This window comes from Uloborus diversus, chromosome 1 (assembly GCF_026930045.1).
Source record: "Uloborus diversus isolate 005 chromosome 1, Udiv.v.3.1, whole genome shotgun sequence".
NCBI classification, from domain to species: Eukaryota; Metazoa; Arthropoda; class Arachnida; order Araneae; family Uloboridae; genus Uloborus; species Uloborus diversus.
In genome coordinates this window covers 228,208,748-228,280,836 of record NC_072731.1, presented here as the reverse complement: position 1 = coordinate 228,280,836, position 72,089 = coordinate 228,208,748, and the positions used below count along the sequence as shown (strand labels likewise).

Here is a 72,089-nt window from a genome sequence, read left to right as displayed (position 1 = left end):
TGATTAAACTTGATGAAAACATTACATGGAACATATGCGAGCGTCTCAAATATTTTGATGTTTCGTTTCTTTACCTTTTGGGTCCGACGAATACCTATCGCTCCTCTCTTGCATTGAGTCATACATGCATAAAAGTGAAATCACGCTGTTGTTTGTTGCTATAATTTTCACACTACATAGAGTACAATTTACTTCCAGGTTCATTGCTGAAAAAGAAAAAGAATGGCGGGCGACCCAAAAATATCACGGGAAGTATGAAAAATTAATTACTTAAAAAAATTTTCGTGGGTAAAGTTTGGCAGTATGAGGTTTACGCAATAAGAAAAAAAAAAAAAACAACGGAATTTAACCATGCAACTTTATTTGCGCTGTGTGTAAATAAGGAATTTATGAAATTTGTGAAGAAAACTTCTCTTGTAGTAAGTGAGCTTAGAAATATTTTTGTTAAAAATTTCCTTTTGTGCAAAAATGAGAGTAAATGAAAAATAGACGCTTCTATTATTTTTTAATCTACGCATTTTACTCCGCACTTATAGCATAATTACAAGAAAATTCTTCTGCAATCAAACGATTGATGTATGCAGTATATCTTTATCGGAAGAAAAAAGTTTATTTAGTTAATCTAAGACAGTTCCTTGAAAGGTATTTTAAAGATCATTCTTTTTATCTTCTTCTGAAAAATTTTTTTTTCAAGGTTGATTGAAGCTCAACACAGAATAATTATGTTATGCTGTGTTTATATTTTGGTGAATTTGTTTTGCATTCATTTGTTAGCGATCATTTTAGTTCGTAGCAATATTTAATTCATTTTCGTAGCAATATTTGTAATGCCTCAAAAAAAAAAACTCCCAAATTTTATTGTCTATGTGTGTGTGTGCACGTTTTTTTTTTTTTTTTTTGCTTGTTATTTATTACCTTGTACCCAAGGGGTTCGCCAACCTCTTTCGGAGTTTGGACGGGGTTCGCAAGGACGAAAAGGTTGGGAACCGCTGGTATAGTGGAACATTTGTTTCATTATTTTCTCATAGTTTTTTTTTTTTTTTTCAAAAAAAAAAAAAAAAAATTAATGTATGTATATGTATTTATTACTAGAATTTTATCATTCGATAAAATTGGGATTTCATTCAACACATTCAGAATTCTCCCATTCCTAAAACTTTAATTAGTCCTAACCCCACCATTTCACATAAATTCAATAAAACCAATAATATGTGCAATTATTTTATAAATATAAATTACGTACGCTCTTGAACCAAATGAGAATAAACATTTTTCAATTCCGTTTATAGCAATGTATTTTTTTTAAACAGCTCCATTCTTTTATTAGAATTTGTTTTAAACCATTAGGAAAATGTACAATAAAAATAATTTACACATTTACTAGAAGAAAGAAACCTTAATTTAAAAAAAAAAAAAAAGAATCAAAGCATTTAAAAAAAATATTATAATTCGGAAAGCAAACTATACCCGACAAAATGTCGCCCCCTCCCCCCCCCCCTTCAAAATGGAATATCATCCAGCATACAACGCTCTCCACCACCGCTCCCTAGTGTGCAAATTGTGTGTATAATTCTTTAATTAACTTAATGAATCGGAATAGAATTTCGCACCACGGGTAACCCCTCCCCCTTTTTTTAGAATTAAGGATTGTTTTATTCCCCCCTCCCCTCTAGCTCTTTTTCTCGCGAGACATTTTTTTTTATTTTTATTTATTTTTTTAAGCATTTTTCTACTCATATGATCAATTTTTTAAAAGATTTATTTTATTACTTTTTTTAAATCAGTCGAAATGCCGCCTCTTAGCTGCTGCGCCCCTGGCGAGAGTCACGCTTGTCAACCCCTTGTTACGCTACTGATGCAACATCCGGTGTTTCCAAGATTTAAAAAAAAAAAAAAAAACTTTTCATAACGTGAAAATTTTTTCGGACATGGGTCTCACAGGAGTGAGTACGATACGCTTAGAGAAAGTGAAAAAATGTAAAATGAACTCTTAGAAAGAAAAAGATCGTTTTTGATGATTTTTTAGATATTTTAGGGGGGAATACTTGAATGATTCCCCCACCTTGCTACAAATATTCATGCTTTTGAAAGTTTCACTTTTTAGCATCTCAGAAGAATATTAATGGTTAATATAATGCTCCTTCCCCCGACAAATAAAAACAATGACCATAAAACTGACAAAAACCGAAAAAATTGGAGGATTCCATTTTCAAAATGTGAGGGTAATGGGGGGGGGAGGTGGTGATATTTGGATCCAGTGGGTCATTTAGAGGGGTCAGGAGGGGACGATTGCCGCCCCTGGCTTTGAGAAATCAATTGTTACGTAGTTTTTTGCGCTTTTTCATTCTGATATGCATTGAGTGTTTCCCTTTGACACCCCTCCCCCTCCCCTGAAGAAATTCGAATAGACGAGTCTGCATACAAAATATTTTTTTCAACTTGGGGAATGCATGAACGCCACGGTCTTTAAAGTTTAAACGGAAAAGAAAAATAATCAATAAGAGAAAACAGGGAAAAAGACATCTTACAAATTGAGTTTCGTACTGTTACAAATCCTGTAAATAGTAATTATTGTAGTAACGTAACCTGTAAATAGTTTCCCGTAATGAATATACAACCCCTTAACATATGGCTAAAGTATACGATCCCCCTATTTCTTTTTTTGTTCATTGATAAAATTTGATAACGGTCTACTATTTTCCAGAAGCGTTTGGAATATTTGAGAGATTTCTTTCGGTGTGTATATAAACCGTTACGCTGGATAAAGAGGGGAGTTTCGATTGAGATTTCGAACTGAGAGCGTATTTGCTCTGTTTATTGCGAGGCATTTCGCTGTGTTGTTTTCGTATTTGGAAGTAAATACGTGTGTAAACGTTGAGTTTACGGTGTTGAGTGATATTTGCTTAATTGCTGATGATTATTTTAGCAGTTGTCAACGATTTCTCCTGTACATAGTGTAAATAAAGCTCCTGTGTTTTTATCAAGAACTGTGTCTTCATTTCAAGAAAGTGGAAGTCGCACCGAATCCGTTACAGTATTTAGAAAGGAGAGCTTGATTTAGTCCAGGAAGAACTTTTTCTTTTTTTTTACTTTTTCTTCCACCTGATTACTTGAAGACGTTCAATTTGCAAAATTACTACTAAGTAGGCAAAATAATTTATTATGCTCTAAGGGAAAAAAAAAAAAAAAAACTCCTGTCATCATTCACGGACACGGTTTGTTGAAAATTCGCAATTTGGCTTCCGAAGTAATTGAGCCAAATTCAAATTGAATGAGGCAACATATTTTTTCGGCATACACACAGCGCAGGTATATTTCTGAACCTTTAATTGAACGATGAAAATTGTTTTGCTCTATTCGCTTGAAGAAGCGTGGTAAAATTAGCAATCGCCTAAATCGCACTTTTTTCTTCCTGAGTTCGGAAACAGAACTTAGTTTTTGAGTTCAAACATGGTCAAACGGTAAAAATCTAGAGAATATCTTGAAGTTTTCTGGTGACTTCCGTCTGTTGAGGTTCGAAATGTGTGTCTGAAATATTACTTGTTTTGTACAATATGTCACCCATTATTTGATCACATTCAAAAATGGTCTTCTCTAGTTTTTTCAAAGTACGAAGATCTCAAGTTTTGCATTTCCTACAGGGCGGTTTGAAAAACATGATAGAAAGTAAACGATCGCTTCGGAAAAAAGACAGCACGCAACAGCATGAAATTTGTTTTATTGTATAAAGATATGAATTACATTTAATAAACAAGATGCTCGAAATATCTACCGTCCCCAACAGAGGTACCCACATGGTTGGGGTCGGTATTTTATTGCTCTATCAAAATTTTTGAAATGGATAGATTTTTTTTTCTTTTTCCAAAGGTTTCTTTCTTTCTTTCTTTTTTTTTTTTTTCGAGCATTGACTTATTTTCCAAGAAATAGATGCAAAAAAAAAAATTATTATTTTTTGACGCACTCCTTCAAAAATTTAGTTGCAGTGTCTTTTTTTAAATAAAGACAATCTTAGAGGCGATACGGAATCAGTGTCCGTTGCAAAAAAGGTTTGAACGATTTGAATTATTTTTAATTTATTATGAATTTTCTGAAAGCAACATAGTTTTGTATGTTGAATACGTGTGACAGCAATGAGAAATAGGGAGCCAAAAGTAGTTGTAATCTATACTAATAATATAAAGCAGAAGAGTTTGTTTGTTTGAACGCGCTGATCTCAGGAACTACTGGTTTGAATTGAAAAATTATTTTTGCGTTGAAGAATAGTCCATTCACATTGAGGACGGCTATAGGCTATATAACATCACGCTATGACGAATAAGAGTGCAGCAGCAATAAAAAATGTTATGAAAACGAGAAAATTTATATCTATACTAATATTATAAAGCTGAAGAGTTTGTTTGTTTGAACGCGCTAATCTCAGGAACTACTGGTGCGAATTGAAAAATTATTTTCGTGTTGAGTAGTCAATTTATTGAAGAAGACTATAAGTTTTTTTTTTAAATCAAACTGACCGAAATATTTGTAATTACAAATTAAATGTTTAATTAATTGTTTAGTTCTATAACTTGCAGATAGATGGCGGGGTAAATTAATTCTTCGAGAGGGCGCTGGCCAACAGTGTCGATAGCTGCGAGGAACCATGAACATGCTACGCTGTTGTGATCAGCAAACAGATTTTTGAATGCGGTTTTTTTTTCTTTAATGTTCAGGTACATAATTTGCTTTTGCAGGATTTTTCTATTGGTTTGTTTTTTCCTTATTTCTTCAACGTTTGTTTTTGTTCTTATAATTGAAGATAGTTACTTATTTAAGTAAATAGTGTGATTTGTCGTATTATTCAATTGAGATTGTTCTGTATAACGTTTTTTATTATAGCATTGTTTATTTGGCAAAACACTTTAAATTTCAGGAAAAAAACCGCTCCACTCACGGAAGAGAGGGTTACGGTAGCGTGTTTGGCGCGTTAAGCGATGAACTATGTAGTTGAAAAATTATTCTGAGTTTTAAAGCTACAGTTAATATTTTTATGTGTTTTGGCGAATAGTTTTAAATTCCAAAGAGACTTTAATAGGTCTTTTGGAAAGGTGTGTAAGCATTTTAATTGAAGAAAAATTATCATTTCACATCAGAAGGGGGGTGGGGGGGGCGTGGATTTTTTTTGTTCAACGGACTTCCTTTAACTTCTTAGCTCGGGCATCGCGGTGCGGGTACTGCTAGTCTTATATAATTAAACACTGAGCGTATGTATCAATGTATGTATCTATGTCCCAGTTCTCCCGAACGACAGTGAGTTGACCATCGAATCAGGTATCGATGGATTCGTAATCTTCCCGTCTTTATGTTTTGGCTATTTTAACATAATCATCCAATAATAATTATACAGATTATTATAATTATACCCGATAATAATTACATAGAGATATCAATTAAAAACTATTAATCATGGCACTTAGATTTCGACATAAAATCCTTAGTTTTCGAAACCTTTATCCATCAAAATTATTATTCAGAGCTTCATCTCAACTTTCCGTTACAATGCTTTTATTAAAAGTTGTAGCGTGAAGAAAATCAATGAGAAGAAAGATCTGTTGCCATTTTTTCTCTCGAATACGAACGAATAAAATTCTGGCTTTTGTTTTAAAGGCTTTTCCTATAATCGGAGGATTTAAAATGTTTAGTTTTTGGTTATTTTTCTGCAATCTGTCGCAAAATTTTACTGATTTTTTTTTTTTTTTTTTTGTTCAAGCCTAATTGTTGAACAAGCGTCACTTGTCATAACTTTTATTTTCGAAGTAGACCATGCAAAGCCGGGCGACGCAGCTAGTAAACGTTTTTAAAGTTAAAAGTTATATTGTTTCTTTCTTCTTTATTGTTTTAAAGAATTTTGATCATTATGCTCTAGCTTTTCGTGGATACATTTACACAAAGAAAATCTCTGAGAATTAGTTTTGAAGGTCGCGAATAACATATTTTTTAGCTCTTCACTCGGTAGTTAATACAATTTCTTCGTGAATTAGCTTAAGTTTGTGTAGAAGTTTTCATTTCACTTTATTCCATCGTTTCTACCATAGTGGTGAGGGGGGGGGGGACTCCATTAGGTCACTGAACATGGAGTGACTGTTATGCAAGTGTTTTATTTTTCCACCAGTGGTAAAGTGAGAAAAGTTTTTTTTTCTGGGGGGGGGGGGGCGTATGAAAGTTTTCGAAATCAAAGGCCAAAAAAGTGCAATTATAGGCCTTTGCATGACTTTTCGTACATATAATTTTGCTGTCTCATGGGAGAGGAGTGTATGACCCACCTACTGTTGGCTATGCAACTGTATCCACTCCCTTGTTTAGTCCTTCGGTCGTAACCGTCTGTCAAGCAATTATAGCTTTGGGTTTGTAGTTATAGGGGGGCACTGTGCTTGAAGTTTAATCGACCCGAGCATTTCAAGCACCGTGCCAAAATATTTGTTTAAAAAAAATCTCTCGTGTTTTATTTGTTTTGTTTTTAAAACAAAATTACCAAAAATCAGCAAAAGAGTGGGCGAGAAATTCAAAGAATGAAAAAAAGTTACTTGTCTCGAAGATGGAAGTTCCCCAAAACAGATCAGAACAAACCCTCTCCCCCCCCCCAAACACACACAAGGAAAAAAAAGTCACGTCCGAAAGGGGTTATGACGCACACTTTTTTCTTTTTTTTTGCTAAAAATACATCTGGTTAATATTTTATAGCTGTATCCTTCAAAAAGTTGAGCGCAATTATTTTCTAAATGAGATCCTAACTTTTTCCGTGTGAAATGAAAATAAGGAACTAACTTGTTTGTTTGTGAACTAAATCACTTGCGTCGTATCCCCTTTCACTTCGACGCATGAAATTTAATAGCTGCACTTTTTAGATATCTAAAAACAGCGTTTTCGAGCTGCATAAATATAACGCCCAAATTGCACATCGTTGCCACTACAGTTACAGTGCTTCAGTTATTTTCCGTGTAATCTGTAAAGTTGTTTTTTCTTCCTTTATCGTGTTCTTGCGGTGAAGAAAAGCAATGACCACTTGAAACGTAACGTCTTGCGCGTATCGCTTACTCCATGAGTCACCGGAGCGGAAATTCGTGACATTTTTCTGCCTGTCTGGAAAAGACATTTCAAATTCTCCTTTAGGTCACGCCTGTATAAGCGATTACGCGAAATTCTGAGGATTTTCTTGTTCACCAGCTGTCAGCAAACTTATCAATTTAGAAAAATTTTCTTTTGTGTTTCCTTCGTTGTATTCGGAAACTGGAAATGTGATTTATGATGTTCTGCGTAGAGTGTTAGAAACTTTTTCCTTGCTGCATTCTAAAAAAAGAACGAGCTGGTGTGTGCATCACATAACTTCATTTTACACCAATTTAATGTTATTTTCCCCATTATTGCAATTTTAATGTGATTCAATAGTTAACTCTCTAAATATCACCAACAGTGACCAAATAAAAACCAGATTTAAAAAAAAAATCCGCCAAATTTGGCGACCAAAAGACTGGCCATGTATCGTCAAGTGTCCGCTGAATTATATCACCACTTGAGTTTGCATCGAAATTAACAATGATTCCCCTCCAAAAAAGGTGCAAAAGACCCCTATAGAAACACCCGAATGCAACCAAGACGGGAGGTCCACAACTAGACCCCACTAGGAGTCTACGTACCAAATTTCAACTTTTCAAGACATACCGTTTTTGAGTTATACGACATGTAGCTACGCATATACGTATATACATACGTACATACAGACGCCGCGAGAAAACTCGTTGTAATTAACTCAAGAAAGGTCAAAATGGATAATTCGGCCGTCTATACGTTCTTAGGTACATATGCACGTGTGATCGGGTCGGAAAAAAAAAACCTCAACATTCATTCGGAAGTCAGCAAAATAGAAATTAAGGTCGATTTTTGAGTGAAAAGTTTTTCGCGAATACAATACACTTCCTTTTTTGTAAAAGGAAGTAAAAAGAGATGCATTAAAACTTAGTTTAAAATAATTTTCTGAATAACATAATTTTTTGAGACGATGTCCTTAATTTTTGTACAAATGATGATAGCTTTTCATTTCAAGAAATATATATACGCCAACTTTCGCGGATTCGATGTACAGTAAACGTCCGATAATCCGCGGCATCGGGTAGTACAAGTGCCGCGGATAATAAAAATCCCATGTAAACCGTAAAAAGGCTAAAGTGAGAAACAGACAAGGTAAGAATTGTCCTTCCGCAAAAACTTAGCTGCATTGATACATAATATGTTCTTCAAACAGTGAAAGTACAGTACAAATGTTTGTATTTTTGCACAGCAGAAGTTAACACCAATAAAGAACAAGTGAAGAACAAGTGTAAAGAACAACTATAAAAAAAGCACAAAAAATAAATAAATAAATAAATAAGTAATAATAAATAAATAAAACAAAAACAACTGAGTTTAAATTTACACATTTTCGACAAAAAGTCCTTGGTATTTGCTTTTTACTGCGAAAATACATGGTCCTGATTGTTGATTGACTCGCGGATAATCATGAGTTTACTGTACATGATTTTCACATTTATTTTTCGGTGATGCACCTCAGTTTCGAACACTTATAGTTGAAGTTTTCATCTCACACATTAATTTAATTTCCAGTTTTTTTAATGGAATTTTCGTTTATCCTTCCAGCGGGAGCGCGTATCTGAGAGATACACTGAGAAGTAATTTTGCTTTGCAACTTCAAGCCAGATAGTGGTACGAACGTCTGGCTATTCTTACCCCCCCCCCCCCCCCTTTAGTCATCCTTGGATTTTTTCTTTCGTCAGCAGCAGTCTGCTGTTTGCATCTGTGAGACGCGGGCGACTGTTTAAGTAAGTTTTTGTTGCATTCGATTCTCGAAATCCCTCGAGTATTCGTTTGGCTTTGAGTACTCTTGACAAAATTAAATTCCAAGTGCAGTTCCCCATCATAAGAGCCCAGATCTCTCTCTCTCTCTCTCTCTCTGATGAGGAAACTGGGCGTCGAAATTTTCGAGGTAATGGCATCTGCCGATAGCGGTGCCTAATAAAGGAATGGGTACTGTGTCAGGGATTCGCAGTAGGTCTGCAAAAGGTAAAGCCACTAACGCAGCCAAATCAGAAAGAAAAAAAATACTAATAATCATAGAATTTTTTTAAAAGAGGGAAATAGCAAAAAAAAAAAAAAAAAACAGAAGGGGATAAACAGGTATAACTGTAATCATTGTATTTTTAAACTGAAAAATATATAAACTTCTCTGCTAATTGCAAAACTGGCAAAATGTTTGCGGATTTGATTTTCTCCCGTCGTATATCCCAGGAAAAAAAAGCTTCTTTTATATTTTCAAATTTGACCGCAGGGCGAAAGCTTTAGAACCCCCATCTTATGGGGCCCTTTATACCCCCCCCCCCCCCAGTGTATCGATGATGCAGGAGGTACTATATTGATTCTCCAGGTACACAGAATGTAGTATCTCCCATTCTAAAGCTCTGCGTACGCTTTCGGCTGTGACCGCAGAAAAGACGACCGCATCAATAATCAGAGAGACGGACTTCACCGTTCTCAAATATTTTATGTAATAACTCTTCGATGACCAAATATGTGCATGAGGCACCCGTCTGGGTTTTAAGCCAACAAATAAACAAACTAACAAGAGGCATTGAGGTCAGGTCAGTGGCTTAGAATAAAGCATTTTGGTCAGCGCAGAAAGAGGACAGAATTTCTCTTCGCTATTTTGCGCCATTTAAATGCACGCTCTTGGGAATAACACTGCCAATAACCCCATTCAGAGAGATTTCACTGAAAATGGTTTCTCTTTGATCCATGAAACGGGTTTATGAGTCACTAATTGTATAATAAATCGACCTCTGACGCTTGTTGTTAAACCTCATCGATGAAAATTACACCCTTGTGGCCTCCGCTGTTGTAACTAGACTTTTATTTTCTGAAAATAATCAGAACTTTCCTAACCTTCAAGCTTTGATACTAAATCGCACATCCAGATCATTACCGAAGGAAGTGCAAATTTTTAAATTTTGTTTTTGTTACGGCATTGCAGTGCTAACATGTTAGACTTTTAAATGAAATACAATGAGACATACATTTAATCAAGTTTAATTGTATTTCATTTAAAAGTTCAACACGTTATGACTACAATGCTGTTTTTCTCTCCTATTGCTGGTGGAGAAATTGTTCTGTATTTTATGTAAAAATAGAAGTAAAAGTCTTATTTTATAATAAGAGTAGAAGAACTTGTTTTCATTTACTAAAGAGAAGAAAATTATTTATTTGAAAATTTCAGAGAAGGGGAATGAAAGAAACATTATTACTTTCGATATGAGTTTCTTTTAATTTATTAGCGCTTAACCACCTATTATTTTTGTTCAACTAGTTATTTACAACTATTTTTCATACTTTACTCGTTTATTCCACTATGTTTGCTTGTTTTCCTGTTGGGTGCAATGATTTGATTCTTAGAACCTCTCACATTTAAGGATTTTTTTTTCCCTCTGTCTTTAGATTTATTTATTTTGCACTTTTCATTGTTAATACTAACACTTATTAACTATAGTCAAGGATGAAACTGCAGAGTATTTGGTCCAGAAATTTTTTTCATAACGCATTACTCTGAGTAAGAAAGTTACTATACGATAGGAGAGGTAATGTCCCATTAACTTCAATTTATTCTGTCTTAAATTTCATCTGAATGAAAAAAAAGGGTATCTTTGATGTATATCTTAAAAAATTGATTAAACTTTGTATCGAAATACCCTGTTTAGAAACTCTGTCTTTCCTGGTAACCGGTGCTGTAAATGGGAAAAAATATTTGGGGAACCGGTAGACTATAACAATTAGCATGTGATGAATGAGTGCAACAAGCTCAGACAGTGAAGTCATCCGAATGGAACTTTGCAATGCATGGGGGTTCGGGAGCGATAGCAAGCAGGGGGGGGGTAGCTCACTATTTTCCATGTAAAAATTTTAAAACATGCTTGAAAAGCCTTGCCTATTGACCTATTTCAACGACACCAATAACCTTACGACACTCACCCCTCGCAGAAAACATTTTCGGCTATACATTAGAGATGAGTTCGGGCTCATTTTTGACAGCCGGGCCCAAAAATTTGAAACCGAGCCCTGGTGATATTGTCTCGGACCAAAATCCGAGCACGCCCCACGAGCCCGAAGGAAACTTTCTTGTATCAAAACCCGAGCCTTCTACAGTCCGGCATGATCTCTCTGTTAATAAAAAATGATGTTTTGTCCAATGTTCTTCATTAACAGAAGTTTCTAAATTTTCTCAAAATGTTCCACTTCGAATGCATTACTGTATGACATATTGCAATGGTAATCGCAAAAAAAATATCATAAATAAGCTTTATTTTATTTATTTATTTATTTTTTGAGCAATCATGATTGCTTATTGCATTTATTTCACCGTCGTTGATGTTGTGGTTCCTTTTTCAGCTTCGATCAGGCACATCAGCACCACCGCCCACTGGCCTCTGCGGGAGCGGTTCCGAGCACTGCCTCCTGGAATCCGTTTTTCCTGGTCGATGGCGTCCATGTTCTACACACACACACACACACGCACACACACACACACACACACACACACACACACGCTCATACACACAAGCCTTCACACACATACACACGCGCCTACTTGCATACACACAGGTCTACGCACTCACACAAGCCTACACATGCACTCATGTTCGCCTACACACACACACACACAAAACTATACACACATAACCGCCCAGGAGAAGGGGTAGGCTTGGGGGGGCAGGAACTGTTTCTAGAAACAATAGCCCCCAATGAGTAGGGCCCTGTTGCAACTCGTGATTGCGAAAAACATAATTTGAATTTAAAATTTAAGAATTCAATTTTTTTTTGATTAAATTTCCTCAATGATTGAATTGATTTAAACAACATTCCTTTCATTTTCTCATAGCAGGAAAATGTTTATTTGCTTTGAATTTGTTTGGGGTTGACGATTCACTATCTCAGCTTGAGTCCGAGCCCGGAACCTATTTTCGGTTCTGGAGCCCGAACCCGTCTCATCTCTACTGTACATCCCTGCTTCCTTATATTTCAGCTGTCATCATTTCAAGCCATCATCCCTCTTATTGTTGTCCATAAAGGGGATGGGGTAGCCTTGAGACCACTTCAAGGACAGCATCGTACTAAAAGTAAGGTGCAATTAGCAAAAGCGCTATTTCGCAGTTGGAAACGTATTTAAATATCATCTTGGGAGCGAAAGCACCCAAGGAGATGCGAAACTGACTCACCTAAATGACATATCAAATACTAATCAGGCCCAGAAATTTATGTGCATGTGCGTAATCTGTGAGCATAAATCGTCCAAAGATTACGACAAATAGGGATTTCAAGGTTATAATGAAGTCTTCATCATCAAAAAAAGGCTCAACTAAAGGCTCATATTGTGAGGGACTGATCATCCAGAGCCTTTGATTGTGATCACTAAAAGAGTCAGAATTTTGAGAGCCTAAAGATTTTTTTTAAATGCCCTTAACAAGAGCAGAAAAGGCTCTGAAAACATCAAAACATTAAATTTAAAAAAAAAGCCTTGCTCGACACACACACAAAAAAAAGCAGTCCCAGTTTTTTTTTTTTTTTTTTTTTTTTTTTTTTTTTCTAAGGGTTTTACGGCCATTATTTTTGGCTAAACAAATAAATAAGCCTAAGCATTTGTAGCAAGTTGGGAGATTCATGAGGTATTCCTCCCCTCTCTGAATTTTTTTAAAAATCATCTCAATAATGATCTCTTTTTTTCTCAATTCTTTAACTTACCTTTCGATGTAAAACGAGAGTGTGGTCCTCACTCCTATGAACCCCATGGCTAAGAAACTTTCACGTTGTGAAATTAATAAAAAAAAAAAAACTTGCAAACATCGCGTGTTGCGTGCAAGTCGCACTGCAGATCCTCATTAAACTTCCCGTATTATTTATATTATTCAAATTACATTTCCAGATGTAATTAAGATGAAAAAGGAAATAAAGTACTGTTTGACCACGGATTGTATGTAATTCGGCAATTTGCCAAGTAAAGACGATTCCATCTGAATGAATCTAGCAGGAGAGAAGGGAAAATAACGATGGGATTTTTATGCACGCGTTTTATAATGTCACTAGTGCCTTATTTATTTATTGCATTCTCAAAACTAAAATAGGGGAAACAAAAATAGTTACCATGGAAACGAAAAAAAAATAAAATAAAATATTTTTATTTCGCTCAGGGACGTAAAAGCAAAATGGTAAGCTCAAAACTTCGTTGTGAATAAATAAATCAATTATTTTTTTCCGTAAGAATATGGATCAAATATAGTTTAGATTTAAAACATGCTGCTGTGAGCAAATTTTCATTTTTACAAAACTAAGGCTAAATAATAGAGAGGCAAAAGTGCACATCTGAAAGAAACCAACTAACATCCCTATAAACTAATAGATAGGTCCATTTCCGCCTATAAACCGGATATTAACCTTTCCATGTAATAGATGGTCAGACAGTAGGCATATTCGCATATAATACAGCGGAACAAGGGCGCTTATATAGAGGGGCAAGGGGGAATCGAGCCCCCCCCCCCCCCCCCCTTAGAAATTAGAACTTCCTTGCTTTTAGTACTTTTTTCTTTGCAAAAATGTAAAAACATTTCTTCTCTAGTCATTAATGAATAAGTTATTAAAGATGTCAAATTTTAATGACTCTAATCTGTCCTGAAATCTGCTTCCATGGGTAAAATATCCTGCTAAACCATGGTTAAATTATCTGAACCCCCCCCCCCCCTCCTTTATAATTTTGCATGTGGGCGCCCATGCAGCGGAATAAATAGAATCTGCGGTGCGACTCTCATGCAATATGTGATACTCCCAAGTATGTGTTATTAATTTTCCTTTTTTTTACTATGTGATTTTTTTTCGAACTTGGGGCTCGTAGGAGTGAAGCCCATACTCTGGTTTTTCACCAAAAAATAAATGAAAAAACGATTTAAAAAAAAAAAATCCAGAAAAAAGCTCGTTTTGGATGATTTAAAAAATATTTTAGGGGGATATATTTATGTACAATTACAATCAGCTTTTTACACAAAATAACACATACTTTTTGGTTGATTACGAGAAACTAAATCACCAAGACTAAATAAATACCAATAAGCATTAATTTAATACCAAGTCATCAGATTCCAATTTAGCTTTAGTTAAAATCCTTAAAAACAATCTTTTTTGTTCAACTCTGTCTCATTTAGAGAAATCCAAACAATCTTAATTTAACATGTTCTTTTAACGATACAAACTGTGTTTCAAAAATAGAAACAGGAAGGAAAAAGAGAGTTATTACAATTCGAAAATGTGATGGGAAAAAGTCCAACAAAATAAACATAATTAGTAGCTCATCCTAAATGTACCAAAATATGAGGCCGGTGAATGATAAACTTACACAACAATGTCGCAACTCCAACGAACTATAGGGGGCACTGCAGTCACTGTCTAATGGCGGAATTAAAAACTAAAACAAACGCATGTGGTAACGAAGAAAATGCTAAAAGTGTTGTGATTTTTGTTGTTATGTATGATTTTTTCGCTTTATTCATCAAAGTCTTTTGGTTATTCTGACCCATATAGAAAGAGATTAGAAACCAAAACGTATTACGAAAGTAAACAATTAATGCAGAACACACAGTAAGTTGTTCTGAAGCAGCCATTTTCACGATGTTGAATTCGGAATTCATAAATTTTTGGTTCGCTTCGAACGGCATTTTCATTTTGTACCGTTTTTTCTATACATTAGTACATATTAAGTTCAGTTTCGTGACATTTCCGGCATTTGTTGACATTTTTGTCACATAGTGCACATACGTGGCAGACTGTCAAGAGTAACGTTTAAGACTAGATAATTTATTTCTATGACTATATGATTGGATATCCAAAGAAATCATGCATTTAATTCATTCGTCATGGAAATGATTTACCTGATATGCGAAATCTTGTCAAGATACATTATTCTTTCACACAATTTTAAAATCATGCCTATAAACAGATTTTTGGCGAACTTTTATTTTTTATTGTTCAAATTCTTAACGTTCTTTCTGGATTTTTCAATCTGTTCTGCGATAAATATTTTCAAGAAAATTTATTTGCATACTGTCTATTTCAGTAGGATACTGTAGTAACAAAGGTTATTTAAATCATTTATGTGGAATTAGGTTAAGGAAAAGTGTCCAGTCAATGTTGTTAAGTTCGTTTTTTTTTTTCATCGAATTGAAAAACTGATATTTATTCAAATTCACTCAGAACAAAATAAATAAAATGTGTACTCATAGTTTATATATGGTGGTAGTTTTCTTTTCAGTTGATTGACCATTATTTCTTTTTACTTATCGAATTCTGTAATCTTACTATCATTTTATTAAACTCATGATAAAAATTAAAAATGGTTTAACTAAAAACGCGAAATCTCGCCAAGGCTACTTTGCTCGCACAATTCCAAAACTATAACCCTAAACAAATTTGGCGAAACCTTTCAGCTGAGAATAAAAGGAATAAAGTAAATTCTTTCTCGGTTAAACATTTTTCATTTTGTTCTACGATAATAAATTCAAGAAAATATTTTTCATACTGTCCATTCCAACTAAATGCTGCTGTAAAATATGATTAGTTAAATTAATTTAAGATTAAAAAAAACTCATATTCTTACAAATTCATACAAAACAATAAAAAATTTTACCTGGTATAACGTTATCCAATTTTGTTAATCCAGAGTTTTCTTGTTTACGCTTCCACCATTTAATACTTTTTTGAAAGAAATAAGGAAAACTAACATTATTTTGAGAAGCTCGAGAATACTACTAAGGGATGAATTAATTTCTGTTGTTGAAGGCGTTCTTAGACATGTTGAATGCGTTACTCAGAACAAACTGACCGCGTTTACGTCAACAGATACACGTGGAGCGCAGGCAATGTTTTAGTTGCATTCGCAGTTTTATAAATCACCGCAAGGTAGCGTATTCGAGCGCTGGAGTTCCGAATAGCTAAAGAAACAACTTTCATATGCTGAAAAGAGTTAAGAACGTTGAATGTAAAAAAAAACGAGCTGATGTGTGCATCACATGACTTCCTTTTACTCCAATTTAATGTCATTTCCCCATTATTCGCTATTTTAATGTGATTCAATATTTATTCTCTAAATATCACCAACAATGGCCAAATTGAAACCAAAAAAAAAAACTCCGCCAAATTTGTCGCCAAGTTGGCGACAAAACTTGGCGACCAAAAGACTGGCGATATATCGCCAAGTGTCCGACAAATTATAACGCCACTTGAGTTTACATCGAAATTAACAATGATTTCCCCCCAAAAAGGTGCAAAAGACCCCCTTAGGAACATCCGAAAGCAACCAAAAGGGGAGGTGCACAACTAGACCCCACTACGAGTCTATGTACCAAATTTCAACTTTCTAGGACATACCATTTTTGAGTTATGCGAGATACATACGCACATACGCACATACACACATACGCACATACATACAGACGTCACGAGAAAAGTCGTTGTAATTACCTCGGTGATGGTCAAAATGGATATTTCGCGTGTCTATACATTCTTAGGCACTTTTCCGCATGTGGTCGAATCGAAAAAAAAACTCAACATTCATTTGGTGGTGAGCAAAATGGAAATTAAGGGCGATTTTTGAGTGAAAATTTTTTCGCGAATACAATACTTCCTTTTTTGTAAAAGGAAGTAAAAAAGGACAGACGATAAAATAAAGGCCATGTCTGAATAGATCAACCAATTTTAAACTAATTTAAAATGAAACTCTAGATGGAAACGTTGTTTTAAAATTTGGACAGCAGCCAAAAAAACTCTTTTAAAACAATAATTGGAATTTTACTTGCTCACCCATATGCAAAAATGGCAACATTAAAGAAATAAAAATTCCTGAATAACGTTATGTTAATTAACGTTTTAATTAATATCTCCGCTAATTAAAGTCGCACAATTACGAGATTGGTCCTATTGTTTTTTTTTTTTTTTGGAAAAATTCGAATTGATCGGTATCTTGTTTGACTCTCGATTCGCAGCGTTCTCGAGAAGATCAATCTTCAGACAGACAGACGGACGCGAACAGATTTTAATATTATAGTGGATAGTGGATGGATTTGTTTTAAAATATATTAGGAGAAATTGGTGCAACACGTTAAAATTTGAAATGAATGCTAAATTTTGAAATAGCAAAATATTGAAGAAGAAGTGAGAAGCCTACGGATAAAGTTCACCTCTCGATTGTTGGCATTCGTGTTCTGACAATTCTACTTTAAAACATATTGAAAAGAAGAGAAAGGAAAGTTGCTAAAATTTAACATTGTCGAAACAAGTTTTCTTCGGGAAGAATCGCTGTTTGTTTACAATTTGCAAGCATTGTGTGCATGAAATATTTGAATTTTACATTTGCTGAGTGCTAACAATAGTGAGGCGTACTGTACCTTGACCCAGGGTCGTAACCAGAATTTTCTTCTTTGAAGTAGGAAAGTTTAATTCATACATTCATACAATCTATTCATACATTCATAAATATATTTTTATATGAATAGTATTTACGTACTTGAACAAGCAGTGAGGCTTAAAACTAAGGGCTCTGGCGCAGGGCTGTAGGATTTTAGCCGAGCCACAAGAAATTAGCTGGTTCTTTTTTTTTTTTTTTTTTTTTTTTTTTTTTTTTTTTTTTTTCACCGTTAAAAAATGCCGGTTTTCGTCGGAAAAATCCGGGATTTCAAAGAAAAAAAATTTTTTTAGTGTTTTTATTTTAATTTAATCAAAATGAAAGTTATATTTGTATCATTAAATCAATTATTGTTGCATCAACAATTTCCGTGAAACAAGACTAAAAACTTGGTAGTTGTTAAATAACATTATGCAGTGCAAAAAAAAAAAAAATGCTTTTCACTCCTACACTCATAAGTGAACAACTTTATTATTTTCATAAGAAAATATGTGAGTAGAAACAATTCTTCAAATGTAGCTCTTTCCTGCAAGCTTCATTTAAGCATAATATTTTAAGGAAATTATCAATTTCAAATGAGTAATGAGATGTTTTTATCAATTCCTTACTTTTGACTGATGTTATATAGTTTTCATACACGGTACTAAACTATAGCAACAGAAATTTAAATTTCAATTTTAAATGAATGCAGAATTTACTTCTGTTTTACACAGATGCACACAAAAAAATTGATAAAACCAACAATAATGAGGCATGAAAAACTACTAATTATTGCATGCACGTGTTTTAGTGCTACAAGGAATTCGTTTTGAATGCTAAAGACGTCTGCTTGACGGAAGCAAGGACGGATATAAGGGAAGCGCAAGGGGCGATCGCCCCCCCCCCCCCCCTGCACCGGATCGCCCCTGCATCGCATTGAAGTTCTGAAACGCAAGTGTAGACCATTTTTAAACACGTTAAGGGAAGAAATGGGGTTGTGAAATTTCCCTCCTAAAAACTTTTAGGAATTGAAGTTTCAAAAAGGCAATTTTAGATTTTTGCAATGTTAGGGAGGAGGCGTTCGGAAGCCTTCCTTCGGGCATTTCGCAAAATTTAAGTCTTATAAACGCGATTGTAGACATCTCAGGTAGTGTTAACGTTCAGTGATTTTTTTGTCTGGTAATTTTTCGAAATTGAAGTTTCAAAAATTGCATTTTTAGACAACCTTCGGTGATGTTAGAGGGAGGGAGTTTCGAAATATTACTTCACAATTATTACGAAATTGAAGTGTTAAAATTCCATTTTAGAATGCCTCTCTTAACGGAAAATTAAAGGAATAGGTTTGGGGTTTTCTTAGCTAAATCTCTGTATTTAAGATGTTTTAGACAAAAATTCTGTGGTAACCCCCCCCCCCCCCCACAAGCATGTGTAATCAGATACATAGCAAAATGTAAGTTAAAAAATCAACCGCTCCCCTTTTGAAACATTTCTGAATCCGCTCTTGGATGGAAGACCATCCAATTAAGGTCTAGGGATTTTGCCAAATGTTTGAAAGTTTGCTGTTACAGTAAAATCTGTCTACAACGGTACTGTTGGGACCTAAAAAAATATAGTAATATAAATAAAAAAAATATAGTAATAGACAGGTTATCGTTATAGACAGTTTGATTATTCATGCTGACATTTTGTTGGGCCAAAAAAAAAAGTTATAGACAGGTTATCGTTATAGACAGTATCGTTATACACAGGTTTCACTGTATTGTGTATATCGTCGGCACTGTGCTAAACTAACGAATGTGAAAATTGGCACTTTTCAGGAGAGCCAAAAACACAGAATGAATCATCTTTTTTTACTTAACGCGTCAGTTATTTTCAATGTTTAAATTTTTATAGATAACTTTAAGAATAAAAAAACTACCGATTGAAGTAGTTGTAACACGCAGCTCTTTTTGAGTACTGCGGCAAACATCGAATTTGAAAAAGATGGATTTTTAGATTCGTTAGTTTAGCATGGTGCCGACGTCCGTTTATCATTTTATTTTTAGCAAAGGTATTGTTTTATTACTTACTAGTATATATATAATACCCGCACGGCTTTGATCGTTGTAGAAAATTAAAAGGTCTTTTGGTTTGCCTGTATATTTACAAATAATGTATGGTGAATTTCTCGCCAATTGGCTTGCCCATGTTACGGTTCCACGATGTGATAATTTGGTAATTTATTCGTCCATCTTATGATAATTTGCTCGGGAAAATGTTCTTAGAATTGGAATAGAAAAAGAACAAAATCGGATTTTCGAAAAATCACTTCAAGGTGCACACCCCCATGCTACAAACTGACTGTGTACCAAATTTCATGAAAATCGGTCGAACGGTCTAGGCGCTATGCACGTCACAGAGATCCAGACATCCAGACAGAGAGACTTTCAGCTTTATTATTAGTAAAGAAATTGACATTGGTTACTTTGAAATGTATAGGGGTCAGAAATATAAATGGTAAAGTTAGTAATTTTAAAAAGCCAAAAAAGACCATTTTTTTTTTAAATTACAGTATCTTTTTATAAAAGCCGCCTGGTCTGACTTTTTTTTTTTTTTTAGAAAAAGTCGGAGTTTTTGCAGCCCTGGTTCTAAGGAGTCGCTCCCTCTCTGGTTGTGCCTCAGTGCCGTTTTTTATCATTTTAATCTGTTTTTTCCATAGACTAATAATAAGAGTAGACCGAGCTTTCTCATTCTTGCTGATAAAGAAAATTGGTTCATAGATGTATCATGTGACTAGTGGAAGGGCTTGGCGAAGACTTTGGCAGCATGATTGCTAGATGGCAACATTATCTATAGTTTCGCACTCGACATGTATTTTAAGACAATGCGCTTTCATTAAAAAAAAACTTCCAGGTGCAGAGATTGAACTTTTTTCTTTTAGTTATGCATTATTTTGACATTAGTAATAGTTTTCGATCAGTTTTCGGTAACTTTTATTTCATTTGGAGCTGTCAGCATTGGCGTGAACGAAATGGCGTAAACGTTTTGCGTTAACGCAAAAATGTACTAATCGGTATCTTAAATTGAAACTGTAGGTAAAAATCTTACCGTTTGCTGATTCTTCTTGGTCGCTTGCATCTTTTATTGCTTAGAGAGCAATACTATCTAAAAGAAAAACTCACTATATTAACAAAATATTTACAACTTAGAATAACAAATTTACAAATCGGACTCCATAAAAGATCATTCTTCCGTGTTCCATCAATTCTATTTATTTTATTTCGCGCTGGCGTTGATCGTCTGCTACGATTAACGCCCGCTGTTCCTAGGATATCCACCAGTCACATGGTTTGGTTTATGAGCAGCAAAAGGGTTGCCATAGCTCGGTCTACTCTTATTATTAGTCTATGGTTTTTTCCCGTAAGTTTTAATACATGACTTCAAAACCTCTGTTTCATAAAATTACATGAAACCACAATTGTATCGGATTATTAAATGCTCTATGGGGCTGTCCACAAATGATGTCCCACTATGAGGAGGGAGGGGGAAATTGTGGGTCTGTAACAAGGGAGGGAGTGAATTACAAGAAATGTGACATCTTACCCTTTTTTCGAATAGGTTAATAAAAAATAATGTGACATATATTGTGACACTTTGAAGAACGAGCTGATGTGTGCATCACATGACTTCCTTTTACTCCAATTTAATGTCATTTCCCCATCATTGGCAATTTTAATGTGATTCAATTGTTTACTCTCTAAATATCACCAACAGTGGCCAAATTAAAATCAAATTTAAAATTTAAAAAAAATCGCCAAATTTGTCTCCAAGTTGGCGACAAAACTTGACGACCTAAAGACTGGCGATATATTGCCGAGTGTTCGACAAATTATAACACCACTTGAGTTTACTTCGAAACTGACAATGATTTCACCCCAAAAAGGGGCCAAAGACCCCCCTTAAAAACATGCAACCAAAATTGAAGGTGCACAACTAGGTCCCACTAGGAGTCTACGTACCAAATTTCAACTTTCTAGGACATACCGTTTTTGAGTTATACGAGATACATACACACATACATACGTACATACGGACGTCACGAGAAAATTCGTTGTAATTAACCCAGGGGTCGTCAAAATGGATATTTCGAGTGTCTGTAGGTTCCTAGGCATATATCCACGTGTGGTCGGATCGAAAAAAACGCAACATTCATTCGGGGGTGAGAAAAATGGAAATTAAGGCCGATTTTTGAGTGAAATTTTTTTCGCGAATACAATACTTCCTTTTTTGAAAAAGGAAGGTAAAAAAGGAAAGGGGAGGGGTATCAAAAAATTTGAAAAAAAAAAAGCCAACATTATTTATAGACGGCCCCATTCGACATTGTTAAAGGAAATATTTGTGTCAGAAAAGCTTATTTTGACAAATATGATGTATGATAAAATATGATTGATGCACATTTGAAGGAAACTGACTCTCCAACTAAAAATTCTTCCATTTCAAAGAGTACCAGCTTCTCCTGTCAAAAGATGACGCATTTTTCTTGGGCGTTTGGAAATTAGGAAGAAACCCTCCTCCAAGTCCTTTCTAAACTTTGTGACTATGCTCTGACAGATTGAATGAGCGAGCGATTTTCTTTTAAAGAAAGTTACGTTAATACGAAATGCAAATTCATTTGGGTTTTACGTTTTATAAACGAGCTAATGTGTGCATTACATGACTTCCTTTTACTCCACTTTAATGTCATTTACCCATTACTGGCAGTTTTAATGTGATTCAATAGTTTACTCTCTAAATACCACCAACAATGGCCAAATTGAAACAGATTTTTAAAAAAAAAATCGCCAAATTTATCGCTAAGTCAGCGACAAAACTTGGCGACCAAAAGACTGGCGATATATCGCCAAGTGTCCGCCAAATTATAACACCACTTGAGTTTACATCGAAATTAACAATGATTTCCCCCGAAAAAGGGACAAAAGACCCCTTTAGAAACACCCGAATGCAACCAAAAGGGGGAAATGTACAACTAGACCCCACTAGGAGTCTACGTACCAAATTTCAACTTTCTTGGACTTACCGTTCTTGAGTTAAGCGACATACATACGCATATACGCATATCCGCACATCCACACATACGCACAAACATACATACAGATAGACGTCACGAGAAAATTCGTTGTAATTAACTCGGGAATCTCGGGTTATTATGGATATTTCGCTTGTTTATACGTTCTTAGGCACTTATCCACGTGTGGTCGAGTCGAAAAAAAAAAAAAAAAAAAACTCAATATTCATTGGGGCTGAGTGAAATGGAAATTAAGGTCGATTTTTGAGTGAAATTTTTTTTTTTTTTTTTTGCGAATACAATACTCCCTTTTGTTGTAAAAGGAAGTAAAAAAATGAAGAAAGCAGAAAACCATAAAACGCCATGATATTAAAACAGAAAAAAAAAAATCGCTCCCAAAAGAGAAAAAGAGTTCAAAAATTCAAAAGATTGAAGGAAAATGAAAAAGAAAGAAAGAAAAAAACAAATGAATATCATTAAATTTAGGCTTTAATGATCAGTCACAATTACAATCATTGCTTTTGTGTGATTAGCGTTTTTTCAGTGATGAGCCGGCCTTAAAATAGTAGTTATTTGTTGTACTTTTTTATCAGATCGCGCTGTGCTAACGTTCATTATTCAATTACGATGCTGTTTACGAATTTTATGATTTTTCTTCTAAGGAAGGTAACATTTACTTTTAAAACTCAAAAAGAGATTTGAAATGCTACTGCATCAATCCTTGCTATTTATGAAGATGATCATGATACAACCCTATTTATAGAAGGTAATAAATCCTATTCAGCATCATTAATTCAAAATCGCGTATTTTTTTCAAAAAAGAAAAAGGAAGAAAAAAGATGCAGTTTATCTCTCGTTTTGTAATGCCGCAATCATAGGACATTGCTCTTATTTATGTAAGAATTATACAGGAACGGAACGGGGAAGAAATGCTCTTCCTCCTTTGAAATTTTTATTGTGTTGTGCCATGTTGGCAAATAATTCACGGAAAACAGGCTATGCTGATAAGTGGCTGGAAAAAAGACGAACGTTGTTTTTTTCTTGTTACCCATTACTTTTTAACCCCCAACACACAAAGGAAGGGGGTTATAAGTTTGACGTGTCTGTGTGTCTGACCGTTGCATTCTAACGCCAAAACGGATGGATCGATTTTGAAAAAAAAAATAAATAAATAAATAAATAAAAAATAATTAATTTGAATTTTGACATCTTGAATTCAAATAATGTTTTTCGCAATCACGAGTGTGTGTATGTAGGCGTGTGTGTTTGTGTGTACGGGTTATGTGTATGTGTGTGTATGAATGTGTGTGTGTGGGGGGGGGGTATGTGTATGTGTGTGTAGGCATATGTGTTTGTGTCTGTGTGCATGCATGAATGTGTGGGTAGTTGTGTATGTGTGTGTGTGTATGTGTTGTGTCTGTACGTATGCGTGTGTGTAAGTGTTTGTATGTGTGTATGTGTGTGTATGTGTTTGTGTGTGTATGTGTGTATGTGTTTGTGTGTGAGTGTATGTGCGCGTATGTGTGTGTAGTTGTGTATGTATGCGCGTGTGTGTAGGACATGGATGCAACCTGGAGACGGCTTTCGCTATAGGAGCAGCATCGTGAGGAGCCAGCCGGTCCACGGTGATGGTGCGGAGGGTGGCGGTGGGAAAAATCAGCGTAACGCCAAAAACAGTCAAATGAGAACAATAAGCAATCGTGATTGCTCAAAAATTGTTCGAAAGGAGAGTTGTTCGAGAGTGTTCTTAGCTAGGTTGCATTTTTGGATGACATTAATTAACGAAGATATTAATTAAAATCCTCTAAAAGGTTTTTCGCGATTTTTGCAGTGAAAATATAGTTAAAAATTTTAAACTTTAATACCAAAATAAAGAGAACTTCTTTCCGCGTCTGATAGAATGTGTTTGGAACTTCCATGTTTCACAGAATTCGAATTATAACGTTTTTTTAAAGCAGATTTGAACAACGGCTAAGCCTTTATTCACGCGATTGATAACCGAATTCATTGTTGGTCGACAAGGAAATTAAAAGCAATGATTTAAAATTTTTATCTGTTGCCAGTTTCTATTTAACAGCAAATAAAATTCTTGAGATTGATGTTTAATAATATAAGGATTGTAAAAGGATTTTCAATTTTCCCTCTTGATTCTACAGATGCGACTCAGTCGGGGAGTTTTAAAATTTTTAAATTTTTTTTTTCATATTAAGAACTTATCATTCAGATTTTGAAAAGTGTGAATTGAAGACGTCGGTACAAGAAGGGGAGAGCTTAACATTTTAAAAGATTTCAGGAATCAGAAAAGTAAAAAGGTTTTAAAACTTTTGCCTTTATTTGTTGGCGTTTGCTTCTGTGAAACCAATTTCAATGACACTTAAAAAATATATAATGTTACCTAAATGCAGGCTGGGACCGACAAACTCGGGCGCCAGGTCACCCGGACAACGAACAGGAAAATGCCTTGGCGACTCGTTCTTTCAGAATAAAAATCTCTCAGAAACCATGTTACAGGTTATTTTCCAATGCATTTTGAGAAATAATTTGTCCGGGGGCTAAAACTTTTTCTGCCTCCCAAGATTTTACGACTTTTGGTGATCTATACCTTTTTGTGTCATTTGGAAATTTCCGGTTCTTGCTCCAAATGTATAATTATGATCCAAATACATTTTGGATTTTTAACCCTTAAATGCATGGTGTTGCCATTTGGAAATATACAAAATTTAGTCTTCTAAAAAAAACTAGAACGAATTGAGACCCTGTTGTTGCCAATTAATACTCACTGAAAATGCTATTGAGTTAAATCAATTTTCAACTTGCAAATGCACCAATCTGATGGAGAATGAAAATACGAGGGCAGATCAAAAATGAACCGGAATTTCTCTAAAAAAAGTTGTTTGTATCAATCAAAAAATATAAACATAAGCCATCTTTTTTCTATACCTCTGATACACATTTTTTCTATCAGATTGCCAAGTTTTTGATGCCGTCGTGATGGAAAGAAGAAGGACATGTGCAGAGCGAATTGTGCACGAAGTCCTCTATACACTTGCGTCATCATCAAATTTTTGTCTTCAAATGTCTTTTTTGAGTAGTCCAAACAAATAGAAGTCACGGGAAGGTAATTCTAGATTGTACGGAGGGTTTTCAGAGGTGCCCGGTGAATTTTTTAAAATTTTTTCCTGCTTTAAAGCGGCAGTATGTGGCCTTGCATTTTCATAGACAAGAACGATGCGACGTTACTTCGATCGATTGGTGTCCTTCTATGCTACGATATGCAGTTTGTGCTTTATCCAAAAACGCCTGCATTAGTTGTCCATCTTCAATAATGTCAGGAAAAGCAACAATGTTGTCCACAGTGGTTCTTGCCCGCGGTCTCCTTTCATCAAGTTCGGTTTTTATGGGGGGGGGGGGAGGGATTTAAAAAAAAAAGTCCTCACATGTATGCATATTATCACTGACCTTTCACTGACCTTGGTGGGAGGGGAGTATCAGGAGAATGATTCATGTACCATATTAAATGCGATATAGAATATCCTCAATGGGAAAATTTTTGAAAAATAGATATAAAATTCTGCGTTTTGAGACATTATAAAGCATAATTTAAACTACAGAATATCAGGGGGGAAAATATGCCAACCAAAACCTTTTTTCAATTTCACACTCTTTTGCAAATAAAAAAAATGCAAGATAAGAATTTTTTTTTTTTTTTTTTTTTTTTGATTCGACAAATCGTCGAAATTGATCGACAGAGAGATGAGAAAAGACAAAGTATCGTCACTTGCTCATATCGGCTTTTTGTAAAGTTCATTTTGATCATCTCCCAAACTCAAAGACAAACAAAATGATCACTAGTAAAAAATGCATTAAACTCCTTAAAAATGGTGTGGAGATTTAGAAGATAGGTGATGACAGAGTAACATCCCTGCCATTCAAACAATTTACGGTTTGCATTAAATAAGAAATAAAATTGAAGCACTTTTTAAGTAGAAATATTTAATTATTTTCAAGGACTCTAGAACAATTAAACGTATTTAAAGCATTTCATTTGTACTTTCCAGTCTCTATCATTTAAATACTTATTTTTTTTCCTTCCGAATACTGTAGATTTTTCCTTATAACAATATTTTTTCGAATACAAGTAGTGTGGAAAAGGAAAAAGGATAGAGGGAGAGCAATATTTTTTTCTTCTTCAAAACAGATTAACAGTTATGCAGTAGAAGTAAGATAAAATCAAGCAATAACAAAAGCTCTTCGAAAATACTGAATTTGGGATCAAATAACTGACAAGATATGAAACATGTGAATCACAAAAAAAAATATCTTAAGCTATATGTTACAGAAACGTGAGAACCACGATTATACATCTTTGATGCAGCGTGTAGCAAGGAGCTGAATTCGGCAACGTGTTTGGTCTTCCCCCCTTCCCCTCACATTCATTAGAAATTTTAAAATTCAAGGTTTGTAACTACATTTTCCAAATGTTCAAGGTTTTCGAGCACTTGAAAATGAATGTTTTTTTTTTTTTTTTTCCAAACTTTTCATTTTGTTTTCTGAAACGAATCATGTAGTTTTTCGGGAGTTTTAAGTTATAACTTGTTTAACTTATAGGTAAATCCAGGACTGCTAACAACAATACGCTAATTTAGAGACAAGTGTGGTAGAGGTGTGAGGAGTCAGGAGCAATGCGACAGCTGCATTAATAAGCCGAAGTAAAATGAGAAAATTAATTCCTAGCTAGCCCGGTAGTTGTAGTAACTTTAGACTCTCGCTTGACTTGACCCTGCATCTGCAACATCTGCTGGACAAGATAGAAATAATTTTTCACGCTTTATTTCGGCTTATAAATGCAGCTGTCCCACTTCTCCTGCAGTCCAATTATTCCCAACTCTCCCTTAATTATTGAAATTATTAATACGGATGTAAATAAGCCATTGAGGAAAAAAACAGAAAATTATGAAAAGTAATCACAAAATTAACGTAAAAACATTACACAAAATATTGCAAAAAAAAAAAAAAAAAAACTAAATAAGGAAATGTTTTTAACGCGATCACGTAAAAATCTCCCAGTTACGGTCATATTTTTCGCAGACCGTTGCCCATCCACTGAAGCAGAGGTTGAGAATCCTTGTTTTAGAAGACGCCTAACTGTCAAATTTGAAAGCAAAAACAAACGTATCCCCCCCCCACCTCCCCCGAAAACAACATTTGCGATTAATCTTCAGGGCCAACGAAAGACCGCATCAGAGAAACTTGAGGCCTGACCCTAAGTCGGCGCTGGCCCTGTGCGGCCGCATGGACTGCACGGTCCTGGAGCCGCCCCTGGCCACAACTATATAGTTTTTAGTATTTTTATTTTCCCTCATTTAATTATTTTTTTATTGCATTTATTAAAAAAAAAAAAAAAACTCACTGATCCACGATTTTTTTCAGAAATTTCAACCGGTCGGTGGGTCAGAAGAAGTGGGGAGTTGCTGGTGTGTTTTTTGTGGTAACAGGCCCGACATTTTGAATTTTTTTCCAGGCAAGGGGCGAAGGGTATACTGTAAATTATACCCGAATAACCTCAGAAAACGCACCCACTTACATGTGTTCTTTGTTTGTTGTTACTTACGCCACCCTGAATATAATAATCCATAACCGGGGGAGAAGCACGTGCAGCCCCCCCCCCCCATCCACCTAATCCCCCTAAATGACGGGCCTGACCTCAAATGCCAAAATGTTGCATGCACAGTGCGCACCTATGGCCTTCGAAATTCCCCCTCCTAACTTGTGACCGCTCTCTCAAGGCCTCGACGCACACCGCGCACACCCCTCAAAAATAAAAAATAATCGCGTGTACCACTCGCGAACTTTCTCTTCGAAAACAAAAAACACACAAATTGCTGCAAGCAAACCGCCGCGCGATAAGTTGCCAAATCTAGCCTTTTGGCAACCTGTTAGAGCAGGGAAGGGAAGCCCTTCAAACTTGTTGCAGCCGGCGTTTTCAGATTCAGACGCTTTTCGTGATTTCTTTTACTACTGTTGTAACAGCCACTTGCTTCTGCTAACTATCGGCGGCTGTGTACCGTACACAACTTGGATAATTAAGAGTTTTTTATTCCTTTAACAAAAGAAGCTTCCAAAAATCTTTGGTAAGTGTTTTGTTTACGGACTTATTATAGTTTCTACCCCAATGTTGTGCAGTGTGGTCTTGAACTTGTTAAAAAATCACGATTATCTCTTTGAAAGAGGGTGTTGCCTCTCGCGTAGCTCTTTTGACGCATCTTCAGCAAGTTTGTATTTTTCCAGCTGTATTTCAAAACTACATAGAAATTTAGCATGGAAATGCACATGTGTAATTTTGTTTTCATTGTCAAAATATTTCAAATAATAACGGTTTTTTTTAGCTTTGTCTTGTCCGATTTGTAGCTGACTGTTGACCAAGCTGTGCCAAATTTCTGATGGGGCAGAGGCAGCACTTACTTATAAATATTTACGTTCGGCAAATTTTATTTATTTTTTGTTTTCATGGAAGCTGAATGAGTAAATTTTTATATTTTGGAACGACATTTCTTACTGGACATAAAAATATTTTTTGATTCGTCTCATGAATATGAAATATTTTTCCAACAGTATAAATAGTAATAACTTGGTTGAACCCCCGAGTCTAGCAAAAGGCTTGATGGTGCCAAGCCAGCTTTAGCTGGTAGTTAATTAAAATGAATGTATAACAAGAATAGTAAAATAAGAAATAACGTATGATAGCACAAATCGCAGATTACTGCAGACACGTGTTTCGAGGTCACAAGGAACTCCTTTTTCTTGAAACGCCTGCTGTAACCTGCAATTTGTGCTATTATACGTTATTTCGTATTTTCCGCACAAAGGATTTTTTTCAACTTTAAAATGAATGTTTGATACATTCATTTTAAAGGGAGGAGCGACAGGTTTCAACGTGCTCCTCCTTGGGGGGAAGGGATTCTCACCTGACTATTAAATCAATGTATATTCATGTGTGTGTGTGTTTTCGCACAAAATGTATCGGATTTATCTTCCCCCCCCCCCCCCCATCATCTCAACGGGAAAACTTTGTAATTTCAGGCATGGATCAGCCTATGTGCGGCATGAATTTAAATTCACCCATGTGACCAAGTACTCAGTTTGAAAAGAGGGAGATATTGTCATTAGAACCCTCCCCCACTCAGTAAAATATGTCTTGAAATTGCGCAGCGGATCGATTTGACTCAGAAATATTTAGAAGTTAAACTGTTATTAATGCTTTTAATTTCTGATGTTATTTCGAACATTAGTTTCAATATTGTTTTATTTAAGCTTTAAAATCATTTCTTAAACTATCTGTTCATGTCACTCTGAATATTATCTGCGATTTTTGTATTACTCTTAACTGAGATCTTAGACGTACTTAAAAAAAAAAAAAAAAAATCTCTTTTTATTTGGAATCTGAAATAAAAACACTGACGCTGAAAATTAAAAAAAAAGTAGTTGAAAACTCAAATTTTGCATGAATTATGAAATATTTTTCAAGGTTCAAACGAGATCCTGAACGTTAATTTCTTTTTGCGCTTGTGGTTCCTTGTCTGAACTCTTAACAATCAGTTTCGTGTACGTTTTACGTTTTCGATTGGGTTGTTTCCTTCAGTCAAAAAGTAGTACTTTTAGTCACTGAAATTGATAGAATAAAAAAATAAAATAATAATAAATAAATAAATAACATTGACCCAGAAAACACTTTAATTTTCCGAACAGTTATTTTTTATTTAATTTTTTAAAATGTCCGATTTTTCAAACAAAGCGTGGTTTTCAGGACGTCACAAATGCTGCACTTTTAGCGCATCAGTCTGCCTCGATTCCACGTTATGATAATCACGAAGCGAATTAAATATTGGGCTCTATGCTTGCTATCATCCATATCGTTGTCAGTACACGTGAGTAAAGAAGCAAATTAAATATTACGTTCTGCGAATGGCAACAGTGAATAGCATTTCGTCATTTGTGATGACATCGACAGAAGCGTAAACAATGAAAGCGCATCGATAAGTAATTTAAGAATATTAAACTAAGTCAAATTATTTAAAAAATGGTCAGATCCCATGTTTTTAAGCATGCTCTTTCAGGAAAAAAAATGCTTTTAAAATTTTGGAAACGACCCCATTTCGATATTTGATGGCTTTTTTTAAAAAAAACTGTTTTGTCTTTTAAATACTCAACGCCCCCTATTGGCCCTCATGAATTTATCGCCACCTTGAGGAGCAAATCGCCCCTTTGAGGGAACTCGCTCCCAGGCTAGGAACATCTGATTTATAGTGTTTATCATTTTGTATTTTAAAAGTAAGTTTCCCGCAGATTTTTTCCTCTTCTCCCCCCCCCCCCGCTCCATTTCAATCATACTGAATTTTTATTTGAAATACAAAGCGTGAAAGGCTCTTGTGAAGGCCTTAAAAATAGATCTGGGCATTTCGAAATTTAATTTTTTGAGACAAAACGAATTCTGCACACTAATTACTTTTTTGTGGGAGTGACTGAATTCTCAAATTCACATTGCCAAAGCCTCTAACTTGGCAAGATTCCATTGTGAAAGCTTCTAACTTGGCGAGATTCCATAAGTATAGTAATTTCTAATTCAAATTTCATTTTTGACAATGAAGTGCTTTTACTTCATATATATGCCCAGCCGCGCTCCTAAATTCTCCCTTTTCTCACAGAACCGGTCGTCGAGAGCATTCCAAGAGAGATGATGTCATCCCACGGAATTGTGAATTATTTTCCTCGGCTCGAGAGCGCAGATTGAGATATGGATACAAACAAATTAAAAAGCCCGGTCTCGAATTTCTGGGAGTATGTGCGCAGCTGCGATGTGTCATAAAGACTGGTATTGTCGAGCATGCGTCTGTGTCTGGCGGGGGGAAATGTTAAGTGAATGTTTCGCAAAACGGATTCTTTTGCGAAACCAACTTGCAGTTGAATGCACCAGGCATTCTTTTCGATGCGATTTGCATTTTAAAAAAATTTCTGGCTTGCTGTGTTTTCTTCGTAGAAGTTCGTCACGACGGACGAATTAAAACCCAAGACCGACATTTCGATTTTTCAAGGGGGGGGGGGGAACGACACTCAATGTAAATAATACCACAAAGCAGCGAAACCTACGCTCACCAAATTAGAAACACATTAATTTCACAAAGCCAGGAGAGCAATTGCTCCCCCCCCCGGATCCCCCCATTTATAACGGGCCTAGCTAAAATGGGTACCTATTATTCCAAAGCGATAGCGCACCCCTCAAATACTACGGCGTTACCCCCAAGAAAGAGCCCCCCCAAAAGGGAAATGGTACTTAGGGCGTGCACAAGGGGGGGGGGGCACCTGCTGCCACGGGCTCGAGCTTGAAGGGGGCCCGTGATTTTTGAAGTATGGGGTAAATATGTGTAGGGACGTAGGGGTCGGGGCCCGTAAAAGTCATTTGTGACGGGCCCCAAAATTTCTGTGCACACCCCTTACAACACTCCATATATATATATATATATATATATATATATATAAAGTGGCGCACACAGGAATTTTGCTAGGGGAGGGTTCGAGATCAAAAGCCTCATTTTCATATTATATCCCAATACATCGCCAAACATATTGACTTGATTTTGTCGATTCGCGAGAACGGAAAACAGTAAAAAATAAACTATTGAATAAATAATTAGCGTTTTGTAATGAAATATACTTAAACAAATTACCAGAAAGTAAAATAATTTTACGCTTTTACTTTTCTTATAGTTAAGAAATGGATGCAGCAAAGCAAATTCATCGTTGTAGAAGCACCAAAAGTTCATAGAATCTCATTTTAATCTATAAATACAAAACTAAAAACATCGTTATTGTTCATTTATAATCACCATTCTGCTTGTTTTAGGTCATTTGTTATACAAAAAGTGCATAATATTTTTAAAAAATCTTCTAGCATAAGGATTTTATTTTTCCATTTATTAAAACTGAAATTATTGTTCGCTTTGTTTGGAAATATTTTACGTACAAAATACATAGAATCGTAATCAATCGGGGGAAAAACAACAAGACTTATGGGAGGGGTCCGGACCCCCTGGACTCCTCCCTTGTGTGCGCCACTGATATATATATATATATATATATATATATATATATATATATATATATATATATATATATATAAATGGTGCAGACCTGTGCAACGAATCCCCCCCCCCGGGCCACCCCTGTTTTAAAAATTGAAAAACAAAGAAAAATAGATTTCGGTTCGAGCTTTTGTTTGAAGCTTGATTTTGAATATTCAACAAACATGTGAAAAATTTTCTTACCAAACGGCGCGACCTTGAGAGTCACAGATCTGGATGAAATTCAGAATTTAGGTCAGTTCGCAACAGGTATGAGCCCAGGTAAAGCGGTTTGACTGCATAGGCCCTAGTTCGGCTGCAATGTGGGTCCAAAGTTGCTGTTTGAGTCCAGAAAAAGCAATGGTTTTTCCTTTGAAATTAAACTTTCTTTACTCTTTTCTTGATTTGCATTGCCGTATGTGTCAATTAAGTGCATTCACAATATCCACCCCCCCCCCCCTCTCTTGTTGAACTGACAAGGGACGTTGAATGTCTTCGGAGGGTAGATATTGTCCCTAAGTTTCAAATTCCAATCAAGGCGCCATTGCAATTCTGGAGTCCTGCAAATAAGTGTAGTTAAGACGGCAAAAACTTGAGGGTCATGAATTTGGATAAACTTCCCGATCTAGATCGATTCGTACTAGATATGAACCCAGGTAAAGTAGTTTGAGTACGTAGGCTTTCTTTGCTGGTATGGCCCCGGAACTGCAATAGCGTTTTCTTTTGAATTTGAAATTTTGGCACACTATTTGCTTTTCTAACCTCTGTTGCGTCTCTTGTTAGTACAACGTAGGAGCGGTGGAATTTATTCTATATTCTGAATGCTTTCAGTTGGGTGATACTGCCATGCAATATCAAGAAAAGAGTAAAAAATGGTTAATTTCAAAGGAAAACCCATTACATTCTGGAGCTAAATTGGAAACTTTAAGCCCCCATTATGGCCGAACTAGGACCTATGCAGTCAAACCGCTTTACCTGGGCTCATATCTAGTGGGAATTAACCTAAATCTAGAGTTTCGTCTAGATCCGTGACCCTCAAGGTCGTACCGTTTGGTAGTTAGCTATTGGAGCATTCCACGGTATTTTTGACATTTATGTAGAGTCCGTAACGTGACCTTTTTTGCCATAACTTTTTAATTTACCGTTTGATGTGCAAATTATTTTAATTTGAGCTGGTGTGTTGGTAGGAAAAGATCAAAATAAAATAATATGCTAATCAAACAGTAAATTAAAAAGTTATCGCAAAAAAGTCACGTTACGGACTCTACATAAATGTCAAAAATACCTTGGAATGCCCCTATTTCGATATATATTTTAATCAGTTTTTCATTTGACCCAAAAGCGGTTTTGCAACCATTAATAGCAAAAACAATCAGTCTCGGAATGCAATGCAGTTGCCTTTTTGACGAAGTTTTTCTTTTGCCTTTTTTTTTTTTCCTCTTCTAAAAATCAATTTGATCATTTGATCGATCTTTTCTCGAATCAAAATAACGCTTCTTTTTTCTTCCTATTTTAATTTCATGCTGATAAGTGCGAAGATGTACAAAATTATCTCTTCTGTCAAAGAGATCGAGCATGAGCCGCCACTTATCGTTGGCAGATAAAATTATCTGCGCATTTGTAGGTGTGATACCAACTGAAACACAATTGTCAGATTTCTGTGATAGGCATAATTGACAGGGTTGGCAAAAACCCGGGTTTTTTTAAAAAAGCCCATGGACCCAGGGTTTTTTGGGTTTTTTTAAATAAAACCCAAAAAAACCCAACTAAAGCTGGGTTTTTTAAAAGAAATGTGGGTTTTTTTGTTTTTTTTAGGGAAAATGTGGGGTGCTTGTAGCATATTGTAGCGTAAGTATATGGCCAAAGCACAAAAATTGTCTTGGGGTAAAAAAGCTGGAAATTCAGCATTTTCTGAAGAAAAGTGTAAAAGATGACAAAACCCAAGAATGGTGAAGTTTCAGATTTTTTAGTTTCCGTGATTACCAACAGTTAGGGCAAAGTTACTTCTCGAGTGATAAAATCTATTGTTCGTTTGTTCGTTTTCAATTACTACATTTTTTTTTTTGCATTTTACTTTATTGTATTTCATTTTGTTATGCAAAACTACTGTAGAACCTCAAGTAGTTAAAATCCCTTTTTACTGAATTCAAGCTTAATCAAGACATTTCTTTGAATTTTATTTTGCCTGTTTTTCTATTTCTGTGTACAGAATAAGAAATATTAAACTTCTTCGAAAGATAATGAAAATACTGTAGATCCTATTTTGTTTTCTGTCCGACCGTTTAAAACCTGTTAATTTCTAAAAAATATACTTTGTTTATTCAAGATTTGTGATGTGTAGGTTTGCAGAAAATAATTCACATGAAAGCCTTTTAGCTAGAGTAAAGAGTAGTTTCTTCTGTACAATCTACAAATATTGAGAAAATCAGACATGACAGGACTTAGTCAAGATAATTTGAGTTATTTATAGACCAGTTAAAGAAAAAAGTTAAATATATTTATTTAAAATCTTTGAAGTTTTTTTTTAATGCCGTTAAGAAATACTATTATTAAAGTTAAACATTCATTTTTTATGTCCATTGTCTGTGGTGAAGAACAAATAAAAAAGAAGTTTAAATTGTGAAAGTATATAAATTAATTAATTTTTTAAAAACTTCTCAGGAAATTTAAAAAAACCCAAAAGTGGGCTAAATAATGGGTTTTTTTAAATGGGTTTTTTCGAAAAAACCCATTGGGTCCAACCCAATTGGGTCCATTCCGGCCAACCCTGATAATTGAGGATAAAAACTTAGGATAGGCAAAAGCTCCACCCCCCTCCCCCAGGAGATTTCTAAAAATTTTTATTGCATTTCTCTAGCAAAATGAAACTCTTGGCACTGCATTGCAAAACTTTTTAACACGCATTCACTATTGAAAATGATGAGCTTGCGTTATACAAATACAAAAGTGACGACTAGCAACAGCTCTGAGCCCAGCTAAACTGGTCCTAGTCAATATACAATCCCCAGTGAAGATCAATGGCCCTCTTAAAACTATCTACTCCCGTACTCATTACCACCTCTTCCGGTAAGCTGTTCCAAGGTTCCCACTACCCTGCTATAATTTTTCCTAAAATCCATGTTAGCTTGAGGTTTAAATAGCTTAAAACAATGACCCCTTGTCCTGTTTTTAGTGCTAAACTTCAGCCTCGTAACACCTTTCATTTTAATAAATTTAAACAACTGAATCATGTCCCCTCGGTCTCTTCTTTGCTCAAGACTGTACATTTTTAGCCTTCTAAGCCTGGAATCATAGTCTAAATGAGAAAGTCCATTTATTAGCCTAATATATTATATTGGGAGTTATTTTGAAACTAATCACATCATGAAAATGTGCATCAAGTACTTCGTTACAAGTAATCCTTAAAATTCTGTCCCTTTAAAAAACATTTTATTTCAGCAAAAACCTTAACAACAACGAACACAACAAACTGAAAATTTCTTTCTGAAATTAAGAGAAAATATTGAGAGCGATATATCACTCCAAATACACATTTAAGAACTTCCTAACCACCCTTTCCCCGTCGGGATATTTTTTTTTTCTAGTCCCAAATTTAAACTTACAAAAATTTAATTACTTTAAGCGTTTTGGTTGTCAGTAAAATTTTTTTTTTTTACTGTTCGCTCTTTTCTTCCAATTTCTAACGTTTTCGATGCAAATGGATTTAATTCGTGGAGGGCGATAACTCGTTTAAGGTGCGATGTCAGAAAGAAGTTTCGGAAATATTTCCGTATTGAGTCATATTGCTATGGGTTTGCTTCAGGCGTTCAGTGATCGTGACTTGCGATCCCTGATCTTTATCTGGAGGATAGTAGTCCAAAGTTGGCGATTGGACGCTCTTGAACTTCAGAAGTGGGCGTGTCGCCTAGAATGCCCACGCAATCCTTGGGAACGAAAAACAAAAAGTATCCGATAAAGGTCTGACTTGACCCGCATGCCTAAGCGTCTAAACTTCTAAACAAGAGCGAATCTTCTTTTTACGATGTAACTGACGTCACGAATGTCACTCGAAATGGAGTGCAGACACATACCGCTGACTAGGATGATGTAAACATTTCTCGTTTATGGTCGTCTTTTAGCTGAATTAGCCCTGTGATGTGCATTTTGCTTTAAATGGTAAAGTAGGTGTTGGATTATTTTATTTACATTGCATCTGTTTTTCAGAAACCCAGTTTCTGAACATAGATCTCCAAATTTATAACTTAGAAGTTAATCGTGCTTTTCGATTTGTAACATTAGGTTGGCCGTAGGTTGGACACCACTGTTCTATAGTAAAAGGGGGAAAAAAACATTGAAGTTAAGTTTTAAAAAATCACAAAAAAAAAGAAAAGAAAAAAAAAACCTGGCGAAGTTCATTTTTTCGAATCTTCATTCTCAGTGCGGGTTCCAAAGATGTTATCAGACTTCGAACACTTTCCACGCTTTAGAGATTCGAAACTGTTTTTTCCACACCACCCGTGTATACCCTTCAGCCCCCCCCCCCTAGGAAAAATTCGAAATTTTGGGCCTGATGTTTTTTTTCTTTAAAAATAGTGCACAATTAAAATTCAGAATTTATTCTTAAATCTCTTTCTAGATATGTAAAGGGAGTTTGTTCAATGAATCGAATTGCTGAAAGAATCCTAACTACCAACTTAAAACTAACCTATTTATATCCATTAGGATAGCTCTAGCTCGATTGCTGTATGATTATGTGCTTCGCCAACTCACGGTACTAAAGTTTATTTCAAGGTACAAATTTTGTTTAGGCTAGACACATTTTCAGGTTCACTGGAAATACACGTCTGGCTAAATTATATAGAAAGTGCTCCTGTATATATTTAAAAAAAAAAATCTAAATCCGAGACGCTTTTACGTAATTTTCATTGCAAACCATTTCACAACTCAAAGTTTTTTTCAATGGATTGTTGCTAAAATAGATTTCCTAAATTCAACTGCTGCAATTTCCGTATTATTCATTCTCAAAGTCAGGATTCATCATGTTGGAACCATCCTTTATCAAACTGGTTTTGAGTAATCCAGGCATTTAAATGAGGAATTCACTCGCAGAGTTTTTTTTTCCCCCATAACCGAGCTATATGCTAGTTATGCGTGAATAAATTTTAAATTGTTTAGCTCTTGCTAATTAAAATTTTTCGTTTACATTAAGTTGGATTTTAGAAATAAAAATGTAAATAGGTATTCAGTGAAAAATTCATTCGCGAACTAAGCACTGTCAGCTAATTCTTGCGTTTCATGTAGATGAAACCCTATGATGATACTTGGGTGTTGGGCAGCATCGCTGAGTTTTTATTCTGAAGGATCACTTCTACTAATGTATTTTGAACAATAGCCTTACCTTTACCCTTCTATCGGCGACAGGAATGGTTATCGGTAGACTTGCGAAACTTGGACTCTATGAATCAGATCTATGAATCAATCCCTTAGACCACAAATTTTGCTAATAATGCCTTTTTATTTTTTGCTTCCTATTTTAACTTTTTTTTTTTTTTGATATTTTGTTGTATTCCAAAAATTTTGATCAGTTGTAAATGTTGAAAATACGGAAGCTGGATGAATTTCGGATACAAGGTGAAATTCAAGCCTACCAATGTTTCCAGTGCCTAGACGAAAAAAAAACGCCTTCATAAACTTTATTCCAACTTTTGATGTATCTTTCGATGCGATATACTGTCCAACCACGGATTGCATGGAATTTTCAAACGTCTAGATAAGACGAATCTATGAATAAGAGGGAAAAGTAAAAATTTGATGCGCGTATTCCGCTTATTTGAATGAGACTCTGCTTCTGCAAAAGCTGACATCGGTAAAAAATCATAGATTCCTCCATTTCTGGCTGTAAAACGGATGTGTGTCTTTTCATACAATCCGTGGTCAGACAGTATGGAGACAATATAAGAGCCCAATATTAAAAAAAATTTCCATACATCGCTCATTTGGAAGAAGAGTGCAACCATGCAAAGAAATGAAATTTTACAGGAGAAGCTTTGAAGTTGAACTCTAAAGACAATTTACATTAAGAAAAGTGAGTTTGCTGTGCTCTCCAGTGGTTAATATTAGAACAAAAAATCTGTCATTATTTTCCAAAGAAGATAACGTCCTTTGAAGGCCCTTAAACGAAAAAAAAAAGAAAATTAAAAATTTCGTATTGTGGCACTTTTTCCAAACGAGCGGTTTTTAAAGAATGTTATAAGAGTCCTGATTTTTACTTTCTTCTATATCTAATACATAGAAGAAAGTATTGGATTCGTGCAAATTTTCGAATTTCGAAGGATTCGAACGTTTTGAGGTGTGCTGAGTCCATTTCGACTATTTTTGGAAGATGTCTGTCTGTCTGTGTGTGTGTGTATGTATGTGTGTGTGTATGTGTGTGTGTGTGTCACGTCTGTGTGTGACCAGTTTTTTGTGGCCGCTCTACAGCAAAAACTACCGCATGAAATTGAACGAAATTTGGTACACATATGTGCCCCTATGTGAACTTGTGCCCATTGGTTTTTGGCGCGAATTCCTCCAAGGGGGGTGGAGCAATGGGACGTTTTTTGAGTTACGTCTGCTTGCTATTCCTCAGGAAGTAACTGGCGGAATCAAACAAAATTTGGTCCATACGTTGCCATTAACAGGAACAGGTGCTGATTCAATTTTGGTGTCAATAGCTCAAACGGGGGTTGAGTTATAGAACGTTTTTTGTCGTGAATTGTGACTGCTGTATCTCAAGAAATAACGAACGGAATCAAACAAAATTTTTTTGACAAGTAGCCCTTAGTGGGTATAAGAGCTGATTTTATTTTGGTGGCAACAGCTAAAAAGGGGGTAGCGCAATCACCCGTTCTTTTTTTCTATTGTGAGTGCCCTATCTCAAGAAGTAATGCTACGTTCTGGTGGAAATTTGGAATATTTGTGAATCCATACGTAAACAGGCTTTGGTTCAATTTTGACTCCAATCGCTCCAAGAGGTGTTGATTTTTTTTTTTTTTTTTTTTTTTTTTTTTTTTTTTTTTTTGCGAATAAAAATAGCTTTATTAATGCAACAATAAGAAAGATAAATCGTAATAGATTGTCGTCTGCGTATTTCTCGTGATTTTAATTGTATGGAAATGATCGGAAATATTATCTCAATGATTTAAAATTTTTAACTGTTGCCATCTTATGTTTGTTAATAAATAAAATATTTGTAATTAATTCAAGTAAGGCTTTTAAAGTAACTTTCAATTTTCGCTCTTTGTTTTGTTTTTACAATAATTCAGACATTCTGATGGTCGTCAAGTTTTTGCATGTGTAATTTTGTTTTTGGTAGGAATATTGCTTTTTCGTCAAGCATGGGGAGGGATCAGAAAAAGGAAAAATATAGAAGAAAGTTTCGTGATGGCCACAACATACTAGTTGTAATATGGTCCTGATTTTTTTCAAAGCCACTACGAAATCAGCAGTTTCAAAAATCATCTAATTCAAGCTGTACCTGCCGAAATGAATAAACTGTAAATCCTCATTTTACGTGGATTTGGTTACGCGATTTAAGAATTAACGCCTTTATTTTCTTTTATGTGGATAAGTTTTTATTTGATGCGGCATTGCAAACATATACAAATTTTCTTCTTCCTCAAAATTCTAACTCCTGAGATATCAGATACTATAACAAACTACAAGGTTGCCCATATGCAAAATTGTAAGGAGGGGGGGGGGGGGGCTCAGATATTTTCTCTATGGGTTAAGTGGGTATTTTCTCCATGGAAAGCGATTTTATTCAGAACAGATTAGTCATTAAAATATTTCATTTTTGATAAATTATTCATTAATGGCTGGAGAATAAATGTTTTGACATTTTTACAAAGAAAAAAGTACCAGGAGTAAGGAAGTTTTAATATCAAAGGAGGGGCTAGAACCCCCCCCCCCTTACCCCCCTATATGGGCGCCCTTGACAAACTATGAACTGCTTTTGGCTCGCTAATGAGCGATTGGAGAAATTTTTTGCAGTTGGTTCCAGAACTTATTCTTTTCAGAAGTAAAGTTAATTCAACTCGCAGTTCAGAGATTACTGAAGAAAAGCTTTTGGAGGTGACAACATAGGACGAAACCAATGAGTATACCAACATCAATGGCACACAACCAAACACTATTTTTCTTACTGCAAGTTTCAAGCCATTCCTGAACAGTGGCAAATGATCTTCCTGGTTTGTTAGTGAAGGAAGATCCCGTTATGGAAGTGACGCGAGAAATCATGGATGCGTTAATGCATTTTAACTTACTTCAGAGAAAAATAAGATTTAAAAAAAAAATACTAAGCACTTTTCATAAATCACTCAAAATGACAAAATAACTTTTCTGGATCAGAAAGTACAATTTAATAGTATTCCTGTAGTTTTCAATTATTCTAAGAAAAAGACTTCTCAAGCGAAGAAAAGTGCGGCTAATATGTCTTGTAGCGAATGTTTTATCATTATCTAGCTTTCAAACATAAATTTGAGTGTTGAAACATGAATATTTTTTTTAATGGGAAAGTTTTAGTTTGAAATGACTTGAGCGCACTTTTCTTCGTTTGAGAAATCTTTTTCTTGGAATAATTGAAAACTACAGGAATACTTTAAATTGTCCTTTCTGACTCAGAAAAGTTATTTTGTCATTTTCAGTGCATTATGAAAAGTGCTTAGTATTTTTTAAAAAATTCTGTTACTTTAAAGTTTTTCGTTTTCAAACAAAATTTTTTTGTCCAAAGAAGCCTTGATTTAAAATTTTCATTACGATTACTATTAACATTACTGTAGCAAAGCAACAAAATTTGTAACAATGGGTTTTATATTTAAACATTTAATGGAGAAATTAAATGGAATTTGCTGTTTTCCATCCTAACCAAAATATTAATTTTATTTTAGAATTGAATTTTTCAGCCTTATGAATAAGCAAATCATTTAGTGAAATCCCGAAGTCTCTAAGTGGTCTAGTTGCTGAGATATAAGCAAAACCAGGCCTCAGATTATTCCGTGAAAATCAGGCCAAGTATAATAAAAGTGCTTAATAATAAATGACGGTAAATACACTATCATAACCAGCTATTTTTATAAAATTGAAGTTTATTCATGCATCCTTTATGCATGTCGGGTATGTATCGAAATAATTACACATTGCACTTTTATGTATTTATGTATTACTAGAATGAAGTACTTTTTTACAAATCTTAATTTATGCTGCACTTTCGTGAAATGTAATCCTCGCGCAAAACGAGGGTCTACTGTATTTCGATGGGCAAATAGACCATTTATCTTGATTATACGTATAACAATCGTTTGTGCCATATTTTTTTAACGAATCAAAGGACCTATTATCTATTTGTACCTCTGTCTTCGATTGATTTTGATATGTGATAATAACTTGAGCAACCTGTCACTAAATATTCATCAGCTCTAAGGCTTTGAATCCATGGGAAAAGCATCTTTATCACGTCATCGAATGACGAACACATTCTCGTCACACATGGATTATTCTTTTGTGTGTGTTTAGACGCCAATCTTTGTTAACAGGATTCTTTTGTTCCAGAACTTTTAGATGGGAGGCCGAGACCCATTGGAAAGGTCAGCCACCTCAGACGTTGCGCTTGACACGCGCTGAAATGACGTTTCTCAATGTTCTGTTACCTATCTGAATCCCTTTCTTCTCTGTTTTATACCATGAATTCATTTTCAGGATCTGACCTTGGCTTTGACTTACTTGCGCTGGACGATTTCGTTGTTAATTTCTTGAGTTAACCCTTCAAGGGCCGTGTCGTCGCCTCAGGGCAGCAGTAAGACATCTAATCCCTAGAATAACAAAGATATCCTGCTGTTGCTTTGAGGCGACGATGTGACCTCTGATTTCAAAATTTTATAAATTATCGAATACGAATTCATAAATTACATTTTTGCCCTGTTTTTGAGACATCAGAATCTTAATACAGCAGACTCTCTATTCTGAACACTCATGGGACCAAACGAAAGTCTTCAGAAAATGGGGATGTTTATTATAGAGGGAGACGGAATTAATGCACATGTGTGCCCCTTAACCATCAAAATGTGTTGACTATCGGGGTATTCACATTAAAGAGTGTTCAGATGGTCTACTGTATGAGCTAAAATTGACAATTCTAAACAAATCCAGTTTAGCCAAGTATAATTGTTGCTTTGAATCTCTGGTGGACCATATATGGACACATATGCCCCATTTAATGACACAACTCCGTTGAACCAATTTTCATAAAACTTGAGATACATGTTTCGCCGTTAAACATAATTAACATTGCCATTCAAAATATGAGTTCGTCCAAGGTCCAGCATCAAGTTACCAAAGCCTCATTATACTCGTTTTTGTTTTCGTAACGTCAGGTTGCAAATTTTAACTTATATATTTTTGTTCCGTTGAGTAGTTCTTAGTCAAGATGGTGGATATTAAACCGTGAAAGTTGGCTGTATTCGCAATAGGTACTAGTGTTCGACGTTTGCGCCATTTTGCATTGATAAGTAAAACATAAAAACTGTCTTCGAACAGTTGCAAAGCAGAATCCATGCCATCAACAACGAATGAATGAATTGATGCTTATCCGTAGTGTGATAGTAAGCGAGAAATTGAGCGAGTCGGATTGCTTTGCATATGAATAGCAGCTGAAACAGGATAACCATTCTTTCGGAACGCGTAATAAGATCGCAGGCTGAAACTCCACGGTCTGGCCTCCAGCGTCGAATATCAACTACGGAGGGAGTCTCGCATGGGTTGTGCTGTAAGGGATATGAAGACACTTTTTTGTGCTGTAATCCCAGGTTTACTCTTTTGCTTTGACGCAGATGACGGATGGCACGTTCTATATTATGACGTGTGATCCTGTTCCCCCTGGGGTGCCGCCGGAATTTTACGATGGCGGTATTTTAGTAATCGTATGTTAATTTGCTGTAAGTTTAGTAATGTCATCAAGGATGCTCCTTTCCAAACCTATTTTACCCATCCCCATTTCATGCAAATATGAAAGGTTTTTTTTTTCCAAGGTTCAATCGTCCGCGAAGTGAAAACTACAGTGAAAATGAAAAATGTTTCATTTGGAAAATTTAGGTATAACAAAACATCCAATTTCTCTGCAACAGTCACCGTTCTAATCAGGGTTGCCAGACGTCCCGGATTTCAAGGGACAGTCCCGTATTTTGAAAAATTGTCCCGCGTCCCGGGGAACATCCATACGGGACGGCTAAAGTCCCGTATTCTGTCTAATAACAGTATTTTACAAAACGAGACATTATTTCAGGGGAAAAATAACAAAACACGTGAAAAAAAAGGCTAAAAGAAAATAATTTGGTAGCAAATGCAAAAATTGTTATCGTTTTTATTTGGTTCGTACATTTTTGTTTTAGCGGCAGACCAATGACATGAGGCTTACTCATTCAGATTTCCACATTGGCTGCTGTGGCATGGTAGTTCCATTTAGCAAGAAAATTTTTCGATTGCACTGTTTCTCTTATAGCAAACGCAAGTAAAAAACTAGTTAGCACTTGTTCCTATCAACGTTGATCTGTGCACTGAACATCGTTCTATTTCTTGCTTTATTCTCTGAGATATAGTTCCTCCAAAATTGTGCTCATCCATAAACATACTGAAAGGAATCTTCGGAAAGCTATAAAACATTGCTGTTTATCAATCCTTAAAAATACACCATAGCCAGTAATTGCACTAAATCCCAAAAAATACCCCCCCCCCCCTTTCTCTCCTAGAAGCCTGTCCCGTATTTACTGTAATTAAATCTGGCAACCCTGGTTCTAATTGAGACGTTTGGATTTGTCTCAGCGGAGTACCAACTTTCCCGACCCTAGCCACCGAAGGCAGCCAAAGGCGAAACTTTTTTCCGTCGAGCCAGATTTTTTATGTGAGCAAAACGATTGAAATCGGACAGCACTACGCATCAGGGGCATCAGTGCTTTCTTCTTCAATGGTTCAACACCATTTCCGCGCATTGTTTTTATTCTACAAAGTTTTCCGGCTTCTCCACATTTCTCATTTGTCGATGAATATCTGCTGCATTGCAAGCATGCAGAAATCGAATGACAGCAATACTTCGCGGGAGATTCTTTGTAGTCTATTCTCTTCATGGGGGGGGGGTCCCCCCCCCCTTTTTTTTTTTGAGGCTCACGTTACACATTGGTCGTCAAAAGTTTGGCCTGAGTAGTATTTATATCAGATTTTATTTTGAAGTCATGACATGGGAAAATAGGTCTTCAATTAAAATCTCTTGATTTTCTCTGCAGTATGTTTAATATGAGTAATAAAATCAGTACCGGTGTAGGTATACTAAATCAATCTGTTCCCTTATTTCAAAGATTGGCACAGCATAAAATAACTTACTATTATAGAATCGTTAAAATTGCTCTTATTGCAAAAAGAAATTCAAACACGCGTTTCAGGGTTTCAAAGAACCTCGAATGTCTGCAGCTGTTAAATTGCTATTGGTGCAATTTTAATGTCATTATTAATGTACCTTGCGTGTTGCTTTTATTATTTTCCCAGTCTTAAAATAGATATTATCTTTCCATCCCATCTTGTATAAATCTCGTTTGTTCTCTTAAATTGTTTGATTGGAGGGGGGGGGGGGACTTCATAAAATTAATATGCCTGTATGGAAAGTTATTTAAGCGTATTTGTTCTCTACCGTAAAACGGAAAAATATTTACTTATCTCGCGAATTATAGTATATAATCAGCTGCCCGATACTTGTTGGGGGGAGGACATCTGTTCTTCTATCGAGACTACAGCGACATGAAAAGTTTTTTTAAGATGAATGGGGTTGTTTCCTTCAGTAAAAAGTACTACTTTTAGTCACTGAAATCGATAGAATAAGCAAAAAAAAAAAAAACATTGACCCAGAAAATACTTTTATTTTCCCTAGTTTTTTTATAATTAATATTTTAATATGTCTGATTTTTCAAACAAGGCGTGATCATTATGACGTCAAAAATGATGCACTTGAGCGCATTTTTCTACCGCGTTCCCACGTAATGCTAACCAAAAGGCAAATTAAATACAGTGAAACCTGTGTAAGTTGACCACTTGCGGTGCAGTAATTTGGTGGTCAACTTAGACAGGTGGTCAACTTATAAAGGGGGTAATGATTTTTTTTTTGTCATTTTTTGCACCATGTATTCATTTTTTGACTAATTGACACTTACTCTTTCTGTTCAACTCACTTTCATTGTTTAGTATTACTTTGAAACAATAATTTAAAATGTTATTCAAATATTTTTAGAGATTATTTTCCCAGAATGACGTATAATGTGTCACGCAAATTTAAAATTTCAGTAAATTGATCAAAAAAAAAAAAAAATCTTATTGTTTATGGAAAGTTACTCATTTGATATTAATAGTTCCTAAAAATTCATAGCTAATCAAAAATTAACAAATTTTTCGCTTTATTTTTTTCTCATATACATTTATAACCCCATGATGATATAATTTTCAACAAAATAACTCCTTATTGAAGTTTGGCGCACTTATTAGACCAGTTTTGGAAATTCCATATGTCTCCCAGCTAATTTTCTCTGGATTTCTCTTTTCAATTAATTTTAATATTTCATACTTTTTATCAATCTCAAGTTCAACTAACTTTCTTTTTGATGCCATTTTATGTAAAACTATAACACAAAGAGCAACAAGTTGGACTCTCATAGTTCAAAAAGGCAGTTGAAAATGAAAATGTCCTATCTCTTAATCCCTTGCGCCAAAAATACTGCAATGCAAGTAACTTTACTCTTTAGCACAATTCCATTGTTGCCAAAATATTGCAACTAGAAAAAAATACTTTGTGTTTTTCTATTGACACGTTTTCATTGAACATAAGAGTACAAAAGTCAGTCTCAAAGCAACAAAAGAAAAACAAGTTTGGAGAAAAAAAGGGTTCTTAGTAGTTTTTACATGTGGTTAAACTCAAAAGGAGGTTTAGTTATGCTGCTGTTTCATTTAGTTGGTTAAATGCTGGTCTGGTATCAAAAATATTCTTGGAAAGCTATAAAAAATAATAAAATAATAATTTGCTAAATAAAATTTTAAAAAATAAATTAAGTGGTCAACTTACAAAGGGTATTTTACAATGCTCCAAATCAAATTTGGTGCTCATTAGTGGTCAAGATAGACAGGTGGTCAAGATAGAGAGGTGGTCAAGTTACAGAGGTTTTCCTTCATAATATAAGATAGGACTAATTCCGTTCCTAATAAAAGCGGTCAACATAGACAGGTGGTCAACTTACAAAGGTGGTCAACTTTACAGGTTTTACTGTATTGCGCTCTACGCTGGCTATCAACCGTATCGTTGCTAACGACACGTGAGTAAAGGTGCGAATTAAATATTTTGCTAAGTGAACGACATTTCATCATTTGTGATGTCATCAGCAAAAGCATAAACAATGAAAGCGCACAGATTAAAATATTTCTTTAAAAATAATAAACTTAAACAAATTATTTAAAAAACGGTTAGTTCCTATGTTTTTATGCATGCTCTTTCAGAAAAAAATACTTTTAAAATTTGGAAACAACCCCATTATGTTCATATTTAAGTATATGTGTCAATGCTGAATGCATCATGCATGATAGTTGCTATTCAATTCTTTTGTATTGCATAATCATACGATAGAAATGTAAATTAAAATCGTTTAAAAAATAATCATCTTCGAATTAATCTTCTGAATCTGTATACTAACTTTTCCATCTAACCCAGTTTGCGTGCTAGGAATTAAATAATTTATTCCCCACATGAGTTAAATATATTTTGTGTTGTTAATATTCTCAGTTGAACGAAATTTATTTTTTTAAGTAAATAAACCAAATCATTCTTTTATGCAATCTTTGAAATGGTTTCTGATTTTTTTTTTTTTAATTTTAGTCATTTTTATTGTCATTGATCCTCATTTAAAATTGTCCTTGAAAAGAAATGTGCTTTGTACATGTTTTGAAGTTTCTTTTTGAATGTTAGGACAAAAGTAGCGAAATCTTAATGTAACCGTCACGTAAAACGAGTAAAAGTACAATTTGAAAAACTTTTGGGGAAAAGCTTGTACTTAAAATGTATGAAGTTGTAACAAAAATGTAAAAAAAAAAAGCGAATGTTGCATCATTGATTATTTTAAATGTATTCTAACTGCGCAGAGCGTTTCCCAAAAATGTAGTTTTGACGAAACTAAGTATTCCCCCCCCCCCCCCACGCCCCCCCCAACTTTCTGAAATAGGGCTAAGTACCTGAGATGTATTTCACTTGATTTGTAATTGTCTGAATTAATATCAGTTCTTAATCTGTGTTAATGGGTGTTTTTCTTTTGTATTTTCTGAACATTACGTAAATCCAGCATTGAATGCTGGAAATTCTCACTGTAATAGGGTGTGATTGACATAGGAGCTCGTGAGAACTCTCGGTTTCCGTACTTCACAATTATTATGAAATTTTTACATTTTAAAATTCAGGCAAGGCAATTTATGAGTGATGGAAATATTTTGAAGTCTGTACGGTTTCCTGCATTTCTTTGAAATGAGACCTGCACTGTGTATTTATTGTCTTTATCAGATTATTTTTCACTTTTTTACTTCCTTTTACAAAAAAAGGAAGTACTGTGTTCGCGAAAAAATTCACTCAAATCGGCCTTAATTTCCATTTTGCTCACCCCCCGAACTAATGTTGAGTTTTTTTTCAACCCGACCCCCACGTGGATAAGTGCCTAAGAACGTATAGACACCCGAAATATCCATTTTGACCATCCCCGAGTTAACTAAGAGTTTTCTCGTGACGTCTGTTTGAACTTATGCCGCGTATGTATGTCGCATAACTCAAGAACGGTATATCCTAGAAAGTTGAAATTTGGTACGTAGACTCCTAAGTTGTGCACCTCCCTTTTTGGTTGCATTCAGATGTTCCAAAAGGGGTCTTTTACACCTTTTTGGGGGGAAATCATTAATTTCAATGCAAACTCAAGTGGTGTTGTAATTTGGCAAACACTTGACGACCAAAAGCTTGGCGATATATCGCTAAGTTTAAATTTGGCGTCTTTTTTTAATACCTGGTTTCACTTTGGCCACTATTGGCGATATTTAGAAAGTAAACAATTGAATCGCATTAAAATTGCCAATGTTGGAAAAATTAATCTGCATAAAACGGTACGAAAGGCGCACACATCGAACATTTGTGAGTGAAAAAAAAACTTGGGCAGTTTATCTTTACTTTTTTGTATAATTTTTAAAGTGTTTATTTGCTTATTATAATGCACTATTAGTATTAAATATGTTTAAAAAGAGGGGGGGGGGTCATGTGATGCACACATCAGCTCGTTTTTTTTTTAATTTGACGTTTGACAGTGTGTTCAATTTCTCACCGATCAATTCAAGCACAGTGAGGGTAATCGCTACTATCGAATTGAAGTCGGATTTGATAAACTAATCGCTATTACCAGGGTTGGCAAGTTTTTGCCGGGGGCGGAAAAAACCACGGTTTTTACCGCCCGGCAAAAATAGGTTTTTGCCAGTTTTTGCCAAAGTGGCAAAAATAGATTTTGTGTTAACAACTTACGGACAGTTTTTTTCCTTTTTATAAAAGTAAAAATCATGAAAAGATTTTGATAGAATTTTAATTCAATTATTTTTATAGTTTAAAAAAAATTTAAGGTTTAACTTACTTTTAAAGTTATGGAGCATTTTTTACTTTTAAATTTTTAAGCATTAACATAAAATTTCAGTTAGTAACATCTAAGACAAATAATTAACTTACAATGAAAATGTAATTAGATTGTTTATTACAGCATTTTTTACAGAACACTAAATATCTATATAAAGTATACTTAATCAAGATGCAACTATAAAGTAAAAGACGTAAAAGTTGGCTCATTCTGAAAAAATTGTTTTAGCAAACATTTAAAATCTTAAGTTTTGCAATCCCAACATTTGCTTTTAATTTATTTTTCACCTTATAAATGAGAAGTAACATGGAGAGACATAACTAAAATATTAAAGTGCATTATTTATATTATATTGTCACTATTTCTTGATTAACACTATAAAGCTACTTTATTTGCAATTAGGTTTTGCCGTTTTTTCCATTTTTGCCGGTTTTTTCCATTTTTGCCATGGTTTTTTCCACTGTTCCGGCAAAAATACCTTTTTGCCGGCAAAAAACCCAACCCTGGCTATTACTGTTTCGTTTTACTGTTTCGAAAAATCAGTTCCGAAGACGGAAATAGTCGAAAAGGACGTCCTGTTTCGATAAGCGATTTAGCTGTAAAAGCAAAGAACCTTTCCCCGTTGCATGCGAAGCGAGCTGCGAAATCGAAGAAATCTTTGCACAGTGGGTCTCAGGTGAAATAACACAATTGTGTTCTTTTTTTATTCGTACTATTTCGGTGGGGCGCGTCCCACGACGATGCTCAGACGCCCTCAGTTCATCTGCCATTGACCTTCCTTTTAAATTCGGATGAAGTTCTTATCGGATTTTAACTTCCGGTTCGCTATACTTTTATGAGTTGTATTGCGCAGTCAGGCAGGCCTCTCATAATGGGCTTACTTTGATAATTTCAATCAACAGTATTGGGCACACCCTGACTGTGCAATGGGGATAGGATATACAGCCAGTATCCAGTTTGCGAGCAAAATGGCGTAGGTTTCCCACACCTCAAAATACAGGGTTTCTTATATTGAATGGAACAAAAAAGACAATACTCCCGCTAACGTTATGTTAAAATAAATCAAACTTACTGTGAAGTTCCGTTACAGTTATACAAGTTTCTTCAGATGTTCTATGAGTGACCCTCCTGTGTCACTACAAATATTTGTGCTGCAATCAAGGGTCTGGCCAGAGGAAATGTAGGTCCTTTTAAGGAACCTTCACAAAAATCTAATTAGTTAAAAAGGACCCTTCACAAAATTTCGAATCACCAAATCGGATCTTTTAATGAACTAATTTGTTCAATACATGAGTATGCAAACCATAAATCTAATCTACATTGATGGATATGTTTTGGTTAAACATTTTGAAATTTCACAAAAAGATTTGATTTTTCACAAAAAAAATGTTTAAATTGACAAAAATAGGACCCTGTGAAAAATCTTGAGCAGACCCTTGGTAATGTAGTTCCTGCTCCTACCACTCTTAATTGAGTATACTCTTTCGATGATTCGAGCACCTCAGCTATCTGCTGTTCAGGGTTGTTGCCTCTTTTTCTGAAGTATTTGTTGACGTAAGTCTTTGAAAATTCTAGTCTCTAAAATTCTTGTAGTCGGAATAGGGAGTTGGTCATCAGGAGCTATTTTCAACAAAATTTAATTGAAGTAGATCCGCCTTTAAGTTCGGGACCTAATATTGATTTTTTGTTTCTTCATAGGCGCTAATGTTAAGGGATTTGAACTGTTCAAAAAATGAATGGAAAGTTGTTCAAATCAAAAAGATATTTTCTGTACATGGGGTTCTTCATCAAGAGGTTTGTTTGAAGTAAATTCGCCTCCGAAAACAGGGGATTTATATTTGCCTTGAATTTCCTCGTAGGCGCTAATGTTAAGTTTTTTGAACTGTTCAAAATTGAACGAAAGACTGTTCAAACCAAAATGAAATATGGGAATGAGGTATCCTTTCCGAGATCTTTCAAGCAAAAAAAAAAATGTTGTGACTATTCACTTAAAAGTTCTTGGGGGGGGGGGGGGGGGGGGGGGAGAGACCGACAGACATTTCTCCCTATCTCAATACCCTACTTTCCAATTTTAAATTTTTCGATATTTATTTAACCATTTTATTAATTTTTGAATTTTTTTAATTGTTTTTTTCGCGATATTTTAAAGATGCATTAAGCCTTCTTTCATGCTTTTTTCTTCTTTCTCTGACTTTTACTGGCAAAGTAGGCTAAAAACTGAATACGAACCACCGTTGAGTTATCACCCGTTCGCGGAAAACTTGGATCGGACCTCAGGTTTTTATGTCTTTTTTCTTTTATTAAAAAAAAAGTGACGAAAATTTTCAACCATAATTTTTACGTTAATATTTTTTATGATATTTTAAGATGCATGATTTTGTCTTTGAAGGCTGGCAACACTGGAGTATGATGACATTAATCTCTTGTTACGTCCGCTTCTTTCTTTCTTTTTTTTTTTTTTTTTGGTTACATTGGATTTTATAATAACTTTTTGAAATTCTGTGACTTTAATTTACTGGTTCATTCACTTGTAGTCAACTCCAAAACCTGCGTTTAAATATTGTTCAAGTCGTCGTAAAAACATTATTTACTTACTACCAATTTTTTTATTATTTAGAAACTCTTTTTGTGCAAAAAAAACACCTGTCTGCAATTTTTCTTTTTTTTATTTTCTTTTTTGTATTTTACCTGTAAAGAAAAGGTTGAGAAACGCTGACCTTTATTACTGTAAAAACATAAATTGTAAAAAGTTTTGAAAAAGCTGTGCAAAAGGAATCCATTGAATACACAATTACAGTTTTAAAAAAAAACCGTGAAAGTGATTTATTAAGGTCGCGAATACTTCAGCAGGAGCATATCTTTAAAAAACTTTTTACACGCTAAAAAATCCATTGTTTACGTTTGACTTTTCACATTAACTCTTAGAAGAGGCTCAATTGTAACTTCAATACACCACCAAAAGGTCAAAAAAGCTCAAAGAGCAAAAATGTTTTCTCATTGTCCCTTAAATAGGCATATGGGTTGCTGTGGGTGCGGTTGTTGGATAACGACCCTCAATTGGAGAAAAAAGTATCATAATCGACCTACTTCTCTGGACGAAACCTTGGTAACGTTCTGACTCACCAATGCCCAAAAATAGCTTTCGGATTTTAACGAAACACTTCTGTCGAAAGTAAAGTAGAAGAAAAAGATGAGATATTAAACTGAATACACGTGTAACAAATAATAGACGAGCGCACATCACAAATTCGTGTTCATAGATTAATTTCACCACCAGGCAGTTTGAATTTAGGTCGCCTTTTGAATATCGTTCAGTTTCATCCGAATGATACTTTTCATTAATTTTTTACTCTTCCTGTTTCGTCAGAAATGGGTCGATGTCGATGTTTACTCTAAAAAAGCTCCGTTTTCACCTGCATGCACAATTGTTATGACCCATAAAAAGTGATGGGTCAGTTGGCTGAAAACGTATGTGTGTTTTGAGTAAAAATTTGTTCTCATTGATCAGTAACAAAAATATTTTCTCATCTAGTTATTCAGGAAATTTTTTTTTAATAGGTTCTTTCCGTTGTTTTGGTACGTCACTTAGCACATTTTTAAATCTTGGCGATTATTTTTCATTTTATTGTCGTTAATATTATTTGTCACTGTTTTTGGCAACATTTCATAAGCGGAAGTGTGTTTACTTTATAATTACTATTATTTTTCATTGTTTTTGGTAACTGGAAGTAAACCGCAGGTATTATAACAGAGAATGTAAGTTAAGAAGTAGTTTTTAAAAAAGTAGTGGGTGTGCAGAGATCGAACGCTAAGATCACGTGAATAAATCATTAATAGTCACTGTACTGGCTTTTGGCAAAATGATAAAATCGGAATTTTGAGAAAATTGCACTGTTTTCTAATTAGCATTTTCCAAATCTGTTTCGAAAATTTCTTCATCCATTCAGTTTTAAATGACATTGAACTTGATACTATGCCTAGCCTCTTATGCAAGAAAGTTTCATATTTTCATGCCCTAATTAAATAATTATTGCTCTTCTAAAATTAGCTTAATAAATAAGCGAAACATGTTTATTACTCATAACCGCTAATTGATCGCAATTGATTTGAGTTCGAATAAGCCAGACAGCCTTGGAATGCTCTCTGAGCGAAAGGGCATTTTGGCGTTCAAGGTCTAGTGCCTCCTTAAATACATCTTCTATGGAGAGCTCGCTAACCTTCTTTGTTTTTCTTCTGCTGGGAGATAAAAGTTGACAGCGAAGAAATGTTCTTCGCATATTCCACGCGCTTGGCTTTTGTTGATACGTAGTTGATTGCGAAAACAAGTAGAATTTTGTCACCTCACATGCTGCCGATTCTTTCAATTTTCGTTCAGATTCTTCACATCCTGTTTCTTGTTTAAATTATTACCCAATGCAACTGATGAGTAATGTTGATGACTATAGTGAGAACCATTTATACCCTTAAAATTAAATGCGTTAATGTCCTAAAAATGCTTCACTTTTGTTTCGATAATGTCAAAATGAAAATGGGTGTATTTGCAACGTTAATAATTAGTCTTAGTGCTATTTTTTTTTTCAATCCCCCCCCCCCGCACTGCAGGTACGTAGATCCGACCCTGCCTAAAAGGGCAAAAGAATTTGAAAGGAAAAAATGTCTTGTCGGTATTAGAAACATAAAAAATACGCGTAAAAAGCACAATTAGTAATACAATTGCAGATAGTACTTGTTTCAGGGTTACAAGGAAGAAAATCATCCAATCGATTCAAAGAAATGAGCGTGTGGATGAAAAGACAGTCGAGAAAAGACTTTGTCCGACCCCCCCCCCCCCCTTTTTTTTTTCTTAAATTAATATCCGACGCATTAAAAATCTAAGTAATTTTTAAAACGTTATTTTTGTCGATGCATTTGTTTCCTTTAATTTGATCTATTGTGGGGTGATAGTTTTGGCAAAAGATATTAATCGATTCGAAATTACTTTAATGGAGTAGCTCGGCATGTTTTGAAAAAAGAAAACTTTCTTCGCTTTTTCATTTCAACATTTCAAAAAATATTTTTATTTCCGATGTAATTATCTTTTATATTGTATCCCCTTATATTGTATCCCCCCTCTCCCCGCAGGTGGAAACATGTTTTAGTGTAGTATTGCTTGACATTCGAGAAACTTTTTATTCGCAATTATATATTCAGAATCCGAAAGGAATATAAAAAAAAAAAAAAAAAAATCGACCACCCTATAAAATTGAAGTTAAGTGTTTAAAGCTACGAGTCTAAAACGTATGAAGTGAAAATTTTTCATTTGAAAGATTCGTTCCCAAAGTCCCCCTCCAATCCTACTACGACAGGAATTTCATTCGTCTTAACGCCAATGATCCAGCAATCCATTGATAATACCGCTATGAACATTTCAAGTACGCAAAAAATAAATTTAACTCGATTAACGTTGCGCTAGTAAAAGTTTCTTTCTACTTTTTTGAAATGGCACTGGTTGAATAATAAACTCTGCATTTTGATTTTGTCCAAACTGCAAATTACTTGTTCGAATTGTCACATTGAAAGCATAGAAGTTGAAAGCTGAAACTTAGTAAGTAAAAAAAAAAGTTTTTGGTTTTCACACTTGACGGAAAAAAAAAACTACTTTCGGCAGCAGTGCGTGGCATGGAAGCTACGATATACTAATGAAGAGGAGATAGTAAAGGACAAAGTTGAATTTTCCTTCACGATTAACCCCCACGCATTCACCAATTAAGATATGATTTATCTTGAAAATGGTGCGATGGGGAACTATTTTATCTGGTCTGAGCTGTGAACGCCTTCGTGATGTATGAAAGATGAGTGATTGTGCAATGTCCGTTTCTGAATTTTTGAATTGGAGCTTACAAGTTTGAAAAGCATTCTGAATTTATCGCGTAGTTGATGGCTCAGCACAGCGTTACATTTGAAAATCGAATTTTTCCGATGTGTCTGGCTTATCTCTCAAAATAGACATCACACCTTCATGCGCAATCAATCCTTTTCAGAAAGATTTTTCATTAAACTGTTGCAATCTTCAATGTTGTTACAAATGAGTTGAATAAACTGACTCTCTTAGCTGTGGAATGTGTATTTGAGGGTAAGGGTACTCATAAAATATCTTCAATGCCCATAAGAACAATCAAAAGTTTCGATTGCCTTGGTTGTTACAAGTTTAACAGAAAAAAAGAAAAAACGACAGCAAAGTTGCAATGAATGATTGGAAAAAAATATTTGAAATATTAATGAAATAAAATGTAATATTGTTGTCAATTATTGTTTTCATGCAAATATTTTGTTACTCAAGTACGCTTAACATTTCCAGTAAGCAGAAATAACTTTTGTGGAGAAATGAAAACGCCTCTCTCTTGCGGTGCTGCGAACCGATGCGGAAAAGTCCGTTTTACAGAGATCGTGTGATATTTTAGTTTCAAACAAAATGCGTCTTGCTTTACAAGTTTTCTATTTTTCTTTTAGAGTATGTCCAGTCCAAGCAAAGCCGATCTGCCTAAGGTGCCTGCTCCTTTGAAAAATGAACTGGCCCAATTCGATTCATCTAAAATGAAACACGCAGAAACACAAGAGAAGAACCAGCTGCCCTCAAAAGATGGTAATGTTTTAAACATTTTAAGTATTTCAAGTAGATTTCTGTAATTACATTACTTTCAAAATGCTTAAATGTGTATGCAGATTAAAAGAGAAATATTTGGAACAGAGTCTAAAATTGATATGGATGTTAAGAAATTACTGGCGCTTTTTGCATTGTTCGCAAATCACTCTCCGCAAAGAAAAAAAGGTTTCGTTTAGAACTAAACGAATCTACTTTATCGTATATAAACATCAACAACAAAAATAAGTAAATGAATAAATTATAAAAATAATGCGTCAACTTGGATTACGAATTTAAATTTTTTAGAAACGAAAATTTCTTCTTTTTTTTCCAAAATTAAATTGATGCTCGATGTATCATTTTTTATTTAATACTAATTTTTATTTCCTTTTTAATTAATCTATGTGCCACTAAAAATGAAAGTTTAATAATTTTAATTTGTCATAAACAAATTCAGATTTTTTCCTTCTTCCAAAATTGAATTGGGGACTTCGATTTATCATAATTTCATTTACACGACTTGTTCTGATTATTTTTAAGTATCTATACTAAGTAATTTGAATTTAATTTCATAAAATGATCTACAAACTTAAAAGACATAGTGGTCCCACATAAATTCCTATTCTTAAAGCCAAATCAACTAAAAAGATTTTTTAGCTTGTTTACTTAGAGAAAAATAAAAACATTAATTGCTGTGGGGTTTGAACTTAAAGCGCTTTCCACGTAGAACGGTGCGATCCCCCCGCCCCACCTCTTAGTTTTTAAACAGTTATAGCCGATATATTTTCTCTTTGTTTCCTTGAACTCAAATGAGAGAAATGAAAGTAATTCAAATCAATTTCTAATTACATACTTTGATAAAATTTGAAAATGTCTTTTTTCTTTCTTTCTTTCTTTCAGATGTGCAACAAGAAAAAGTTCACAACAGTATTATAACTGGAGTTGAAGGGTTCGAACGCTCAAAATTAAATCCTACTGAAACACAAGAAAAAGTAATTTTGCCCAATGCTGATGGTAACTATTATTTATATTCGTTTTTATTAATGTATTGCTGTGTGTTTTTACTTTCGTTTGTCTAATGTATCGAAGAAAGTATTGGATTCATGAAAATTTTCGAATTCACGAATATATTATTGCAAAAGTTTAGTTTAGCTTAGGATATCTAAATTCTTTTGTGGATTTGTGAGTATGATCTAGTATTTGAGTGTTTTTGAATTGATCATATCTGTGCCCCAAGATAAAATTCCTCGACTAATAAATATTAAAACCAAATATGTAGATAAAAAAACAATTTCTTGATTGATATCGCCTTTGCCTGTCCAAATTTTACAACTATGAGAGCAACTAACTTAGAAAAAAATATATACAACGACGCTGAAAAAGCACAAATTTGCAGGAAAAAAGGCCATCAAAGCTTTTGGGGTAGAAAGCGGTTCGTGCTGAGGCACCTCGACAGGAGGTCACAAGAAATGTCCCTTACTCTTCAAGTTTTGAAAAACGAATTCTGCAGAATTGGAGACAATAATGCAATATTGCATTTTCCTTTTTTAAAAAAATTATGATTATTAATGGTGTGTAATGTCTTTTCTCATGTGATGAAGGTATGCGTGCCTGCTTGTACTTATAATTGGGAAAATTCGGAACTTCGTTTGGTAAAATGAGGAAGTACCCCTTCCCAAATATTTAAACTTGGATTATCCCTACTCCTTAAATCCATAAGATCACATCTTTTTTTTTTTTTGCATTGCAGAAGGGAATACTTGTAATCATGGAACACGTGTCTACAATGTTTTTGCGACGTTGCTTTTTGTTGCATTGTTATGGTATTTATTTTTTACCTTTTAGCAGAGTACGTCCTGAGACTCCAGCTGTAAAAATTGAATCTAGTTTTATTCATAGATATAGTAACAACTTGATAGTGTAGTTTTTAAAATTGTTAAGACAAGAGAATTGCGTAGAGCAAAACCAAGTTTTTCGTGATTTATATTCACATTGGAAAGTTCTCTTCTTTCTTCCCTATTCATTTTACAATTTTAAAGTTATAATAAATCAATTAAAGATGTAATAAATCAATTTAAAAATCTACAAAATTCTATATATTATTTTGAAAGATACTATCGTGCATATTTTCCTAAAGATTTGAAAATATCAATTTTTCATAGATTACTTTAAGAGAACTGCAGGAAAGCAATGATTAATATTTGCCTATTTTACTTGTACGAAAGTAGAGTTAATTTTTTGGTTCCTGGTTCGATTCTTAACTCCTGGCCGGTTTCTATGAAATGAGGCGATAGACAGACATGCAGGTAGATAAATTTAATATGATAGATTGAGGTAGATTAGATTAGCATGACTCAGAGAGAGTCGAAATTAGCTCTTTAATTGCAGCTGAGCTGCGGGCCTTGGATTGAAAGTAACAAACACGATTGTAGGACTGTTTCTTATAGTGCTGGAGGGGGGAGGGGGTTGCGATTGGTTTCTTTATACACTCCAAGTGCCTTAATATATATTTTCAGTCAAATAAATATATTTGAAAATGACTGAGTGTTGGCAGTTTCCTGTGAAATACTATGTTTTTTATAACTGATTTAAAAAAAAATGCGCATTTGTATTTCTTAACTATTGAGTGTGTTACAATGTTCTTAACCAGTTGAATCTACTCAAAATTGAGTGTGTGATTCCTATTGGAGTGCAATGTTATTTACAACTCACTGTTGAATGAGTGAAGTTGAGCATAATTTTAATTATGAGCTAAATATATCGCTTTCCAGCTGAAAACAAATGTATTTATTTAAAGATGTAGCCCAAGAAAGAGTACAACAAAATTTCCTGACTGGTGTAAAGAATTTCAAAAGAAATTCTCTAAGGCGAGCTTCAACAGTAGAAAAAATAATTCTTCCGACATCCAATGGTGAGACATTTTGGAAGATGAATTGTTTGATAATTTCATTAACATTTTAAAACAGTTACATTAACCAATTAACTGTTTTATTCGTTTCTAAAGCAATTAACATAACCTTATTGTTACAATAAAAATGGGATGTTGGATTTTGGTAAGTTATCGTTTAACATTTTCTGTCGCCGAAAAAATCATTAACTATTAATATTTAATGTACTAATAGTAGCCCGTTGATATTGCTTGAAAGTTGAAAAACTTATACTAATGATTGGGTTGAGTTCGTTATTTTATCTCATTACGAAGCAAAATAATTCAGAAATTTATAAATCGCACTGAAAAACATGAAAATAATTACTTCAGAATTATTCCAAGTTAGTTTTTATGAAATATCCAGATGAATAAAAAAGAAAAGGAAAAATACAACTCGGAAGTTCAACCAAATCATCATATATATAATAACCGATGATCGAGTAACGCGCTTGCTTCAACAATGAAACTCGCGCCACGGCATGATAATTTGATAATGTGTTTTGGTAATGTTTAACATGCAGGGAAAGGCTTTATTGTGACAAGGCCGAACTCGATCTGGTAACTCAACTGTTTTACTGGTAAGACTGTCATTTCAGGGAAATGAAGAAAAGAAAAAATTGTCAACAATGACCGCTATCTACTGGAGTTTAGAGTTAATCTACTGGAGTTAGGGTTAAAAAACAGGCAACTGCTTCTTTAAAATGTAGAAGAGATGCAATTTTCACTCGTCATACCTTGACGAGCGACTTTCTTAAATATTCTCCAATCAGTAATTTAAAAATTCAAATCTATGCTTCTTCATAAAGATAAAATGAAATCTAGTACTTCTGAAGCATTCATTAAAAACTAAAGTATGCAAATTTTAATCTTAATATCTGTCCATAAATTATATCACGCTTTGAGGGGGGGGATCGTGAAATTAGGTCAGTTTGTGGCAAAAGGGGAGGAGGGAGTAACAAAAAGGGACATCACGCATTGTTTTTAATAAGAACATGTTTATGAAAAATAGTGACGAGGGGGGGGGAGTCTCTGTTTATGATAAAAAAGGGGGGGTCAAAAAAAGTGACTTTTGTGGACAGTCACTTAGATGCTTATTCTGTTATCTACACGGAATCATTCTAGGTTGGATTGACGTCACAACTCCTCCATCAAATCGTCTTGCGTAGAGATTCCGCTAATGAAGGCGGTTTGAGTTAGGAGTTAACGACGTTAATCCGAAGGGAAATGCTGCCGATTTTTTTCTGGAATATAGCAATTAAGGAGTTGAGGATTTTTTTTTTTTTTTTCGCTTAGGACATTGAAAAATTAATATTGGTTATAAATTGATTTTTTTTCCACCTGCTTTTTCAGAACAATTGCTTCAAATGACAATTTTTTTTTAATTCCACTTTAAGGAAAAGTAAATTAGTTCATACAGTTTCAAAAGCAAATGTCATATCACTTGTGCATTTTTACATTCGTAAATTAAGCTAGATGGTTTTTTTTTTAATACAGATGTTGTTCAAGAAAAAATTCATCAAAATTTTGTGAGTGGTGTTGAGACATTCGACAAAACTGCGTTGCATCACACAGAAACAAAAGAGAAAGCAGTCTTGCCCAACAACGAAAGTAAGGATGAAATTTCTTTGTTTTCACTATAAATTGTAATCAAGTACTAACCTCAAAACTTGAGATGAGATTCCGAAGTTTGGAATGTTTTATAATTTTGCTGTTCACAAAAGTTGCTTTTTTTTAAAATTGTTTAGCTGAAACAATTGTTTAGCTAGACAAATCTTGATCAGTTGCTCCTTCCGATTAATGCAATAAAAGTGTCAGTATCTTTTCCTTCTTGTAGTCTAAATGTACTGATAATTTGACAAAGATAACTTCTGAAAATTACTTCCTTTTGAGAATGCTTAAACAACATTTCACTGTATGGTAATCCAGGGTCCCCCCACCCCCCAGCACTGTGCCCCCTCTGCCCCCCCCCTTCAAATCTACAGAGCCCTTTTAAATGTTGAAAAAGGCCTTAGAAACATCCCACTAAGCACTTCAATTCAGGGCCGATCCTAGCAGGTGTGCAGAGTGTGCACCGCACAAGGGCGGCCAAAGCAAGGGGCGGCCGCAGGCCTTATCATATAGTTCTTTTAATCAATCAAAATTCCTCAAGAATTTCTCAAAAGATAACTCATAATAAGTCAAATAAATGTGCTGAATTTTAAATGTTCAATTATCAAAGTGCCGATTTCCTGACAGCATAGTATAGTTTAAGAAAAATAGATTGTTAGGGAACATTGTGTTTGTTTATTGTCCATTAATATCTACTCCTTACACACATGATTCATTTGGTTGCAAAATTTATGACGGAACCGGTAATCAGGCATGGATACATGGGAGGGGGCCGATGAGGGAAATGGCCTCCTCCTGAAGAAGAAAGGGTGCCTTCTAAAAGGAGCACTCAGGGCCCAGGGCGGCCACTAATGTTTACCCCCCAAGCTTTTATAGACCTAAACAATTAAGACATTTTTTATATATTACATTTAAAAAAGCTATACTGATTAGATACTCTAGCAAGCATTTCAAATAACAAATTTTGTTTTCAACAATCGCGGCTGCGTGGAGAGACTGGAAAATTGCGACTCCCCTGAGAGTCAAACATTTATTAATGAACTAAAATTTTGTAATTTTCCCCCTTTACAGCATTTTTTTCGAATTAAAATCACGAATGAACTGCCCGGTTTCAGATCAATGCTCTTGCCCCGGGTAGTAAATTTAAACTTGGCTCCAAAACGAAGATCTAAAAAGATACCATGACATCCTTGATGAGACTAAAGAAGGCTTAAAATGGCGTTTTTAGGACTTTAATTTCGGAAAGTTTTGCTGTTTGAACCACCGATCTAAAGGACCCAATTAACTCTCTGATTCACCCCTTCCAACTTAACTTAATCAAACATAGCCTGAAAATGTTGGCTTTAAAATCCAAAATGTGTTTTCAGAGGGCAGCCCTTCTTAATGTCATCAAAAATAGCTTAATGACATTTTTCGTATTTCTTTTTCGAAATTTTTGCGATTCGAAATCCATTCCCAAACATTACTACCAAAGATAGTCTCCATTAGCGTCTTTAGAGAGGCCCCTAATCCCATCACCTCAGTTTGAAATTGACTTCAGTTTCAAAAAACAGTTCGTGAGGGTACACTGAACCCCCGCCCGCTCTTTGATCCATCGTTATCAAACAATGCCTAAAATACGATTTGGGACTTCAATTTCTAAAAACTTTAGAGGAGAACTGCCTGGTTTGTGTAACTTTTCACGGTAGGGCATATACCCATCAATCGTCGAAGTGAGGTGGACAAAAGGTCTATAATTGTGTTTTTCAGATATTAATATCGAAAAATATCCGTAAGATTCGCCGAAGCTTCCTAGTTTTGTTAACGTCACCAAAGATAGCATAAAATTGCACTATTAGAAATATCCGCTTGGGAGCCCCAAAACCCTCCCTTCCCAAAAATAGCCTAAAATGGATTTTAGTTCCGAAAAATATTTGGGTTCGGAATTTTTTTCACGTTTCCCCTATCGTTTTCAAATCTAGCCAAAAATGGGTTTTTAAAACAATAGTGCCGAGAAATTACAGGAGGAAAGCCACCAAATCCCCTACCGTCACCAAAGACAGCCTAAATTTACGTTTAAAACTTCAGTTTCGGAAAATTGTCGGGAAGAGCGCTGATCTTTCCTAAGCTACGGTCACAAAAAATAGCTTCAAATTTATTTCAATTTTGAAAGAATTTTAGAAGAGAACCAACATTACTTTTCCCCTGAAGTTCCGAAAAAATTCCTAAAATAGCGATATTTGATGTCAATTTCGAAAATTTCCCCACGCACCTTGAATATACCCGACTCTTTTCTCTTGTAACAAAACACAACCAAAGATTACTAAAACTATTTTTTGTACGCCAATTTCGATAATTTTCTGGGAGCAATCCCCCCTCCCCTGATTCCCCCTCCTTTGTCCTTTCTCTGATGTCACCGAAGACAGACCATAAAATGCGTTTTTACGACTAGTAAATTTTGGTATCTATTACTTTCTTCAAAGATATAAATTGTACCTAAGACGTTTCTTACTATGAAACTTTTCTTCCTTTTAAGTTCATCATTTTTTTTTTTTTTCTTTTTTAAATTAGAACTTGATATAGAAATTTGAAGAAATATTTATATGCACGTCAAAGATTAGTCAAAATATGCAAATTACTCTTGAGGGGCGGCACATTAGGTCTTTGCACACGGGCGGCCGACACCCTAGGATCGGCCCTGCTTCAATTGCGCAATCTCGCCACCACTATCGTAATTAACAGATTGTCCTGAGGCGCTACAGCGGTCAAGTGCCCCCCCCCCCTCCGTGGCACAGGATAATCCGTTAAATTTTTTTTTTTTTTTTTTTGGATGCTACGGATAGCATACATTTTAAAAATCCTTTTAAGTAAAGTTATTTTTCCCATTTATTTTTCAAGATACTCGATCGTAAAGATCGCTGATGCTTCGAATTCTTGTTTTTATGAAAAGAAGAAACATTTTGTTATGAATTTCAATTCCACTTAGGGTGTCAGCCCCCAGATGGGTGACACCCGGGTGGACCCCCCCCTCCCCCCCTTTGTGACGCCTCTGATGTATTGTATAAAATTTGTAAATTTTTCTTGAAAGCTCTTGGTTGAGTAGTTAATGAAACCTTAAAAATGTTAATTTTAACTATTACTGTGTGTACTAAATATGTGTTAAAATTTACTAAATATGTGTTAAAATGTTATTTTTAACACATATTAATTTCAATAATAACTTTTTAAAAGGTTTAAAAATTTTGTTGAAATTTTAACTTTTTCAACTTTATTTAAAGTTTAAAATTTACCATTTGTTTTCATTGACGTTGGCAGGAAATAGGAAAGGCATTTTCAAACTCTGAAACTGCTGTGTAGCAATAGCAAGATTAATAAAATTTTTGCTTGTTTGTTTCCAATAAATACTTGCAAAAAGAAAAGAAAAAACGTGCAACGCTGTCGGTGTTTTCTTCTGTACACCACGGTAGTGAATTCTAATAACATTTGATTATAATTTTCATATTCCAAGTAGAACGACATGAACATGCAGTATCTTTTGCATATTGCCTTTAAATATTGAATTGCCCTTTGACGATCTTCCAGCTTGCTTCTTTTCTACATAATAATAAACAAAACAATCTCAATCTATTGCAAAACTCATGAAAAGTTGTGAATATTATTTGATACATGTTATATTATTATTTGACCTGCAGTCAGGGGCGCCCCGATGGAGGTTACGGGAGTTCTCTTTGACCTCCCAAAAATGTCCACATTCTACAAATTTTGTCTGACTGTTCAGAAAATACGGAGATATAAAGCGACTTTTTAATGCCCGAATGTGCCTTTTCATTAGATGTACGTATGTGTGCATACCCGTATTTTATCATTCGACAAAATTTCGGGTTCCATTCGGCAAATTGATTACCCCCCCCCCCCTTCCTCCCAAAATTAAGTTAGTGGTATCCCTGCATGCAGCTTATAATTTGAGTGCGTAAAACAAATTATTTCGAAAATGTTCAAAACATAGACATGAATAAATAAAACAAATATATGTTTATTTTGAAATTTCTTTTAATTCTTACACTTGCATTTAATTGCAGTTATTGAGCAAGAAAAAGGTCATCAGAAATTCGTTCAAGGAATTGAAAATTTTGACACTTCGAACCTAAAGCATGCTGAAACTATGGAAAAGAATCCATTACCCACAAAAGAAGGTGAATATAGATTTTTTTTTTTTTTTTTCATTTTTTAGAATAAATTTCTGTATTGAAATTGAACGTAATGAAAACTCTATCCTTGCAGCAATCGCTATGGAAAAGAGTGCAGCCTGATGGTCCAAGCATTTGACTTGAGAATTTGTAGTTTTGATAACTGATGTACTTCTACATTGTAATTTTGTAATAAGACTCATGACTGAAACTTAAAATGAGAAGAGATGTAGCTAAATATTTTTGATACCAGAATATTTTTTTAAATCATTGGAAATAAATTTCGTAAATACTGCACAACAAAACATTGTCCTCCATGACTATAAAATATTCATTTTTAAAAGTGAAAATGTGAATCTTTTATGTTTTTGAATGTTATTTTTATTATATTTCCTAGTCTGAATTTTTCTGTCGTGCAAAGTTAAATCATGTTTTTTTCCTAAATGTGGTATGGATTTTTGCATTTTATACTTAGAAATTTTTGTAAAAAAAATATTTTGACTAAATGTTTCAATTTTTTATGACTTGTATTTGTTTTGTTCCAATAAAGTCTTGATATTTCTGTCTAAGGTTTTTTCGATTCAAGTTGACATACGGTATTAACAATATGGTAAAAAAATAAATAAATAAAAGTTTGAAATTATAGTAAAATGGGGAAAGGAGTATCACTATGTGGATAAGGGAGGCCCCTCCCTTTAGGGACAAAGAACCGGCAGTTTTTCCGAATTGAAGCTCTAAAACGCACATTTCAAATCTCTCTCCCGAAATCTTTTCGGAATTATAAAGTTTCAAAAAAGCAATTTTAGGCACTGTTGGAATGAGACGTTTGGAGGCCTATCCCAGGGCACTTCTCAAAATTTAAGTCTTAAAGACATGATTGTAGATATAGACATATAGGTAGAGTTAAAGGAATGGGTTTAGTGATTTTCCTAGAGTAATTTTTTCGAAACTGAAGTTTTAAATGGTCTTCGACGGGGATATTAGGGGGAGGAAGTTTCGAAACCCTCCGCCGGAATTATTACGAAATTGAAGTTCTAAAACGCAATATTAGAACACCTTTTTAACGTAAAAAGAGTAGGTTTGGGGACCTCGGTTAAATCTCTATTCTAGGTCTTTTAGATAAAAATTCTGTGGGAGCCCCCCCCCCCCCAAAGCATGTGTAATCAGATCTGTAGTAAAACGAGAAGTTAAAAAATAGACTACCCTTTTTAAAGCATTTCTGGATACACCCTTGACGGATACTGTTAAGAAAGGATTAGGATACGGACAGGTCCGTCACTAGACCAAAAAAGCGCGGGAGGGGGGGGGATGAGTTTGGTGGCTCCCTACATTAAAAGAAAAACTTGTATGCTGTCTGTTTTCGAAGCCGCAACGAGCTAGTGGGGAGAGAAGTGGCTCTACCGGCACTTCTCTGAAATTGGAATTCCAGAAATGAAATTGAAGATGATCTTCGATGATGTTTTTATTAGAATCGGGGGTTCTCGACAGAAATGCTTTTGGTATTGAAGTCCTAAAAACGAAATTTTAGACAATCTCAGACAATATTAGCAGGGCTGCCCCTGGCGAATGAAACAGTGACTATTGCGACTACTTTAAAGAGTTGGCGACTATTTTAGCCTAATTTAAGACAAAAACGACTATTTTTGTTTAAAAAAACTGCAACTATTTCAGCCTAAGAACGACTAAAATGTGATGAATACCACAGATGTAAAAAAAAAAAGCTTCAGCTTTAAGTATCATCGGTCGAACGTTTTTAATTTCAAACTCGCTCAGGTCTGCCAAATTAGCTAGTGCGACCTTATTTATCGCCAAGAATATGTAAGACAGCATTCTTTTCTCCTGTCGGCATCAGTCACCCGATGCATATTTCTTGCCAACAATAATAACCACCTCGTAAAAGCAAATATTATTTTAGTTTGGCAATAACAAAGCAACCATGAACCATATACAGTGGACTCTATCTGAACCAAGGGCGCCAATATAGGGGGGCTCGAGCCCCCCCCCCCCTTGAAATTAGAACTTCCTTGCTTTTAGTACTTTTTTCTTTGCAAAAATGTAAAAACATTTCTTTTCCAGCCATTAATGAATAAGTTATTAAAAATGTCAAATTTTAATGACTCAAATCTGTCCTGAAATCAGTTTCCACGGGGAAAATATTTGAGCCCCCCCCCCCCTTGCAACTTTGCATATGGGCGCCCATGATCTGAACACTCTCCCATGTGAACGCACAGATTTTCTGAATACGTTTTGATGGTCCCGGTGAAACTCTATAGACAACATAGGTTGACTTCTCTGTATTCTGAACCTCAGAGTGAAGATGGGTATAGATTGCATTCAACTTCAAAATCGAGAGGAAGCTGCTGCGTGCACGGGTCATCACTTTAGCCCAGTCAATAAAGGTTTCGTGTCGCAACTAATTTAGGGAAAGCTGAATTTTTGCAGGATGTTAGCACATAAAGTAAACACTAAAAAAACACGAAGTCCCGACCCCCCACCCCTCTTGCTTCCTCCCCCACCCCCCTCCGGAACATTGCAACAGCAGTACTATGATTATACGTTTTCTGCGTCGCAACTAATTTAAGGAAAGCTGAATTTTTGCAGGATGTTAGCACACCAAGTATACACTAGAAAAACAGTCTTGACCCCCACCCCTCTTGCTTTCCTCCCCACCCCCCTCCGAAACAGTGCAAGAGCAGTGCTATGATTATAACATTTTCGTGCCGCAACTAATTAAGAGAAAGCTGAATTTTAGCAGGATGTTAGTGCTTAAAGTATACACTAGAAAAACACAAAGTCTTGACCCCCACCCCTCTTGCTTTCCTCCCCCATCCCTTCCGAAACATTGCAAGAGCAGTGCTATGATTATACGCTTTTCGTGTCGCAAAAAAATAAGGGAAAAGCTGTTTTTTTGCAGGATGTTAGTACTTAAACTATACACTAAAAACATACAAAGTCCCGACACCCCTCTTGCTTCCCCCCCCCCCAACCCCTTCCAAAACATATCAAGAGCAGTACTATGATTATACGCTAACCAGCGCAAAATTAATGACGTTACCGGGGAGTTCATTTTTCTATTTCATTCCGAACAATATTATAAACTATTGGTGCTCAACCTACGGCACGCGGGACCCATCCGGTCCGCGAAGCTGATCCACGTGGCCCGCTGTTTTGTGAAATGTTACAACTCGAAGAGTACGATTAATGACAATGTTCCAAATTTGAAGCCAAATATTTAGAAATAGGTTTCTGAAAAACAGGTTGCATTTAACAAAATAAGCATCAAGTAATGATAACAACAATTATTGATTTGCAATTTTTTTTTTTCCTTTTCCGTGTTTTCCCATTTCATTTAGAAAAGAGTAAAATATTTTGAAATTTTATATGTGCTCTAGCCCACCGAGAACGATTTTAGTATGATCTATTACGGCCCTTATGGGAAGAAAATGATTGGGGACCACTGTTATAAAAAAAATTGTTACATACACTTTTAATGCAGTTTATTCAGTTTCACCGCTTTACTAACTAAATCACATACAGAAAACTCACTGCAAAAAACAAAAAATAAATTCAACAAACAGCTTTTTATCATTACGTCTTGGGAAGAAATGTTTGAACAAAACTTATAGATAATCATACAATGCTGATCTGCTATAGTCATTTAGTTGAAATGGAGCATCAATGTAATTATGTTCACTTTAAGGTTTTACAACGAAAATACAATATTTTGTGACAAAAGGTTATAGTTCGTTTGTGTCGCTGATAGAATACAGAATAATGTTTGGTCCAAAAATATTGTTACAGTGCACTCCACTACAGTGGTCACACATTGACGTGCAGTCGAACCAAGATTTACGACAGATACAGTTTGTAACACACAATGTTTTACAGTTGCAAGATTATTAGTAGGAGAAGTTCATTTGGAGCAGGGGTAATTGTCATGGGCTTAGGTGTCAGTCAGTTGCTTGAAGTATATTTGCTAAGCCCGTTCTTCTGCTAGAAGTTTAAAACCTAACCAAGTATAAATAAAGTTTGTGTATAAGCAAGTAATAGCAAAAATGTCCCTAAAGTCAAATTTTGATTTAGCAAAACTTCCACCAACTTCAGACGCCGCTTCTCAACATCTTTTTACGGTTTAACACTAGATTCAAACTTGGTTTTAAACTTCCCCCAGAAGGCTCGGGTTGTCAATTTACTTCCAGCAACAGACTGATTCCTAAGCTCATGGTGATTACCTTTGCTCTAAGTGAATTTCTCCGACTAATATCTTGCAATTGTAAAACATTATGAGTTACAAACTGTATCTGCCATAAATCTTGGTTCGATTGCACGTCAATGTGTGACCACTGTAGTGGTCAGTGTCACTGTAACAATATTTTAGGACCAAACCAAACAATATTAGAAGATGACCCCTTATGAAAGACTAAAAAATAATAATCAAAAGTAAAATTGTCATTAATAATATCCGCTGCGAGGAAATAATCAGTTGAAATATACTACAGTGAAACCTATGAAAGTTGACCACTTGCGTTGCACTATTTTAGTGGTCAACTTAAACAGGTGGTCAACTTATAGAGGTAAATTTATATGATATAGGACTAATTCCGTACCTGGAAAAAGCAGTCAACTTAGACAGGTGGTTAACTTACAAGGGTGGTCAACTTGAAGGGTTTTACTGTATTCCTGATTTATTTAATGCAAGACTTAAATAGTTAGCCAAACACTGACATTATTTTGTAGACTACTATCGGCTACACAAAAGAATTATAAACTTTTGTGACAAAAAATTGTACAGTGGTAGTCAAACTTAAAGTGAACGTCATTATATTGTCTCTCCATTTCAACTAAATGACTGTCATTACGTTATTACCTATAAATTTTGTTCAAACATTTCTTCCCAAGACGTATAGATAAAAAGCTATAACTTGTTGAAGTTACTTTTTGTAGTGAGTTTTCTGTATATGATTAAGTTATTAAAATGGTGAAACTGAGCTATCTACATAAAAAGTGCATGTAATATAATCTATTTCTAAGAGTCGTCCCCAACATTTTTTCTTCCCGAGAGCCGTAGATACAAGTAAAATCGTTCTCGCGTTCTAGAGCACATATAAAATTTCAAAACATTTTACTCCTTTCTAAATGAAACGGGAAAACACGGAAAATAAAAAAAAATGCAAATCAATAATTGTTGTTATCATTACTTGATGCTTATTTTGTTAAATGCAACCTGTTTTTCTGAAACCTATTTCTAAATATTTGGCTTCAAATTTGGAACATTGTCATCAATCGCACTCTTCGAGTTGTAACATTTTAAAACAACGGGCCACACGGATCAGCTTCGCGGGCCGGATGGGTCCCGCGTGCCGTAGGTTGAGCACCAATAGTTTATAATATTGTTCGGAATGAAATAGAAAAATGAACTCCCCGGTAACGTCATTAATTTTTGCGCTGGTTAGCGTATAATCATAGTACTGCTCTTGATATGTTTTGGAAGGGTTTGGGGGGGGGAAGCAAGAGGGGGTCGGGACTTTGTATGTTTTTAGTGTATAGTTTAAGTACTAACATCCTGCAAAAAAACAAGCTTTCCCCTTATTTTTTGCGACCCGAAAAGCGTATAATCATAGTACTGCTCTTGCAATGTTTCGGAAGGGATGGGGGAGGAAGCAAGAGGTGTGGGGGTCGGAACTTTGTGTTTTTTTAGTGTATACTTTAAGCACTAACATCCTGCAAAAATTCAGCTTTCTCTTAATTAGTTGCGGCACGAAAATGTTATAATCATAGCACTGCTCTTGCACTGTTTCGGAGGGGATGGGGTGGAAAGCAAGAGGGGTGGGGGTCGGGACTTCATGTTTTTTTAGTGTACACTTGGTGTGCTAACATCCTGCAAAAATTCAGCTTTCCCTAAATTGATTGCGACAAAGCCTATTTTTTTACCTTCATTGACTGGGCTACTCTTGGGGAGCATCAAATTTCTTGCTCCTTGGCGCAATAAATTTATTGGCGAGTGTTTGCATGCGATAGGTTGCAAATTTTAATCATTCCGCTTCTTGAAATCTTTTAAAGATTACTTGCAAGGGCCCATTCATTAATTACGTAAGGTTCTCGAGGGAAGAGGGGATTATAAAAATCTCTACAAACCCTTCAAGGGGGCGGGGGAGAGCAAACCCATTCATACGTCATATTTTCCAAGTCGATATTTTATATTAGAAATCGGGCGGTCAAGTGGTTTGCAGGGATCATATTTCATTTGCGTCTTAAAGGAAAAAACGTATGACTAGCTGTTTTTTACTTGTTTTATAAAGAATGAATAGTGTAAAATATAATAATAGAATTGCCCTATGTATGGCATGTTTTATTTATAATTAATTTCGCATCATATATATGTACTTGAAAAACAAAAGTCTTTGATCAAAGTCAAACAGGAAGTTTCAGTGTAACTGATCCTTTTCTAAAAACATTTTTTGTTTTGAAAATCGAAATGAAATCTTACCTAAGAGTAGGGGGTGGCGGGGTTTGAAAAAAATCTAAAGTACCCTTATATGGGAGTAGAAGGGGAGGGAAGTTGGTCGAAAATTGCCAAAATCATCCTTACGTAATTAATGAATGGCCTTCAACCTATAAACCATCTGCTTCAGGCATAATTCAGGAACGGAAAATGGGAAAATAACTTTTCCACTTGTTCCAAATTAGTTTTTAAAAAATTGCAATGAATGCATATGAATTTATCAGTAAGCATTCATAATGTCTTATGCAAATAATACAATAGAATGTTGCGAGATATTACAATAGAATATTGATTTTTATTTTATTTCATTTAAAATTAAACACACAATTGCAATATTTACTGTCTAAATTTTATTTAGAACAAAAACCAGAAACAAGGACTTCCTGTTTATCAGAAATAAACTATAAAAATTATTCGTTTTTAATTATTTGAGTACACAAACCAGAATCATAAATCAATAATCTTGGAGGTGCCCATCCTTCCAAGAGCACCGTCTCAAATGCCACGTAGACGTCCCCAAATTAGAACCCCCCCCCCAAAGAAAAAGACTCCGTTAAAGTAACCTTTCACTAAAAATTGCATTAGCTTATTTTGTGCAATCACCCTCCCCCTTTCTCGTGGACACCTCGAATCACTAAAGATAATTCATACAAAAAAAAAAGTCACCAATGGATACAATTTTGCTTAGTTTCACTGACCCTTAAATAGTAAACTGAATTGTAGTTCCCTACGAATAACATTCATCCGACGATGAAATATTAGTATGAAGCTTAATTCAAATGTTTATATTTAATTAAATGCTTTTTTTTATTATCAATATCTCAGTTTCCTCATCATTTCAATTTTATCATCACCTTATATAAGATTCGCTGTTGTTCTTACGTAGTGTGTCAAGATTCTACTTTCCCCTATATTTTT

General features: G+C 34.9%; 1 protein-coding gene across 1 annotated transcript; it reads left to right on the top strand.

The window, feature by feature from the left end:
• Nucleotides 1–28,494: 28,494 nt before the first annotated feature.
• Nucleotides 28,495–65,238, top strand: LOC129225580 (thymosin beta-like). Its single transcript, XM_054860035.1, has 6 exons — nucleotides 28,495–28,669; nucleotides 55,834–55,966; nucleotides 56,867–56,980; nucleotides 60,390–60,503; nucleotides 64,562–64,675; nucleotides 64,764–65,238. Exons 2-6 carry the CDS (start codon nucleotides 55,837–55,839, stop codon nucleotides 64,790–64,792), a joined length of 501 nt encoding a protein of 166 aa, XP_054716010.1. The 5' UTR covers nucleotides 28,495–28,669; nucleotides 55,834–55,836; the 3' UTR covers nucleotides 64,793–65,238.
• The last annotated feature ends 6,851 nt before the right edge of the window (nucleotides 65,239–72,089 follow it).

What these genes read in the sequence shown, in the direction of transcription:
- LOC129225580 (XM_054860035.1), top strand. Translation starts at nt 55,837, where the DNA reads ATGTCCAGTCCAAGCAAAGCCGATCTGCCTAAGGTGCCTGCTCCTTTG. An exon ending in CCAGCTGCCCTCAAAAGATG is followed by an intron (nt 55,967 to 56,866) that starts GTAATGTTTTAA and finishes TCTTTCTTTCAG; the next exon opens with ATGTGCAACAAGAAAAAGTT. An exon ending in TCCATTACCCACAAAAGAAG is followed by an intron (nt 64,676 to 64,763) that starts GTGAATATAGAT and finishes CTATCCTTGCAG; the next exon opens with CAATCGCTATGGAAAAGAGT.